The 60948-nt window shown below is 43.9% G+C and overlaps 2 protein-coding genes across 3 annotated transcripts; both read right to left on the bottom strand.

The window, feature by feature from the left end:
• Window positions 1-2742: 2742 nt before the first annotated feature.
• On the bottom strand, window positions 2743-14500 carry tbx5a (T-box transcription factor 5a). Its single transcript, XM_033989927.2, has 9 exons — window positions 14422-14500; window positions 13753-13921; window positions 13311-13405; window positions 12592-12711; window positions 11500-11647; window positions 6976-7128; window positions 4817-4908; window positions 3442-3668; window positions 2743-3352 (listed from the first exon to the last, which is right to left on the bottom strand). The coding sequence occupies exons 2-9, from the start codon at window positions 13894-13896 to the stop codon at window positions 2790-2792; spliced, it is 1542 nt and encodes a 513-aa protein (XP_033845818.1). The 5' UTR covers window positions 13897-13921; window positions 14422-14500; the 3' UTR covers window positions 2743-2789.
• Window positions 14501-29070: 14570 nt separating this feature from the next.
• tbx3a (T-box transcription factor 3a) lies at window positions 29071-35718 on the bottom strand. 2 transcript variants are annotated; one of them, XM_033990125.2, is made up of 7 exons: window positions 34669-35718; window positions 33728-34010; window positions 33198-33344; window positions 32611-32687; window positions 32228-32385; window positions 31435-32072; window positions 29071-30561 (listed from the first exon to the last, which is right to left on the bottom strand). In XM_033990125.2, exons 1-7 carry the CDS (start codon window positions 35058-35060, stop codon window positions 30130-30132), a joined length of 2127 nt encoding a protein of 708 aa, XP_033846016.1. In that variant the 5' UTR covers window positions 35061-35718; the 3' UTR covers window positions 29071-30129. The 2 variants fall into 2 exon arrangements, with proteins under 2 accessions (XP_033846016.1, XP_033846017.1); XM_033990126.2 differs by having other exon boundaries at window positions 29072-30561; window positions 33743-34010.
• Window positions 35719-60948: the final 25230 nt, after the last annotated feature.

The raw sequence follows: 60948 nt of genomic DNA, 5'->3' as shown, positions 1-60948 counted from the left end.
TCAGTCAGTTAAAGCGGTTAAATCAGGTTTCATTGTGTTTATTTGTCGATTATTATCTGACTTGACTAAAATGTTCTCCCGTAGAAATAGATGAAAGTGTTTTTAATTGGAGTCTGGTGCTCTCTCCGTGTCAGTGTCCCGCTCTAGGTCAGGGTTAAAGTCTCTTAAATACCTTTGAGAATAACACATACATCATATTAGTCCATGAAGCAATACGTTTTTATTGTCCTACTTGGATATATCTTTACTATTCCTCTGATTGTGTCAGTGCCGGGGTAAATGTGCGTCTGCAGTGGGACACTTCATGATGTGGTTCTCACACTGAGGCCTGTCCCTTTGCCGTCGTGTCCCAGAGGCTGTGGTCCTCCTCGTCTCCTCAGGCTCATGACCAGGGCTGGTGTTGAAAGACGCAGCAGTGGGAGCTGGAGGGAAGGTGCTCCCACTTCAACACTCCCATCTCCGTCCTCGGAGCAGCGGAGGAGCCGCGATGCTCCTCACAGTTCTGTATTGTCGTCATCGTGATGCATGGCTCTGTTGATATGTGGCCATCTTTACATGAAGCAGAGGAGTTCTTATCTGATCGAGAGTCCGGCTTCTTCCAGATGCAGTTTTGCAGCTGTCCCACAATGCCATAGCACTGACATATGTGTTAAAATGAAAAAAGAAAAACATTTTACATTATTAATGAGCATGAGCCATAATAGTGTTTGAATCCAGTCTGTAATATCCGGTCTGAAGAATCAAACGTCACAGAACGTGAGCCGGCTCTTTGTACCCGGTCGTACTCCCTTATACCATCTTACTCCAGCCTTAAATACACTTCTGAATAAAGCCGTAATTCTGTGAAACAGATGTTTGTGAGTCCGGCTCGAGATTGATCGATTCTTTGAAAACGCTCGTGTTGGAGGTGCTCATCCATCTGTGGTGTGTTTCAGTGCATCTTAATAAAGTAATCCCCTCCCTCATTTTTCTGAGCCTTGGAATGCTCTTGTTCTTCACTCTTCTCTTTGTCCTGTGGGGCACCACTTTGATTTGTTTAGGTTTCAGATGTAGGGTTGACTAAGGCCATGACTCATCATTAGTCTGAGATGACTTGTTTTAATTTTCTGTCTGCTGAAAGAATAATGCAGAAATCTTACCAACTCATAGAAAAACTAATCAACGAATACGGCGCCAACTGTTTGTCCACATGTTTGTCGTTTGTCATGTTTTTGCCGCATGTTCAGTTAAATATATTAAACGAATGATCTTCTTTGTGTGGGTTTTCATCATAATCCAAATAAATCAGCAGTACCAGTGTACAGTTCCATCTTTCATTTGGACTTTCCAGTCATTAGAAATCCATTTATTTCCTTTGGACATATCACGAGACTTTCATCTGCAGACGATGATAACTGCATCACTGGCCAAAGGTTCCAGAGGGGCCTTTGAAACGCTGACCTGTTCTTTAAATGTTTAAAGAGCCGGTTGCATCAGCGGCCTTTGCCCACCCGGACATGTTTGGGTGAGTGGGGGATGTCGGGAGGCTGTTGTGATACATCATGTGTTTAAGCTGTGGATGGAGGGAGGCGGAGGTTGGACAGGGTTAATGACTGGCTCCTTCTCTGCAGCCACGGCCCGGGCCGGTCCGCTCTCAGGATAAGACTGGCGGTGTGGGGGCATCCAGAGCACAGGGGTCACATTGCTCACATCAAAGGAGCTGAGGCTGGTTCAGTGAGACGAGCTGTCGACCGCAGGGGCACAGCAGAGGCACAGGAACAATACTCTTATCTTTATACTCGTATCTTTTTGTGCAGTTCTTGTGTGTTCTTTATTAAACGTCTACGGGCCAAAGTGCCTCACACACCCGGACTCAGGGCCAACTCTTTTCTGTTGAACCTTCCAGGGATGTGACGCGTAACTCTGCCTTTTACAACTCCATTCAGTCCATTACATCAAGTTTTTGTGGAATATTAAAATGAATGTATATACAATTACTAATATACTAATTATTAATACAGTGTTAATATAGAGTTAATACAGTTTCAATAGAGTCAGTAATGAAAGGAAGTTCAGGCTTAAATTAATCATTGAATCTTTACATTTATTGTCCGATTTCAGATTTGTACAAAGTTATTTACACTCTGAGTTTTACGTTGCATTTTGAGCTTGTTTCATTTTCCCATGTTCTCCACAATGAAAGCCGTCATAAAAAAACTATTACCACTTCCAACATGCAAGAGAAACCCTTTTTACCCCTTTGAAAAATAAATACTATTGACAAAACTATTTCTGATTAAACGTCCAAAATGTCCGGAGCTTTAAAGCGTTTCACAGATCCCACGTGCTCATGTTATGTAACCACTGTGACAAATACATCCTCACATGTTCATGTCAGGAAACCTCTGAGAACTGACAAAAAGACAACGATCCCAACATGAAAGATCCAGAGCATGTCGCACAAGTGCAACAAACATCAACATTTCTAAGTATAAGTAAAGCATTTTGCAGGCTACAAAGAGATAACTACAAAACCAAAGAGCTACTTTACAAAAGGCGTAATACACATTTAACCTCCCAAATGAGTCGTTAATCTTAGCACTTTTCTTCTTATTTTACAGCAGCCTCACACCAGTGTGTGAACACACGCTCAGTCTGTACTTCTGTCCATAGTTTAGTAAATGTCCTTCACTCCAGGTTGTCCAGCTGAACAGTCCATGACGCTGTTGCAAACACATTTGTTTAAGCCTATGGCTAAATGATGTTTGTTTTTATCTGTACAATGTGTTGAGTCACCGCACAAAAGGCTTTTAGCTGTTGTCGTTCCACTCTGGCATGATGCTGACACTGTGCACAGCGTGGTACTGGTGAGGGGACAGTGTGCGTGGGATGCCGTGGGGGTAAAGGTACTCGTTCCCCTGGAGGCTGGCTGTTGGCGACTGGATCCCCGCTCCGGGGCTGCACTGGCGGGCCAGCGTCTGGTGGTGCATGGGGCTCTGGTACATGGCTGCGTGGTGACCGTCCCCCAGCTGCCGGGACACGAGGGACCCTGAGGTGAAGTGGGCTGAGAAGTGCTGGTAGGGCAGCCGCTCCATGGGCTGCATAGTGGTGACGGAGCAGCTCCCGTAGGGCGACACGCTCGCCCACGTGTTACAGCTGATGTCCTCTAGACTAGGAACAGGCTCCGCCCCCTGTGGTGCTCCGGCGTACATACACGCCTGCCTCTGACTGGACTCGCTGCGATATGGGCCTCCAGCCAGACTCAGGCTTTGAGTGTAGCCCACAGGTCTGTAGTAATGGTCGTCCTCACTGGACGAGCTCTCTAAGTAGGACTTCTTGTAGGTGTGTTCACCCGAGTGACAGTCGTCCTCCACTGAAAAGACACATTTTGTACCATAACTACTGCAGACAAAACTCTGATAGTACTAATGAGACTCCTTTTATGACTGTTGTAAAAAGTACCTTTCCTCTTGATGCAGTGATAATCCTGGCTGTGCTCGTGGGGCAGAGGGTAGGAGCCGGACTGGGGCAGCAGGTCCTGAGACGTGCTGGACACGGCGCTGTCGCACTGGGAGTACTGGCTGCTGATGGGGTTGTTTATGCTTTGAATCTCTCCACTGAAAGGACTTTGGCTGGAGCCCACTCTCTGACGCACTGTGCTGCGAGGGACCACAGGATACTCCTTGGTGCTGGAGACACATTTTAAAATCGTGTTATTGTTGTTGTTTATTTTTAGGGTTTGATTCTGCCACAGACAATGTGTGATTGAGAGAAAATAGATAAAATAAAACTAACATTGTGACCAGCTCATCTGTCAAAGGGCTGTGGTACGGCGACCTCGGACATCTCCATATCTGTCCTTTAGGGAGGAGCACATAAATAATGGTGCTACTTTTCTGTTTTTGATTTGAGCTTTGGTTCAAATTGACCTGGTTTTGCATTGACTCGTCTTTTAACCAGGAGCAGACATGCAGAGCTTACTGCACTTTGCGGACTGGTCAGTGGCGTTTAAGATTGATGGTGTGGTTTGGACTTGTACCAAGGTCTATACATTTACATTTGAGGTAAAAGGCGATTCAGTCAAAACGTCCTGTTATCTCGGACGGTCCACATACTTAAGGCGACTCGCTCTGTGTTCGCTCTAATCAAACTTTCAAACTGTCACTGTTTGAAGCCTCTTGTCAAATGAGCACTTTTCCCATGGAGCATAAATGGCATTCATTTAGAACACTTAATTACAAAGTCCCTTTTCTGTGACTTAAAATAAAAGTCTTGTGGACTTTTAAAAGGCAGTGGACATGATTTTAGCGCCTGGTGCTAAAAGTTCGATGGGGGTGGGGCCACTTTATGTTTAAAAACCAGACTTTCTACTTTGAAAAAGTGTTTTCCATGCAGCTGTGGACGCTCCGTGGCTCATCTGGACTGAATAATGGGAGTAGTGTGGTTGTGTACTGCCTTGGCGGCTGGACGGAGGAATAGGCCTCTTCAAGAAAACTGCATAGACGAGAGATGTTACAGCAATGTTTCTGAGGCTGTGCCAGATCAGCCATAAAAGTATTTAAAATAAGAACTGGCTGTAGATCAGAAGGTACACTTACATCACCGAGAGCCCGTGTTTAGGGATCGTCACTAATCACCATCACATAATAGTCAACACTTTATGTTTGTTAACTTTATTTATCTGTTTTATATTAACGTTACAAAGGGAAAAAATCAGAGAAAAAGCCTCGTGGTGTCCAGGTAGACTGTCCATTTTGTCTTTCTCCATTTGTCCTTAGTCTGTGAGTCAAAACTAAATGAATATTTTTAATTTTAACACAAAAACTGTTTTAAATACCTTTGCATCCTGGACATCCGGTGCAGCTCCATATCGTCACTTCCTCGAAAGCCTTTAGCAAACGGGTTGTTCTCGATCTTTAACTGAGTAATCTAAAAAAACAACAATATTTGTAAGTAGTCACAATAATGAAGTGGAGCCAACACATGTCGTTCCATCTGCGAGCTGAAACAGTGTGAGTGTGAATCATGGGGATCCGGTGGGATATCCCGCTCTTACACGGTGGTTTCTGGCAGGTAATTAGTTGGCAGGTCTGGAGCTGACTCTCCATCAGGACTGGATCATGTGTGCGCTCTGGCTTACACTTCAGCAGACCTTATAAAATCCCCTGTGTGACACTTTGGGTGTGTCTTGTTAATATGGCATTATTGTTTTATCTTTTGATCATGTGAAACTTTGCACTTACTTTGCCCTCTGACCAATCCCACAAAAATGCAGCAGCACAGGGTGAAAAGTCTGGTTTGGTTAAAAAAATACAAATAAAAAAGCACAAATTTCTAATAGTTTACTCCACTTTCTTTACGCCTCACGTGGTTCTTGCACATAGACTGTCTCTGCTGGGGACGTTTTATTTTCTCATAGATAAATAAATAGTTAAATTGACCCATGATGCAGAGTTGTGACCTTTTTTAAACAAAGCTTCTTATGTGACTCTTGGATTAAAACCTGGCAGCTCCTCGTCTGCAGCAGGTGAGCGGTGCCTCTGCAGATGTGAGGCTCAATAGACACTCGTCCTAAATCACAATAGCTTGTTTTTGCAAAGGTCTGGAAAGCCCCAATAATTAGGCCCGGGTTACGACGTTAGACCCCAAGAACATGTTTGAAAATAATGAATGGTTTCTACAGAATGTCGGTCATTTGTGTTTCCTGTTCCCAGAAAGGCCCTGGCCTCTGATTGGCTCAGGAGATATTATGAGTATTCGCCCCTTTCCCATATTCCCTGAACTAAAAACATATAGGCCTCGAGCTGATGTTAAACAGACTCTGTTTACACTGCTTCTCTCACCGAGGCCTCTTTCAGCCCGATATGAGCAGAAATAGTCTATTTAGTAAAGTTTTATTGCTCCCCTTGTCCGGGTCAAAATAATTAGAATAAGAAAAATCAATACTGGGCCCAGGCCACAGCGCACGAGGCCCTGAGTCTGTGAATGCGCACAGGCGCGCGTAAATACGCACAGGCGCGCGTAAATACGCACAGGCGCGCGTAAATACGCACAGCGGGCTCGTGCGTAATGTGCTTCATTTGTTTGTTGTAAACGTTAAAAATGTGTCAGGTAAAGAAAATGTATATTCAACATTTATATTTTGTGTCATTGTTTATATTTGACTGTAGTGCGCGCGCTGCTGTGTCCAAATCATCTCCCACATAAAGTTTATAAATATAAATATAAATCTATACATAATCTGTATAAACTGTATATATCTATACATAAAGACTACATACAGATATATACTTTATATATAGAATAAATATAGTCTATATATATATAAATATATGCATACTATGTAAAGACTTTATATCTCTATATATAAAGTCTGAATGAATCAAACATGAAGGAAAAACAAAACACAGACACATCAGAACAACAAGTCTCTAAATATAAATCTATATGGAATTTATATATATATATATATATATATATATATATATATATATATATATATATATATATATATATATATATATATATGCGCCCTAGTTTACCAGTTTACTTTTTAGCTGTTTGAAGTTTTAAATTATAATAATCTATAAATAATAAAGTTATGGCGCATTTGTGCCACAGCAGCAAAACAGAACAAACTGTTACATATATTTACATATATATAGTGTGTGTGTGTATGTATATATATTTATATATATATTTGTATATATTTTACCTTATAGTTCTGGTGTATTATAACATGTTTATATATATATTTATATATATTTGTATATATTTGTATATACTTGTATATATTTTACCTTGTGGTTCTGGTGTATTATAACATATTTATACATATATTTATACATATATTTATATATATTTGTATATATTTGTATATATTTGTATATATTTTACCTTATGGTTCTGGTGTATTATAACATATTTATACACATATTTATACATATATTTATACATATATTTGTATATATTTGTATATACTTGTATATATTTTACCTTGTGGTTCTGGTAGGACGTGACTGCGATAAACGCGGTCTCTGTAAACACGTGCGTACAGAACGCGGTGTTTTTGGAGCCAAACCCGTTGTTCTCATCCGCTTTGACGATGTGGATCCTGGGCTGATATTTGTGCATAGAGTTCAAGATGATCTGCGGAAAAGACGCACAGTTAGAGGCAAAAAAGCGCAAATGAAACGGTCAGTTTTACAGTTTTTACGCACGTTTTTAAAAACACGAGGCGTGCGCGTGCACAAATACAGACCACGTGTCTCTGCGCATTTGGACAAAACAAATGAACCGCTCACATTAAAAATGACACACATTTATTTATTTATTTATTTTTAAACTTTCCCCCGTTCAGTCTGTGACTGTGAACACGGTCAAGTCTCTGCGCTGCGTGAAAGTGAAACCATTTAGGCCGCGCTCCCGCAGCCTCCCGCAGCCCTGCTCCTCGTGTCTCCTTGTTCCCCCTTGTTCCTCCTTGTTCCTCCTCGTTCCTCCTCGTTCCTCATAGCGACATTTAGACTCTGTCTTCACTGAACTTGAACCTTGGACTTTTGTTTTGGGGCCCTCTCATCAGGGCTTAAGTCTAATTCTTCTGACTGACCTGGACACATCCATTGGTTTGTCAAAATCACCTCGTGCCACAGACTGAGGGCTGTTTTTCTGGGGCTGTTTTGGGTTTTTTGGGGCTGTTTTTGGGGCTGTTTGTCTCTGGCACAGGCCTGACCTTGTTTCCTTCTGGTCTCCAAGTCAAACCTAAAAACTCACTGATTGACAGATTTTGTTTTATTGGGCAAATAGCAGCAGAGTTGTTCTGTCCTGTTTAAACTCGTTTACACGAGTCAACATTTAGACTCTGGATAAACGTGGCCTTGGTGAACACGTCTCTGATCATCTTTTTAAAATGGGATTTATCATTTTGTACAAGGATAAAAATGTCACTTTAGTCACAGATGGAGCCAGTTTAAACACACGGGTAAAAAGCTGAAGACTAAAGTAAAAGTATTTTAAATATAATTTGTTTGTTTGGTCCATGATGCTGCACTCAGTTTTTAATGTGAATGTTATTTTTGTTCATTACTATTTGCAAAAAACACCTGAATCACAACAGACTCAGTATAAACCTGCTCTTGGCTCCAGGGCTGGACTTTTGACTCAAACATGTCAGAGACAGAGCTCCAGCCTCAGAGCGAGGGACCACCCACCGCCGTGTCACCCTCGGACTGAAGGATCCACCGCCGCAGCCGTGTCACCCTCGGACTGAAGGATCCTGTTCAGTGACACTGAGGGTCTCAGGCCCTTTACTTTTATGTTTCACATCACACACTTTTTCTAAACGTTTGGGATCAGTCCAGTTTGTGCAGATCATCTGCCCAGAGCTCGGAACATAAACAGTGAGATACTGACACTGCACCGAGGTGGACGTGTGCGAGGACACCACAGAGACAGAGGAACAGTCCAGAGACAGAGGAACAGTCCAGAGGAACAGTCCAGAGACAGAGGAACAGTCCAGAGACAGTCCAGAGACAGAGGAACAGTCCAGAGGAACAGTCCAGAGACAGAGGAACAGTCCAGAGGAACAGTCCAGAGGAACAGTCCAGAGGAACAGTCCAGAGACAGTCCAGCAGAGTAAATGGACATCAGAGAAAACACTTCACTGCTGCTGCTTTGAAACCAGAGACTCAAACCACCGTCTAAAGTGAGAGTTTATAAAACAGAGCTCTTCTTCTTCTGCTCGTTCATTTCTGTCTTATCTCACCGAGTCTGATCTGTGGGAGGCGTCGCTCCACAAACTCATTTGTCAAATAAATTATAGAGGAACAGAAAACACTGAGTGTCACAGTGAACAGAAGAAGCAACGGCCGCTCAAATAATACACAAATATGTCCCTGTCAGATCCAGGCAATACTGATTTTTTAAAATAAAATAATAATAATAATTTGTAAAACTACAGCCAAAAGAATTTGTGCAAAAACAGGAGCCAAAACATCAGACGCTCCATCAATGAGTCTGTCCCAGATCTGCTCTTTCTACAACATCACAACATGTACAACATCACAACATCTACAACATCACAACATCTACAACACCACAACATGTACATCACAACATCTACAACATCACAACACGTACAACACCTACAACATCACAACATGTACAACATCACAACATGTACAACATCTACAACATCACAACATCAAAAACATATACAACATCACAACATGTACAACATCACAACACGTACAACATGTACAACACCACAACATGTACAACACCACAACATCACAACACGTACAACATCTACAACATCACAACATCTACATCACAACATGTACAACATCACAACATGAACAACATCACAACATCTACAACACCACAACATTCACAACATCACAACATGAACAACACCACAACATGTACAACATCACAACATCTACATCACAACATGTACAACATCACAACATGAACAACATCACAACATCTACAACACCACAACATTCACAACATCACAACATGAACAACACCACAACATGTACAACATCACAACATCTACATCACAACATGTACAACATCACAACATGAACAACATCACAACATCTACAACACCACAACATCTACAACATCACAACATCTACAACATCACAACATGTACAACACCACAACATGTACAACATCACAACACGTACAACACCTACAACATCACAACACGTACAACATGTACAACACCACAACATGTACAACACCACAACATCACAACACGTACAACATCTACAACATCACAACATCTACATCACAACATGTACAACATCACAACATGTACAACACCACAACATCACAACACGTACAACATCTACAACATCACAACATCTACAACATCACAACATGTACAACATCACAACATCTACAACACCACAACATCTACATCACAACATGTACAACATGTACAACATCACAACATGAACAACATCTACAACATCACAACATGTACAACATCACAACATCTACAACATCACAACATCTACAACATCACATCTACAACACCACAACATCTACAACATCTACAACACCTACAACATCACAACATGAACAACATCACAACACGTACAACATCACAACATGAACAACACCACAACATGTACAACACCACAACATCACAACATCTACAACACCACAACATCTACAACATCACAACATCTACAACATCACAACATCTACAACACCACAACATCTACAACACCACAACATGAACAACACCACAACATCACAACATCTACAACACCACAACATCTACAACATCACAACATCTACAACATCACAACATCTACAACACCACAACATCTACAACACCACAACACGTACAACATCACAACATCACAACACCACAACATCTACAACATCACAACATGAACAACATCACAACATGAACAACATCACAACATCTACATCACAACATCACAACACCACAACATCTACAACATCACAACACGTACAACACCACAACATCACAACATGTACAACACGTACAACACCACAACATCACAACATGTACAACATCACAACATGTACAACATCACAACACGTACAACATGTACAACACCACAACATGTACAACACCACAACATCACAACACGTACAACATCACAACATGTACAACATCACAACACGTACAACACCTACAACATCACAACATGTACAACATCACAACATGTACAACATCACAACACGTACAACACCTACAACATCACAACATGTACAACACCACAACATGTACAACACCACAACATCACAACACGTACAACATCACAACATGAACAACATCACAACATCTACAACATCACAACATGAACAACATCACAACATGTACAACATCACAACACGTACAACACCTACAACATCACAACATGTACAACATCACAACATGTACAACATCACAACACGTACAACACCTACAACATCACAACATGTACAACATCACAACATGTACAACATCACAACACGTACAACACCTACAACATCACAACATCTACAACACCACAACATGTACAACTTCTCCACAGGAGAAACTCTTCACTTTTCAGACACAGGATGTTTTTGCTTTTACTTTTATTTATCGTGTAAAAAAACCTGATGCAAATATGAGTCTGTTTTTGTTTGACTTGTTTAAGGTGCAGGGTTTTTGTTCTTTTTTGTTATTTGCTATATTAGCTCATCTTTTATTTATTTATTTTATTTTATTTATTTATTTTGCTAAATGTTTCATAATATGAAGTCCAAAAGTTAAGGCAAAGTTTTAAAATGTTAAACTTAAATCAATGAAATAAAACGCAAATACAAAGAATAAATTGTGCAAACATAAAGTCTAAATTGCGCAAACCTAAAGTCTAAATTGTGCAAACATAACCAGGCCTCTGTGAAACTGTTTGCGTCACTTCAAACTCTTTTCTAAAGTTCACACTAAACGCGTTTAGGCCAAAACATTTCCTCTTTTTCTAGTGACAAAAACACTTTGGCACCTACGTGTCCGAAAGGATCCAGGTGGTTGTTGGTCAGTTTCAGTTTCTGGAAAGACACGAGTTGGCGCATCCAGTGCGCGCCCGTGGCGGGTGAGTCCGGGTGAACGTACAGCCTCCCGGGCATCGCGGGCTCAGCTTTACCCGTGACAGACCTGAGACATGGAGAGACACAGAGAGACAGGGAGACACAGAGAGACACAGAGAGACACAGAGAGACAGGGAGACACAGAAAGACACAGAGAGACACAGAGAGACACAGAGAGACACACAGAGAGGACAAGTCTGTGTCAGGCTGAGCGCTGTAACTGATACAAACATCTGTCCCTCACAGGTCTGCGGGACATGTCAGACTAAAGGCGCGTGGACTAAAGGCGCGTGGTTCACGCGGGTGTTTTTTGGCTGTGGACTTTTCAAATCCCTTTAAAAACGAATTGTCCTGGATATAATGTTTTCTGCGTCACAGCTGCTGGTCAGACAAAGTCTCGGGCTCCACTGGTCACTCTTTTTCTTTCTCTCTTTTCCTCTTTTTCTCTTTCTCTTTTTCTTAAATGACGCAGACACATTTCACGTTCACGCCGCGTTACGCGTGACGCGCGGTCCCGCTGTAGCTTCAGTTACACTTTTCTCTCTCAGCCTCACACTTTATTTCTTGGCAACCGCAGAAAATAAACAGTCCGATATTTTGTGGTTCACATCTTTCCAATTTAAATCAATTAGAAAATGAAAAAATGCATCTACTGTTTAAGTCCAAGATATTTACAGTAAAAGTTTAAGATATTTACTGTAAAAGTTTAAGATATTTACAGTAAAAGTTTAAGATATTTACTGTAAAAGTTTAAGATATTTACAGTAAAAGTTTAAGATATTTACAGTAAAAGTTTAAAATATTTACAGTAAAAGTTTAATATATTTACAGTAAAAGTTTAATATATTTACTGTAAAAGTTTAAGATATTTACAGTAAAAGTTTAAGATATTTACAGTAAAAGTTTAAAATATTTACAGTAAAAGTTTAATATATTTACGCGGTCACTGATTAAATCCACAAACACGTTACATTTAATCCAGATAAACTCAAAGAGCCGCAGTTTACTCACCATTTATTGTCTGCAAACTTGTATCTGTGGTCATCCGCGGGCACCACGTCCATCAGCAAAATATATTTGGTTTTAGGATTGAGCCCAGTGACTTTTACCTTGAAACTGGGAAACATGCGCCTGGAAAAGGTGAAACATTTTATTAGAGCTGAAAAAGTCTCCTGTAACAGTTTAGCCTAAAAGAAGCATCTGGAAACAGACCCTCCTCTCAAAGAACTGAGCCCATCTCAAGTTTTGTAAATTAAAGACTCAGTTTTCAGAACAAACCTCGTGGCGCACGGTCCAGTGTCTTTGGCACAGTTCAGTTTCACAGATGCGTCAAAGAAGCAGAGATAATTTGGACAGGCTCCTTTTGTGCCAAAACAAAACTGAAGTGATTGGGGCGAGTTTAATTTGACAACATGTTGACTGTGTGTCACTAAATTATAGATTATGAGCGTTTATATAAAAGTGCACGCGCCAGGAGTGTTTTAATATGAATGAACACTGCGCCATTACGCTTTTACGCACACTTTTACGCACACGTTTACGCACACGTTTACGCGCACTTCACACATGAGCGGCCCGTGTTAGACTCTGCTGTGGAGCCTGCTCCCAGCTCAAAGTCACAATAAAAACTCAAACTAAACTGGAAAGTTAAACTCACGACTGAAGGACTGAAGTTTACAAAAACAAAACAGGATAAAACTAGTTTAAATATAAAACGTTTGGATAATGACCTTCCCGCTTTTGTGATGATCATCTCTGTTCCCACTTCATGAAACTTCAGCCACAGCTCTCTCTCGTGCAGATAAACTTTGATTCCTTCCATTCCCTAAAATAAAACATCAGAAAATCAGACTTGAAAACATCAGCCCATCATGAACTTCATTAATGCACTTTTACTTTTAGCACAACTATTCTCTCTGTTTAGAAAAGTGCACTATTATAATTTAAAATGTTGTATTTTTAAGCATCAAAACTTGATTTAAGACAAAATACAACAAAAACATTTTACAGTTTGATTTTAGTGATGTAAATGTGTCTTTTTAGCTTTTTTATAACGATTTTTTTCCACAGATTTAATTCCAAATTGAAATTCCAAACAACAACAACAACAATAAAATAAGACATTTCTGTTGCGCCTTTACGCACGGGGCTGACACACACACACACACTGACCTGCTGGATGTAGGTGGTCTGTGAGGAGGGGGATTTGGTTGTTGTCCCGTTTTGTTTCTCATTTTTGTTTTCGTTTGGCACATCTCTGGAGTCCGAGCCGCTGGGTGAATGCAGAGGACCAAAAGCTTCCTCTTGGTCCGCCATGACGGGGAACCGAGCCGTGTCCAAACTGGAGGATTCAACCAACAATTAGTTTCCTCTGTTCAATTTGTAACATGTAAAGTCACAGCGCAGCAAACACGTCTGTGAGTGTGTGTGTGTGTGTGTGTGTGTGTGTGTGTGTGTGTGTTCAGGCTGCAGCCGCTGGCACCACAGGCCTGACGTGTTCAGAAGCCTAAAAACGACTATTTCTGTGGATGTGCCATTTTACGCACAGCTGAAGTAGAGTCCACAGAGTTTTTTTTGTTAAATTTGTAAGTTTATCTTGTATTTTTTGTGTCTGAATTACACATGGCCTGTTAAAAATATAAAACCTGTCAGTATTTGCCAAGTTTTTTAGTTGTTTTTTTTTTTCAAATTGTGCCACCGATGCGTGTCCAGCTTCTGAACAAGTTTAGCCTGGTCTGTCTCTGTCTCTGTCTCTGTCTCTGTCTCTGTCTCTGTCTCTGTCTCTGTCTCTATCTCTATGACACAAACCGGTGAATCTGACTCTGCGCATAAACATCTTACCCAAAGAGCCCCAGATTCGGATCCCGTTTTACCCCGAGGTCACGAGGAAAGTTCCCCCCGAAACAAAAGCTCCAGGGCCGAGGACTAAATCCAAAATGTTTCCTGAAGAAGTCGGTTCCTTTTCCCCAAATCCGGGTTCTCGGTGTCCGCTCCCGTGTCTGCCCCGGTGTCTCCTCCTGAAGCCTAATGCGCAAAGCCTTCTGCCATATTGTGCATTTTGCGTGGAGCGTCCAGAAAGTCCACTCCAGGCAGTGGGCTGTAGTCCCGTCCCCGAGGAGTGCTCCGTCACCTCGTTGTTCCCTCCTCTCAGCTCCACAGTGCGTGTCAGTCCCGTTCTCTCTCCACTTCTCTCTCCAGGACTGTCTTTACTGCGCATCAGTGAGCGGAAGCGCAGACGTGTGGGGAGGGGGCGTAGGGGAGCGCTGGTGCCTATATTCAACTGGTAATTCCTTCCTGGTCCCCGCCTCTGGTCCAAAACCTCTGAGAACCACCGGTGAGGACTGAGACTGAGGCGCTTTATGCGCTTTTACGCACCGCGTCTGCGCCTGACGCAGCGCTGCGCGTTTGACCAGGTTTTATTCACAAAATAATCTGTGGAAATGTTTATGTGAACCACAGCTTTAGTTTAGAGACACGAAGAGACGAGGACACAGAGACAGAGACAAAAAGAGACAAGGACACAGAGACACAGAGACACAAAGACACAGAGACACGGGCCATAACATGTGTCTGACTTCATCTTCACACGGGGCGACTGTCCGTGTTTTTCTTCCTGTGTTTTAGTTTCTCTTTTTCTCAGGCTCAGTTCTTTCCCTTTGGCTCCACAAAAGACACGAGTTTAAAATCAGGCCTGAACTTTAAACTGCGCGTAAAGTTAAATCTACAGGCGCAGAAATGATAAATATTATGAATATTATAAATATTTTAAACATTATAAATATTATACATATTATAAATATTATAAACAGTTAAACTGACACTTGTCTTTGACACGTGTTTGTTATTTTTATTTCTGTTACAATATTTAAACTGTTCAAATTTAGCAAAATAAATAAAAAAATATATAAAATAAAAATACAAGTACAAATAAAAATATAAAAATATGTTTAAATAAAATCCCTGCCCTGTGCTGCTATAAACAAATAAAACTATATATATATAAATACTATAAAACAAACTATAAAACAATAATATTAAAAACATAAAGGCCTCGTCCCAAAGACGCGCGTGAGCAGCAACAAAACTTTAAAACAAACAATAAAACAAGAAATTAAAAATGGAGAGATATTTCCACCACATTATTCAAAAATATATAAATATATACAAATATAAACTCATATAATATAATGTAAATGTATAATGTGTGTTATAAATATCAGTTTAGAATAATTAGGCTCAAATGGAAATGAACAAAATCAAATCAATACAGTTTATACAAATGTAAATAAATAAATAAATGTCCCTCTGCTCCAGAGACACGCGCACGCGCGTCATAAATATATTAGATATTAGATATTTTATATCTATTATATATTTTAAATGTCGTTTCTGAGTTTAGGCCTGTGACATGTCCACACAGAGACACACACAGACACACACAGAGACACACACAGAGACATACACAGAGACACACAGAGACACACACAGAGACATACACAGAGACACACACAGACACACACACACACAGACACACACACACAGACACACACACCCCGACACACACACACAGACACACACACAGACACACACACAGTCACACACACAGTCACACACACCCCGACACACACAGAGTCACACACAGAGACACACACAGAGTCAGTGTCACTCACCTCGTGTCTCGTGCGTCTTTACGCGCCGTGGACAAATCCTCTGATTTGGACAAATTTTATTTGGACGTGAGTTATTTCATAGTTTGACTCTGAGCAGCTCTGTGTCCTCTGTCCTCTGTCCTCCTGTCCTCTGTTCTCTGTCCTCCTGTCCCCCTGTCCCCCTGTCCTCCTGTTCTCTGTCCTCCTGTCTCCCTGTCCCCCTGTCCTCTGTTCTCTGTCCTCCTGTCCCCCTGTCCTCCTTTCCCCCTGTCCTCCTGTCCTCCTGTCCTCTGTCCTCTGTCCTCTGTTCAAACTGGAGCAGGTGAAAATGTCTCTGTGTCAAACACTGAGGCGCGTGGAGGAAACAGCAGCTCGAGCTCCAGAGCAGCTGTGACTGAGGCTTCCACGGGTCTGAGGAGGGACACAAAGAAACACGAACTGTGGTTTAGGTCAGAGCTTTTCCAGGTGCCACAGATGATTCTGGACAGACCTGGACTTTAATGGACTATTTCTGACCAACATAAAGAGAACATCACACTTTTGTGTTTTCAGACTGTGGCTCTGCCTCATTCCACACTGGATTTATTTCACTCCAGTTTAATACCATGAGCTGCACAATTAGACACTACGGAACCTTTCTGCTGGACTGTAGCTGGTGACATAACTCGAGTCTCTGTGGATAAATATGGAGAGTGTCTCTGTTGGCCACACAAGGCCCTGTGAACTCCCTGTTCCCCCTTCACCCTGAGCCTCGTGAGTTTTCCCTTGTCCCACTTCTAAAGCCTTGATACGGTATCTGTGCTGCCATGGCGACGCGGTGGCACACACATAGTGACGCAGAGGAGGACCCGGCGGCCTGAGGAGGCTGTGGGCTCGGGCTGGTGCTGGTGGAGCTGACACATTTCTGCGAACAATCACATCACACACGGGGACCGCATTCCTCCAGCCTCTTCTCCCCCACAGCTCCATCCACGGCTCCTTTTCCTCCATCCTGGGATTAGTGTGATAATTATTGTCTTATGAGTTAAAAAATCATTTAGAAGAAGTGATTTTATTTAATACGTAGCACAATTTCTACTAAACTAAAGTATTGGTGCTGTTTTTGCTTCAGTTTTGCTGCTTAAAGATCCAAACATGATCCACAGACGCGTCATGTGCGGCGCTGTGGCTCCCTCTAGTGGCGCTTTGAACACACGTCACCATCACAATAATAAAACATTTAACTTTTTATTTTAAATCTGCAGAACATGGACCTTCTGCACGTGCCATTTTATTTACAGATACAGTCTGCTTATTGTTATGAACCGACATTTTAACTTTTAAACACGATTTACCACAAACAGCTGCTTGAATGACGTAAAGTAAAGTAAAGTAAAGTAAAGTAAAGTAAAGTAAAGTAAAGTAAAGTAAAGTAAAGTAAAGTAAAGTAAAGTAAAGTAAAGTAAAGTAAAGTAAAGTAAAGTAAAGCAGTTATTCTGACTGAAAAATCCCAAAGTGCATATGTTTCATCGGCCTTTACATTTGGACACATTTGTCAATATTTTATTTAATATTAATTGTATTTTTCAAAGAGAAACAATTCATTTTGATTCACCTCATGAAATCTGTGCAGGTTTTATATAGAGGACTGACCATTTTTAGGAAAACACAGCGCTCTTCTTCTTCTGCTTCTTCTCCTTCTTCTTCTTCTTCTGTTCCTTCTTCTGCTTCTTCTTCTTCTTCTGCTTCTTCTTCTTCTTCTTCTTCTTCTGTTCCTTCTTCTGCTTCTTCTTCTTTTTCTTCTGTTTCTCCTTCTTCTTCTTCTTCTTCTTCTGCTCCTTCTTCTTCTTCTTCTTCTTGTTGTTCTTCTTCTTCTGTTTCTCCTTCTCCTTCTTCTGTTCCTTCTTCTCCTTCTTCTTCTTCTTCTGTTCCTTCTTCTGCTTCTTCTTCTTCTTCTTCTGTTTCTCCTTCTCCTTCTTCTTCTTCTTCTTCTGCTCCTTCTTCTTCTTCTTCTTCTTGTTGTTCTCCTTCTTCTGCTCCTTCTTCTTCTCCTCCTCCTCCTCCTCCTCAGGTGACTTGCTGCTCACATTAAACACACAGACACTGCCTCCTCCTCCTCCTCCTCTTCAGGAGCTGGTCCAGAGTCAGAATTCCACCTTTAAAATCCCAAATTGTGAAGCATTTTCCACAAATACACGACTTCAGTGTAAATCTAAGATCCTGAGCTCGTCAAAAAACTCAACGAATGTTCAACACCGATATAAGTTTAGCTCAAATCTCCCACAGACACATGAGTGGGTTTAACATCCACGGGAGAATTTTCACGTAATATTTTCCAGGTTGTCTATTTGTGGAAGAATGTTTGTTTTTAGTCGCACACACTTACGCAGTCCAAAAAAGCTGATGATTTCACCCAGTCCCGGGAGAATACAGTCTCATTCTCCTTATAAATAAAACACTCGTCTTAAAGGTGCACCGTGTAACTTTCCACACCACCTGCTCGTCTCCATGGAGATGTCACCGTCGACATTACACTTACCCCCAGACCAAGTTACAGTCAGATCTACAACATCCACAGCTGGAAAAAAACTCAAGATTTAAGAGTTTGATGAGAGTTTAGACTCAACATCCTGAAGTTAAACATCAGAACTTCCACCAGAAATGTCCCACAGTGCTTCTTTAAATGTCTTTCGGTGTTTCGTTGCTTTTTGGAGGAGCTAACGTGCGAAATCTCCAGCCTAAAGAGAGTAAACTGAAGGGCCTGCAGTGACTCAGAGTAATAAACCGGGGGAACGCGTGGGGTGGTCCTCAGACTCAGATGTGAGGTCCGTGCGGTTCTGCGGGACGTCAGCCTGCACCTCCGCCGGGTCAAACTCCTTAAACTCTGACGGCTTCAAAAGCACAAATTATGAGCCTGTCAAAAGCAGAAATGCAAAAGTAAATGTGGTATTTCCTCGGTCTTATCGTCTCAGGAACCAGGACGTGCACGAGGAGAGAACAGCAGAAACAGACGAGCGTTTAAGAGCTGGACTGATCGTGTTCAGGATCTTCGTTTTCAGAGTCGATCATGTTCAGGATCTTCGTTTTCAGAGTCGATCGTGTTCAGGGATCTTTGTTTTCAGAGTCAATCGTGTTCAGGATCTTCGTTTTCAGAGTTGATCGTGTTCAGGATCTTTGTTTTCAGAGTCGATCGTGTTCAGGGATCTTCGTTTTCAGAGCCGATCGTGTTCAGGATCTTCGTTTTCAGAGCCGATCGTGTTCAGGATCTTCGTTTTCAGAGTTGATCGTGTTCAGGGATCTTCGTTTTCAGAGTCGATCGTGTTCAGGGATCTTTGTTTTCAGAGTCAATCGTGTTCAGGGAACTTCGTTTTTCGTTTTCAAGGTCGATCGTGTTCAGGATCTTTGTTTTCAGAGTTGATCGTGTTCAGGGATCTTCGTTTTCAGAGTCAATCGTGTTCAGGATCTTCGTTTTCAGAGTTGATCGTGTTCAGGATCTTTGTTTTCAGAGTCGATCGTGTTCAGGGATCTTCGTTTTCAGAGCCGATCGTGTTCAGGATCTTCGTTTTCAGAGCCGATCGTGTTCAGGATCTTCGTTTTCAGAGTTGATCGTGTTCAGGGATCTTCGTTTTCAGAGTCGATCGTGTTCAGGGATCTTTGTTTTCAGAGTCAATCGTGTTCAGGGAACTTCGTTTTTCGTTTTCAAGGTCGATCGTGTTCAGGATCTTTGTTTTCAGAGTTGATCGTGTTCAGGGATCTTCGTTTTCAGAGCCGATCGTGTTCAGGATCTTCGTTTTCAGAGCCGATCGTGTTCAGGATCTTCGTTTTCAGAGTCGATCGTGTTCAGGATCTTCGTTTTCAGAGTCGATCGTGTTCAGGGATCTTCTTTTTCAGAGTCGATCGTGTTCAGGATCTTTCTTTTCAGAGTCGATCGTGTTCAGTCGATCGTTTTCAGAGTCAATCGTGTTCAGGGATCTTCATTTTCAGAGTCGATCGTGTTCAGGATCTTAAACATAGAACATTTTCTGTCATAATTATCTCAAACACAAGACGAGGCTCCTGAGGAAACATCTGAATCTGCAGCACAGAACTCGGATCATGAGGTTTTCAAACACATTAAAGTCCAGAAAGTTCACACAAAATACACAACATAAACATTTACACAAGATACACAACATAAACATTTACACAAGACACACAACATAAACATTTACACAAGACACACAACATAAACATTTACACAAGATACACAACATAAACAACATTTACACAAGATACACAACATAAACAAGGCTGTTAAATGTACACAAATAAATATGTGTGAGGTACACACACACACGCGCACCCCCCCCCCCCCCCCCCCACACACACACAGAGGGGGTTGTGTGTGTCAGCTCCTTCTTCACCACATCAGACCATACATTGACCTCATCACTGCAGACGCTGATCCTCAGTCGATACAAGACCCTGAGACACTTCAGCTCCTCCACCTGCAGAGGGCGCCACCTTTGTCTGATCCAGGACCATGGGCTCAGATTTGGAGGAGCCGATTCTCATCCCAGACACTTCACACTCGGCTCAAACTGCCCCAGAGCTGCAGGTCCTGACTCCACGAAGCATCAGGACGACATAAGATCCTGTGGTTCCCAAACCGGACCCCCTCCGGCCCCTGAACCGGAGGGGGTCCGGTTTGGGGACCTCATCTCTGCTGTTTTTATGTCTTCCTGTCTGTCTTCCTGTCTCTCCACATAAACATGGAGCAGATCCACTGAGCCTCAGGCTGAGGGTGTGACTCCAGGGTGTGTCCTCGGGCAAGACACTCACCCCAGTGTGTGTGTGTGTGCGCGCGTGTGCGTGTGTGTCTGTGTGTGTCGGGGTGCGTGTGTGTGTCTGTGTGTGTGTGTAGGTGTGCGTGTCTGTGTACGTGTGTGTGTCGGGGTGTGTGTCTGTGTGCGTGTCGGTGTACGTGTGTGTGTGTGTGCGTGCGTTTTATCGTTAAAACATCATATTTATTGTTTATCTGTTTCTTCTTTTTACTCAAAAACTTGAAACACATGTGCTGCAGATCTGACGTGTAATTTGGCTGCTTGTCTCCATGGCGACAGATACATTAAATGCCATTCTGTGGAATATTCCAAGAAACAATATCTCCATTACAATATCTGTTAATGAGATGAAACTCTGCCTTTAATGACACTGATCTTTGTGTCGTTTGAGAAATGAAGCTGTGGAGCCAGTGATGAGATTATATCAGATTATTATCAGATTAATATCAGATTAATATCAGATTAATATCAGATTAATATCAGATTAATATCAGATTAATATCAGATTAATATCAGATTATATTAGATTATATATATTTAGTTTTGGTGTGACCTTTTCACTTGTCTCATGTTTCAGACTCTCAGTCTCTGAGCCGTCTCTTCGTGGCTCTGTTCTTGGTGTTAAACTGTTGTAGCCACAGTCGCCCTGGGACAGACGGACAGAGGTGAGGCCGCCAGTCTGTGACATCGGCCCTGGACATCGGCCCCGCTGACCGTCTCAGTCCCTCTTCACATCTCACTTTAACCCCAGAGACAGGACCTCAGAGTCAAACACAGAGACAGGACCTCAGAGTCAGACACAGAGGACAGGACCTCAGAGTCAAACAGAGTTTGTTCCCTCTGTGTGTTCCCTTTGTGTTCCCTCTGTTTTCCCTCTGTGTTTTCCCTCTGTTTTCCTTCTGTGTGTTCCCTCTGTTCATTCCCTCTGTACGTTCCCTCTGTGTGTTCCCTCTGTTTTCCCTCTGTTTTCCCTCTGTGCGTTCCGTTTGTGCGTCTCTAATCTTCCAGGCTGCGGTTGTGGATGAAGTGTTCCCTCTGTGTGTTTCTTTTGTGCGTTCCCTCTGTGCGTTCCCTCTGTATGTTCCCTCTATGTTTTCCCTCTGTGTGTTCCCTCTGTATTCCCTCTGTGTGTTCCCTTTGTATTCCCTCTGTGTGTTCCCTTTGTATTCCCTCTTTATGTTCCCTCTGTGTGTTCCCTCTGTGCGTTCCCTCTGTATTCCTTCTGTGTGTTCCCGCTGTGTGTTCCCTCTGTTCATTCCCTCTGTATGTTCCCTCTGTGTATTCCCTCTGTATGTTCCCTCTGTGCCTTCCCTCTGTTCATTCCCTCTGTGTTCCCTCTGTGTGTTTCTTTTTATGCGTTCCCTCTGTGCTTTCCCTCTGTATGTTTTCCCTCTGTATGTTCCCTCTGTTCCTTCCCTCTGTTTTCCCTCTGTGTGTTCTCTCTGTGCCTTCTCTCTGTTCCTTCCCTCTGTGTATTCCCTCTGTTTTCCCTCTGTGTGTTCCGTTCCCTCTGTGTTCCCTCTGTTCGTTCCCTCTTTGCGTTCCCTCTGTATGTTCCCTCTGTGTTCCCTCTGTTCCTTCCCTCTGTGTGTTCCGTTCCCTCTGTGTTCCCTCTGTGTTCCCTCTGTGCGTCTCTAATCTTCCAGGCTGTGCTTTTGGATGAAGTGTTCCCTCTGTATGTTCCCTCTGTGCCTTCCCTCTGTTCCTTCCCTCTGTGTGTTCACTCTGTTCCTTCCCTCTGTGTGTTCCCTCTGTGTGTTCCCTCTGTGTTCCCTCTGTGTGTTCCCTCTGTATTCCCTCTGTTTTCCCTCTGTTCCTTCCCTCTGTGCCTTCCCTCTGTGTTCCCTCTGTGTGTTCCCTCTGTGCGTCTCTAATCTTCCAGGCTGTGGTTGTGGATGAAGTGTTCCCTCTGTGTCTTCCCTCTGTGTATTCCCTCTGTTTTCCCTCTGTGTGTTCCCTCTCTGTGTGTTCCCTCTGTGTGTTCCTTCCCTCTGTATGTTCCCTCTGTGTGTTCCCTCTGTGTCTTCCCTCTGTTCCTTCCCTCTGTATGTTCCCTCTCTGTGTGTTCCGTTTGTGTGTTCCCTCTGTTTTCCCTCTGTTTTCCCTCTGTTCCTTCCCTCTGTGCGTTCCCTCTGTGTGTTCCCTCTGTGTGTTCCGTTCCCTCTGTGCGTCTCTAATCTTCCAGGCTGCGGTTGTGGATGAAGTGTTCCCTCTGTGTGTTCCCTCTGTTCCTTCCCTCTGTATGTTCCCTCTGTTCCTTCCCTCTGTTTACCCTCTGTGTGTTCCCTCTGTGTTCCCTCTGTTCCTTCCCTCTGTGTGTTCTGTTCCCTCTGTGCGTCTCTAATCTTCCAGGCTGTGCTTGTGGATGAAGTGTTCCCTCTGTGTTTTCCCTCTGTGTGTTCCCTCTGTGTGTTCCCTCTGTGTTCCCTCTGTTTACCCTCTGTGTGTTCCCTCTGTGTGTTCCCTCTGTGTTCCCTCTGTTTTCCCTCTGTGTGTTCCGTTCCCTCTGTGCGTCTCTAATCTTCCAGGCTGTGCTTGTGGATGAAGTGTTCCCTCTGTGTGTTCCCTCTGTTCCTTCCCTCTGTGTTCCCTCTGTTCCTTCCCTCTGTGTGTTCCCTCTGTGCGTCTCTAATCTTCCAGGCTGTGCTTGTGGATGAAGTGTCCGTGATGCTGGAGACTATTAGCTGTGTAAAAAGAGTCCGTGTTGTCGTCTCTTCGTCCTCACAGCTCATTTGTGCTGCAGATGAAGCTCGTTCTTTCAGGCGGAGGATCCTGTGGCTTTGGGTCTGAGCTGCTCCTTAAGACGAACCTCTGAGTGAAAAGAATCTAAAGAAACTACTTAGAAGAAGACGCGAGGAATCAGCGGTTTCCATCCAAAACAATGTGCCCGTCCTTCATGTGTGGAGCTAAAATCACAGGCCACACAGCGAGAAGAGAAGGTTTTTAATCTGAAAACATCACATAAAAGCTGTTTGTTTTTAGGACGAAGCTGAAACGCTCTCCTGCTCCTGTACGACACGTTTTAACCTGCATTTTTGGAGTTTTCCTTCTGATTTTGTTGCATCAGAACCAAAACAGACACATTTCTATTATCTGCTGTTTGTTCTTCAGGAGGGACCACAGTGGCACAGTCATGTTCTATGTTTATTTATTTTTTTAGTTTTTTGTTTTTTACATGATCTTAAGCATAAATAATCACACATCTCTCTTTTCTATATTTTTAATTTTTTTTTTTTTTTTTTAAATTTTTTTTTACATGATCTTACACATAAATAATCACACATCTCTTTTCTGTATTTTTATTTATTTATTTATTTTTTACATAATCTTAAGCATAAATAATCACACATCTCTTTTCTATATATTTTAAATTAATTAATAATTTTTTTTACATGATCTTAAGCATAAATAATCACACATCTCTCTTTTCTATATATTTTTTTTATTTTAAATTTTTTTTACATGATCTTATGGCTCATTTTTACACCGGATGCCCTCCCTCTCAAGACTAGACACGTTATTTAAATCTGTCAACTGGACTAATCGTCGCAGGAGTGAAGATGTTTCGCTGTGAGGAAGTTGTACGCACAAACACAGAGGGAAAAGTGAAGGAGGAACAACTCTTTTTGCTCATGAAAATCCAAAATAAACCTTCAGGAGATCTAAGAGAGTGAAAAAAAAAACAAAAAAAGAACCAGGACAACAGCGAATTTGAACCGAGAAGGAAAGATTATCGTCTTTTTCAAACCTACAAACACTTTAAGACAAAAACTGAATTAAAACTAAACACGACACCGAGAGAGAGCAGCTCAGGACCACAGTCTGCTGTTCATGTCCATCTCAAAAACACTAAACTCTCCTTTGAACAGAGTGAGGTTCAGATCTGAGCCACAGAAAAGAGAAATGTTTTGAGAGAATCCTTCCTTAACCCTAAAGCGCGATCGTACTTCATGTAAATTCAAACGGCGTCTTTTAATCTTGTAATCTGCCTGCGTTGTCCCTCGAAGGTGACGAATGAGAGCGCAGATGCCGCCGGGGTTTTCCCAGTCACTTATTTGTTGCGTGAAAGAAAAAAATACAAATGGATGTGTAAAATAGAGATATGATTTTTATGGCTAAATAAATAATAAACGTCTGTGTGAGCTGTGCTGGTCTAAAATGTGCTCAGTCCTTAAAGGGTTAAACAAAAATGGAGCCTGAAACATCATCTCTCCCCCGTCTATAACTCCATCCTCAGACCCAAAACAAACAGAAACAAAGAGAACAATAGATGGTCCAGCAGTAATCTGACCAGAAGTGAAGAAGCAGCGACAATTTACTCCTACAACAGTTTGTCCAGTGACAGATTTAAACTTCGTCTTTTCGTATAAAAATGCTGCAGCGTTTGGAAGAGACACTGTTTTTTTATTTTATTTTATTTTTATTTTTTTTTTGCATGATCTAAAACAGAAATAATTACAAATCTCTATTTTCTATTTTTTTTTATTAATTAATTTATTTTTATTTATTTTTGCATGACTTAAAACAGAAATAATTGCACATCTCTATTTTCTATAAAAATGCTGCAGTTTTTTTACATGATCTAAAACATAAATATTCACACCTCTCTTTTCTATATATTTTTATTTATTTATTTTATTTTATTATTAATTTTTTACATGATCTTAAACATAAATAATCACACATCTCTTTTCTATATTTTTTATTTATTTATTTGATTTTATTATTTATTTTTTACATGATCTTAAACATAAAAATCACACATCTTTCTTTTCTATATTTTATTTATTTATTTTTATTATTTATTTTTTACATGATCTTACACATAAATAATCACACATCTTTCTATTCTATATTTTATTTATTTTTTATTTTTTTATTTTTATTTTTTTACATGATCTTAAACAAATAATCACACATCTCTCTTTTCTATATTTTTATTTTTATTTTTATTTATTTATTTATTTTTTTACACGATCTTCCTCATAAATAATCACACATCTCTCTTTTCTATATTTTTATTTTTATTTATTTATTTATTTATTTTACACGATCTTCCTCATAAACCTCCGTTTCCTTGGACACACTTGGACACACTTGGACACACTTGGCTCTAAACTGCTCTTGTGTCAGGCTGAGGACAGCGCGTCTTGTCGGGTCTCGTCCTGGATCAGACTTTACCGCAGTGCGCCGCGGGGCAGGGCATCATGGCGCACACGCAGACTGCGCTGACACTGCGCTGACACTGCGCTGACAGCCGCAGACACGGAGAATCTGACGCAGTGACACGGAGCTATGCGGAGGAGCAGCGAGTGTCTCAGAACAATGTAACTAAACCCACACAAGTCACGCTCTGACTGCAGTTCTCACAGTTTCTCTGCTTCCAGGCGTGTACTTGTTCAAACAACTAATAACTGACACAATCCCAGGGCTGATTTACACTTCTGCGTCACGTTCCTTTGATGTGCAGTTGGTTCTTGACTTTAGCCAAAACAAACACAGAGAAACACGTGGGATGGAACAAGTGAATCAAACCCACAATAAAAGCCCAAAGAAATGATCTTATTTTACCTTTTTTTGTTTTTTCAGTTCATCTGTTTCCATCAAACTTAAACAGATTTTAAATGATTATAAAGTGTTTTTTTCTCACTGTGTTGTATTTGAAATGTTCTTTATTTAAATGATGTTTGAGTGTTTTGACTGTTCTGTCCCTGATCTCAGGACAAACACAGATAAAAGCCTCGAGTGTTTATTATAAACACTTCACCCAAACCCCACAGTCCAACAGTCAAGTGCACTGGCGCAGAGGCGGCGCTAGAGGGCGCCACCAGCTCATTAAACCACACAACTTTAACTCAGCAAAATGAAACTGTGTGAACATGAGACACATGACCCTGTGGAGGAGTTTTATGTTTTTATGTGGCTCATCCACAGTCCCACTGGCGCATGTGCATCAGGACACTCCTGGAAAAGAGGTTTTTAATCTCAGTGAGGTTGTCCTGGTTAAAAAAATAAAAATAAAATACAAATAAAATAAATAAAAAATGAATGAACAAATAAATAAATAAATAAATAAATAAATAAATAAATAAATAAATAAATAAATAAATAAATAAATAAATAAATAAATAAATAAATAAATAAATAAATAAATTTTAAAAAATAAAATAAAATAAATAAATAAATAAATACTCTGCTCTGAAACAGCAGGGCTTCATGTTAAATTGCACTTGTGCCTTGAGGTGTTATTGTCTGAAGCTGATGTCAAACTGTGTGCGTCAGTGGGTGAGAGCTGTTAATGGAAAATGGAAGATAAACCTTTTTTTCTTTTAATCTGAAACCTCAGGAACTGGAATGTGAACCACAAACAGAGTCATGTCCTGAGCTGCGCAGCTCGTCTATAGGAGCCTTAATTGGGGCTTTTGATTCACTGTCGCCTGTAGAACAAGCAGAGATTTTATTTGAGAACGATGCCTATTAGAAGAACGATGATTCCAGCAGATATGCGCCTGTCACGCACACGCGCTCCTCCTGTGCGTAAAGGCGCATTAAAGGCGCATTAAAGGCGCATTAAAGGCGCATTAAAGGCGCATTACGCAGCACAGATCGTGTCTGAACTTATGCCCCGAGTTAATGATAAAGAAAAAACACACAGAGTAAATACTGCGCCAAAACACGTTTGGATTAATGAAACTGATCCTCACCTAAACTGATCCTCCACAAACTGATCCAGTGACACAGAAACACAAAGACTCAGCGGCTCTGGAGCCTCTGCTCACAGCTTTACTCTGGACTTTACTCTGGACTTTACTCTGGACTTTACTCTGGACTTTACTCTGATGTTCTCCTGATGTTCTGTTTCTCTGAGTCAGGTCAGTCTGGTCCAGACTCTTTGTCTCTTGACTTTTGTGATTCCAGAGTTTCACTTTAGACACATTTACTGTCGGTTTGTTAAAGTCACTGTTCAAAGTCATTCTCAAAAAAAAGAAAAGAAAAGAAAAGAAAAGAAAGTGTTTTCCCATTTTTTGCCACTAGATGGTGCGTTTGTAACACAAGAAACTCAACCTGCACAGAACAGACTCATGTCCCACAGACTCATGTCCCACAGACTCATGTCCCACAGACTCATGTCCCACAGACTCATGTCCCACAGACTAAATAATAAAATAAACATTTTGCTCACACACAAATGCAATTTAACATGAAACACACACACACCCACACCCACCTACACACACCCCTACACACACACCCCCACATACATACACACCTACACAGAGAGCCATATATATATATATATATATACACACCCACACACACACACACACCTCAGGTGACCTCTGCTCTGACTCGGGCCTATTTTTTCCGTTTTATTTGATAATATTTCTTATTTATTTCTTTATTTCTTGTATATTTTTTCTTATTCTTGTACATTATTTCATATTCTTTTATATTATTTCGTATTCTTTTATATTTTTTCTTATTCTTGTATATTTTTTCTTGTACATTATTTCATGTGTTTCTGTGCGGCTCTTCTGAGTCTGCGCGCGTCTTTATCTCTGCTCTGAGTCTTATCTCGCCTCTCTCGGCCCCTGGGGGGCGTCGTCCTGTGTTAATACAGACCCATCGTCGCCTTTCGTGCCATAAAAGCGCAGATAGGGCCGCGGAGGCGCCAGGTGCGCAATAAGACTCTCATATGGAGACAGCGCGTGTCATTTCTGTATCTCTCCTCCCGCGACTGGCAGCTACACATTAACCAGACAATACACAAATAAAGATATGACTTTGATAAACTCGCGACACGAAGAGTTATAAAACAATAAGCAAGTTGTTTCTGTGGCTTTGCGGCGGGTCATGTGCGGAGGCGCATTCCACACGAGGCAATTCAACAGATTAGTCCTAAACACAATCAATGCTCCAAACTCCCCTGTGTCAGGAGTGTGAGCGTCCTGGAGTTTAACAGAGTCAGACTGAAGACGCCTCCATCTCTGAGTCTGAGTCTCTGAGTCTCTGAGTCTGAGTCTCTGAGTCTCTGAGTCTCTGAGTCTCTGAGTCTTTGCGCGCGGGGATCCTCTTCAGACTCTGCGGGGCCACAGTTTCTTGGACTTGTCTTTGTCTTTTGATAAAATAAACACAGATCGACTGGCACAGTTACATTTGAATGTTTTATTGAAACGTTCAAGATCACGAGATGTAAACGAGACAGAATCTGAAGCAACGAAACCATCATGAAACTAAGACCCCTCCGGTTTATTTATGCGGCAGATTTACCTTGTTTGGAAAATAAAATAAAATAGTGCGTTTGACCTGATTCAACGTGGATTTTCTGGAGCCATCGGTGCAGTGCGTTTGGAAACAGTAGAACTTTACGCACAAAAACACGTGGGACACAATGGCACAAAGAGTGAGGGGCTCAGGGGGATTCAAGTCCATTTGAAAAAGAGGAGGGAATAAATGTAAGTGGCAAAAATATAACCCCACAATGATCTTTACACAGGTCGGCCTATATCAACAATAAATTAAACTGATCCCTAAAAACATACTACTTGTTGTATTTACACGCAATAACAATATGAAATAATTACATAAATATTTTATTTATCCTTATTTACACCAATATTCAATACTTCATTTACTCTGTTTATTGTTTGCTTCCCTTTGCATCAGGCGCGTGCGCAGCTACGACTTTAGTCACCAATTAGAAATAAAAAAAGGACAATGTTTGTAAAGTAAAAGGATCTTTGTAAAGTTTAGGGACATGCAGCGTCTTATGCCACTGAGATACAGCAGAGTTTAAATGTGGGACCAACGAACAAACGCACAAACACAACCCATTTACGCGCAGGTCTGAAGGACAAAGCAGCAGGTTCACCCCAACAAGTCGTAGGCCTCTGACATCCAATACTTCTATGGTATTCAAATGACAAGAAACTGTGGTTTAATTTAACAAATCATAAACATAGAGTGTTTAACCAAAGTGCATTTCAGAAAATAAAACAGTTAATAGTTTGTTTTTTTACTGGTGTTCATCTAAATATGTCCTAAAATCTTCATCTTCCAAAAGCAACAACAAAACATCATAGTGTTTCCCGTGGACCCTATGGAGAGCCGCTCCTGGGCCGGTCCTGACTCGAGTCCAGGCCGCTGACCAGGCGCTGGATGCTCTGCAGCTCGTTCGCTGCGTCCTTCTCTGAGGACAGAGTCTTTGGAGACAGTGACACGGAGCCTGAGGAGATAGTGGACGAATGACTGGTCACTTCTGAAGTAGAGTCCAGCGTCACCGCGGAGGGGCTGCTGGCTTTGAGCTCAGAGCCTCCGCCGGACAGAGAGGGCATGGCCGTGGTCAGGAGCGTGCTGTCCGGTGTCGTCATGGGCAGAGAGTACGGACTATACCTGAGTCTGGGGCGCACTGCGCTCAGGAGCGGGTGTCTGTGCACAGAGGAGGAGGCTGCGGAGGAGGCCGCGGCCGCAGCGGCCATGTATGTGTAAGGATAAGGAAACAGACCGCCGAAAGGAGACATGGCCAGGCCCTGGAACACACAAGTGTACAGAAGAGAGGATGAAACACACAAATGTACAGAAGAGAGGAAGAAACACACAAATGTACAGAAGAGAGGATGAAACACACAAATGTACAGAAGAGAGGAAGAAACACACAAATGTACAGAAGAGAGGAAGAAACACACAAATGTACAGAAGAGAGGAAGAAACACAAATGTACAGAAGAGAGGAAGAAACACACAAATGTACAGAAGAGAGGAAGAAACACAAATGTACAGAAGAGAGGAAGAAACACACAAATGTACAGAAGAGAGGATGAAACACACAAATGTACAGAAGAGAGGAAGAAACACACAAATGTACAGAAGAGAGGCTTTAAAAAGGCTGCGCAGAGGAAGAAACACACACAGACCACAGCGTCACTTATTGTCTCCAAATAATTCAGTTTAACTCTGGACACGTGGAGCTTTTTTGCTTCAATAAACACAATAGTTTTTGTGTTTTTGTTGTAGTTATTCTTTGAGAACAGCGCAGTTTTATTAAAACAACAGACTCAGACTCATTGTTGTTCTGCGTAAACAGATTTAAAAACACGAGCTTTAACGCCCCAGTGTTTCCTTAAATAGTCAAATGTTGAGCCCTGAGTCCATATGTGCACGTGGTCACATATGTGCACGTGGTCACGTATGTGCACGTGGTCACGTATGTGCACGTGGTCACGTATGTGCACGTGGTCACGTATGTGCACGTGGTCACATATGTGCACGTGGTCACATATGTGCACGCGGTCACACAAACACACAGTTTCCTTATGCCAACCCAAATGACATCGTTTGGACCTGAGCCACACAAATACCTCAGGAGGCTCTGAGGCCTCGTGATTTGAGACGAACTGGTTTTACCTGAGATGCCAAGACGTGCTGCTGCAGATGGAACGGCAGGCCCGGTGTTCCCGTCAGGCTTTGCGGGGGCGAGGCCATGCTGGTCGTGTCCATGGTGCTGACTCCTGCAGAGGACACCGCCGCCAGGAGGGGCCCCATGCCCGCGGCCATGTTTGAGAACGCGCTGCCCATGTTGAACTGACCCGGATGCAACAGGAACGGGTGCGCGTTCCCGATGTGATTAAAGAACTGCTGTCCCGTGAGGCCCGGAGGAAATCCAAAGTTATGCAAGTGACCGTGGCCCAGGTGCGCACTGTCCGTCTGGACGGTCAAAGGCAGAAAACTGTCCTTCAGAGAGCGGCACTCCTCCGCCTTGGCCTGCTCCAGGTTGGGGCTTTTCATGTCCTCCGCAGAGCGCGTGGTGCTGGAGATGACGGTGACCGGGCTCTGCCGAGAATCAGCCTGACTTTTCTCAGTCCTGGAGCCCGCATCGCGCGCTCTGCTGCTGGAGTCACTGTTGGTGAAATGGTTGCACTTGGGGGGGCTGGGCTCGTGCTCTCTGTCCTCTGTGGTGGTGGAGATCTTATTGGAGTCGGGTCCATCTTTGAGATGTCCATCTTTGCTGTCGTCATCACTGTCCTCATCACTGTCACCGAAATCTAAAAATAAAAGGTAGAGTCTGAGCCTCGTGTTTCTGACCCTCACATTAACTCTACAAGTCAAATTAAAGTGAAGTCAGAGGGTCACGTCTGAGACACTTGTTATAAAATAAACAGGACAAAATGGCGCAGCTCTTGCTCTTTTGCGCACATACCTTTGACATGTGGGGGGCCCACGGTGGACACGGCGGGGGACGAGGCCTGGCCAAAGCACTTAAAGGACGGCTGCTCCCCCGAGGACTCGTCTGATGCGCCGTTGTCCTTTTTCTGCTGGTCCTCGTAGGAGCGCATGGACTGCAGCGCCAGCTGTTTCCTGCGCACAAGGACGCACATTATTAAGCAGCCCCCAAACACCGCGGCTCATGTGGGGCTTAAAGACACGAGCTGCAGGTGAGAACACGACGTCAGGGGCGTTTACGAACCTTTTACATGAGCTACATTTATATTATGTCATAACGAGGCCGCAGCCCCTCGTCCTTTAAACTCACAACTTTACAAATAAAAACCTCTCCTTAAATGTGCTCATTTTTCTTCTTACCTTTTTTCTCTTCTGCCGTTGCCCGTGTCCCGAAATCCTTTTGCAAACGGATTATGATCAATTTTGAGCTGAGTTATCTGAAAACAACAAACACAAACACTTCAGCTTTTAAACGTGCGGATAAAAAAAAACAACTGAATAAATGCGTTTTATTTATTTTTTCTTTTGAAACTTTTCTTCCTGATCTGTGCAAATGTGCGCAGGAGCGTGGCCCCTGTGCGCACTGTGCGCAGTGTGACGGGGTTGACAGTGCAGTTAGGACCAGCTAAAAGCTCTGCACACTTTCTTTTTCTCCACTGGAGCGTGCAGTGTTGCCCCTTTTTCTCTGCTCTTCCACAGACGCATAGCAACAAAGTCTGGGTTTGCGCCAAATCCTTTCCACGTGATTAAATAAAAGTGAAGTATCCAGCCTGGCTTTGCCTTACAAATATGATTTGCTGAATAGACAAAATTATCCCTTTAGTAAAACCCCTCAAAGCCTCAGTAAACAGCGCGACTTTCACATTTCACTGAGTGAAAAAGGCGCAGAGACAAACACACAAGGGCAAAACGCACAGCGCCAAAAGCGCACACGTTATGTCTCATACCTTGTCATTTTGATACGCAGTCACTGCGATGAAGTCAGTCTCTGGGAACACGTAGGTTCTGAAGGTGCTGTAGGGCAGTTTGAGGATGTCATTAGCGCGCACGATGTGAAAACGCGGCTGGTATTTATGCATCGAGTTTAAGATGGTCTGAAAAACACAAAAACACAACACACACATGAAGGAAAAGCCCCTGTGCTCCTCCAACATCACAACTGCTGTTTAAATCCAAGATTATATAGGATCAACTCAAAGCCACTTAAATGAATTCAACCTAATTGAAACTGAAGTTTAGCAAAAAGACAAAGAACTAAACATCAGAGACTTTCATCACATTTACACTTTTAAAGTGTAAAACTGTTCTGTGCAAATACACAAAACACACAAAACACACAAAACACACAAAACACACAAAACGCACAGGCTGCACTTTAAACACACAACAGTTTCTATGTTTTGTGTAAATCTAAACATTTGAGCCTGAATAAACATGTGATAATGTGATAAAGGTGAGAAATAGAAAATTGACATACATTAGTGGAACTTACAAATCCATGCTTGTCTGAGATGTTATTGGTCAGTTTGAGTTTGTGAAAATTGACCACTTTGGACATCCACTGCTCTCCTGTGGCGGGACTGTCCGGGTGGATGTACATCCTTTTGGGCATCTCGGGGTCGGCCTTTCCCGCCACCATCCAGCGCGAGTTGTGGAACTTGTACCGACAGTCGTCCGCCGCCACAATGTCCATGAGTAAAATGTATTTGGCCTTTTTGTCCAGCCCCGAGCAGCGCACCTTGAACGGAGGGAACATTCTCCTGTGACAAAGGGAAAGTGTGTGAGGCTCCTCTGTCCAAACTGACACAATTCAGTCCAGTCACAGTTTGAAATGTGGCACTTTTATTTCTCTCTATTTTTGTTTTTTTAAATCAAACCTAAACTAAAACTTTCGAGTGAAACATTTTATTTTTTGCTGTTGCTAAATTTAAAATCGAACTCAAACTTTGACAATAATAAATCACAAACTGTTTATTTAGTTTAAACATGTTTTAGTCTTTTTATTCCAAATGTTTATTTTAATAACGTGACTTTTATTTTACTCTTGACTTTTTTAAAACCACATTTTGAAAATTCACCAACAACAATTTACATTTTCTAAACACACTCTCCTTTTATAAAATATATTTGATCTGATTTCTGTTTTCTTGGGTTATAATTAAAACAAAAGTATTATTTTTGAAGCCTCGCGTGCCTTTGTTTAAATTTGTGTTTAAACTTTAAACATTTGAGGCTCAGGCTGCGCGCGTGGATCAGACACATTTGGATTAAAAGTAAAAGTAACTCAACTGTGCCACGTCACGTCTTTAATATTGTGTAGATTTAACATTTAGGCCGAATGTAAACACTGTAGTTTTGTGTTTTCCGCACACACACACACTCTCTCTCTCACACACACTCTCTCACACTCACACACACCTTCCGGATTTGGTGATCACCATCTCTGTGCCTTTCTTGTGGAACAGCTCCCACAGCTCCTTGGCTTCCAGATGCACTTTGGGGTCGTCTTCCACCTCCTCTTCAGGCTCCAGAGTCTTGAGGGGCCGGAGGTGCGCGGCTGCAGCCTGGTGTCCCAGAGAAGAGAAGTGCAGGCCGCTCTCCGCGGCGCCCATCAGCTGCTCCATGATGGGTTTCCCCAGCGCGCCCGGCAGAGACAAGGAGCCGCTGGGAGGAAGCGCCAGCGCCGGGAAGAAAGGAGGCTGGTGACCGAGCATTGCACTCATGGCAAACTCTGGACCCCGGTGAGGTATAAATGGGTGATATGCCATATTTGATCCCTGTATGACTGGATCTCTCATCAGGAAGTTCATCCAGGAGCAGTCAATAAATGGAGACGTTGGTGTAGTTAAAGAGAGAATGTTTGTACAGCTGAGGCACAACACAAATGAAAATGAATTAAAATAAAAGCAGTTAGCTTAAATTTCCTTCTTGAAAGTTGCAGTGAGTCGTATCCACTTTGGTAAAAGTCCGTGCTGTAAAAATGTGACCTGGTGGAGTTTACAAGTGTCCGCAGTGAAAAAATCTCCCATGAATCTCAGGCAGAGGCAGTTCTCTGTCGAGGCTGGACACCTCTCAGTGTCTGTGGCTGCGTCGTGAACATGGATCGAATTAAACCAACTTGGACTGGTCTCTCAATTAGCCGCTGTGCTCGTCCTCCCCCGCGCTGTTTACTGAAGCTGCATTCCTGCTAAAAAGCAGCTTCTTATTGGCCCGTGTCCGCGGCGAAGGCGACGTGCTGAAATATTTCTATAGCGCTGAATAATCCTCAGCCTGTAACTGCGGAGAAGCCCTCACCCTCTCACACACACGCGCGCTGTTGTCCTGCTCCGAGCAGAGTGCGCGCACACATTTCAGAGGAGGACGTGCGCAGAGAAGGAGTCCGCTGACGGCCAGAGAGAGAGGTGGTAAGGTCCCAGCTCCGTGATTTTCCTAGCGCCTCTGTGGCCCATTGGGCTTCATACTGTATGGATGTGTTGCGTGTTACGAGCAGCAGCAGCGCTACGTTTGATTGGCTCTTTGACGCTTTCGGACCAATTGTGTGGTTGTGTAGGCGTGGTTTTAACAGGTCGGGTGGAGGGGACAGGCTTCAGACTTATAAAAAGGTGTTTGGAAACTCAAAAGGGTTTGCCGTGAAACACCACCCTGCCCAAGTCTCTGTTGTGTGAAAATGTCAACATCGTTAGAGAAGCTGCGCTCTGGGCCGCGCAGAGACACAGAGGGACGGGGCAGAGGGACGGGGCGCGCGGGGCAGAGGGACGGGGCGCGCGGGGCAGAGGGGCTGGGCGCGCGGGGAAGAGCGGGGCAGAGCGGGGCGCGCGGGGAGCTTCTCTGGGGGAAGGTCCGCTCCTGCGCTGCTTCTCACGTCCCACTCTCACGAACCACACAGAGCAGGCTGCAGTTCTTCTGAACTTTCTGACTAAAAGCCGCGTGGTTTCGTAGCGCGCTGTGGTGTGGCTCATGTTGTGTTCTTGTTGTTGTTGTTGTTGTTGTTGTGCGCTTTCTCTTTCTTCGTGCCATTTTTGGTTTGATTTGGCACATCACGCGCGTAAAATCCTGTCAAATTTCATCCTTTTGTTTATGATTTTTGTATAACGAGCTCTTCTTGTTACATTTATCCTGGATGTAAAAGTAGTTTCTTAATTTAAAAAAAAAAAAACACAAACCCACGTGCGCATCATTTTTGGCACAAGTTTTATTTTTGCGCAACTGTTATTTCTGCGCGTTTGGACGTCGGCCTGAATTTAAATGATTGTTTTTACATTTTTTTTACATTTTTAATCAACGCATTTACACCTTTAAAAAATCTAAATGTAAATATAATGTAAAAATAAAAGTGTATTGTCACATTTTGTGCAGAGATCTGTGGATGGTCACCGTGCGTAAAACGATGATCACGGTGCGTAAAACGGTTCCATTGGTTTCATTTCTCCACAGGTGAAAACGCCTGCGCACAAAAACATTCTGCGTTTCCAGTGTGTTTTAAAAATAGTATTTAACCCCAGATTCACAAGTAAACTAGAGGCTAAACTGTGGCATCTCAGACACTGCCCATCCATGAAAGTGCAACCTGTGACACTGGAACCACTGCAAAACTCCAACAAATGAACACTTTACATTTATATTCAAACCAAAACAAGGCAAAACTAAGAGGATTTTGAATGTGACGTTTATTTGTGCGTGCATTGTTGTGCTGTTTGTGTAACCTGCTGGGATGTGTGGCTTTCTCTTTGCGTTTGTGTGGCCTTCTCCCCGGGGTCAGCCCTGTGTCAGTGCCGGGCTCAGACTCTTCTTTAAACACACCGACCCATTAGCAGCACATTTCTATTTAGTGGAAGGTGTCATCAAACAGAGCAGTAGCCTCTCAGTCCGGGCCGAGCTTCATTACCTTAAGCAAGTCCCAAAATGGTCAATATGCCGTATAGACTTTTACAGGGTTAGGGCTCTCAGGGACTCGGCTGTAAAAACGGTCGAGCTGACACGACTAACTGATAAAACTTTGTCAGCGATTATTTATCAGTGAAGACGGTGCATTCTGGTTTCAAAGGGGCAGTACTTTAGGTTATACAGAGCGATAAAGATCAACTAAATATTACCCAGTGCGTCGCTGTGTGTCATTTTGTGTCCAGCAGTTTTAATAATAATAATATCTTTGTGAAGGTGTATGTTATGGTTTGTGGCACGTGTATGATCCGGCAACACCACAGTCAAAATGTGGAGGTGTACGTTATAGTTCGAGGCGCCTACACCCACTTTATGGAGGTGTAGGTTTGAGTTTGTGATGTGTCTATGATCTGGCAACACGCAGCTACAAGGTTATGGTTTGAGATGGCTCTATCTGGCAACGCACAGCCACGTTATGAAGGTTTATGTTCAGTTTTGTGGCGTTTCTGTGATCTGGCAGCACGACAGTCATAATGTGGAGGTGCGTGTCACAGTTTGAAGCACCTACAGCCACATTATAGAGGTTTATGTTATGTTTTGTGTCATTTCTATGATCTGGCGACGCACTGTGGAGCTTCATTAAGCAGCTCTTCAAAGACATTCCTGGAATTGATCACGGAGCTGCCAGTGATGTAATGTATGCTGTCCTGTTTATTTGCAGATTGTTAATGATAAGCGCGGACAGACTTGGTGGCACCGCGACTGAATGGAGCAAATTGTCTTGTGAAACTCATCAGTCCTGACAAATCATGATAGGGAAAGGAAACATCACAAGATGAGTATATTCTGCCACTATAATCTGTTCAAACCTCATTAGAAATGTCCCAACGCAAAGGAAATGGCCGACGACGTAATGACGGTCAAAAAGCAGGACAGTTTCCTCAGTGATTTCGGATTTGACCTGTTGATTCTGTGTCGTCCCGCTGCGGTGACTCAATAAACTGTGCGCTGCTATTGTCCAGTAAACAAATGAGAGGCAAATTTCGCAAGACGTGGCGCTAAAATGGTGTGTTTGGTTTTCCAGCGAACACCAACAAAGAAAATGTATTTTTGCATGCGTAAACACGAGGGGCTGCCGGACGTTTCTGCAGAATGTGTTGTTGTTTTTTGTTTGGAGTAAAGTAGGACATCACCTGTAAAAAGAACAAAAAGATCAGCTCAGTCCTTAAATGGGACAGACTCAGGCTCAAATCAAGAGAAACGTTTAAACGAAGTGTCAAAACGTCTCAAATATGAAACATTTTAAAAGAAATCGGTTTCAATTCCAGTTTAAATGATTTTATCGGTGGGAAAACAAAGTGCAAATTCAAATAGCTCCTTCCTCCGAGGGTCAGTGTGTTGTTTTTAGCCTCCGTGACATTGACATTGACTTTGTGGCTCTTTACTTCACAGTCGCACAAACTGTATAATTTTCCATTGAGCCCAAAGCCCAGAACCGGCTCTTTTAAGAGGCTCAGACTGTGCATTCCTGCGCTGAGGGAATCATGAGCTAAAGGGTTAGGGTGGCTTCTCTCTAGAGGTTAAGTGGGATAAGTGTGTGGCTCATGTCAACCCTACTACCCCCCAATAGTTTCTGGAAAATTTGCAGTGGGGTCAGATTGGATTACTGTGTTTTGGTATTTACATAGAGACAGAAGGCTTTGAAATGGAAAACCATAGGCGGAAAAGCAAGTGCCATGCTGTCTGAAAGGCCTGGTAAAGGAAACCAGAGTTGATGTCTATTGACGGGACGGTGAATACGTGTCTTTTATGTCTTTTCGGCCCAACAATCAGAAATGTACTTACTTAGCTGGCAATTGATGTAAAAGGATCAAATGCGGCGCAGGTTTTTTTTGTTTTTTTTTTAAAGTAAATCCAAGTTAAGTTTGTGGGAGACACGCAGCAGGAAACGATGAGGTTTGAGGCGTAACGCTCCCGCTCACACGTCCGCCACATCAGAGCTCGGCCCGTGACTCTGAGGCACTTCTGGAGGAATTTAGCAGAGCAGTCGTGTTACATAAACAGTGATATAGCCCATCTCTAAACGGCCTTGTAAAAACTCACTTAGGTGTCAGTTCGCCCTTGAGGTAATCCGGGCGCCTCGCCGCAGCCTCGGGCGTTCTGTCATTTTTTCTTCTGTTGGACCGTGCTCCAAACCTGCTGGGATAGGTTTCTGCTGTTATTTTGGGAGAGACTGTGCAGCCACTCCCCACAGGTGCAGTGTGCAGGCCTGAGCCTATAATCTGCTCTTTCACTGTGGATCTCACTGCAAACACCTTCACTCTGTGGGACGGGAGTCACACTGAGGACGAGACGCTCCAGAGGACAAATCACATTAGACCATAATTATTCAAATATACAAATGTTTTTATGGGACGTTTCCCCTTTAGGCTCAAACATGTTTGGAGTCAAAGCCGTGACGTAGGACGCACGTGTCTCTGAGTCACTGCACTGTTTGAAACTTTTGTCTCTGTCTCTGTCCCTCCTTTTTGTCTCTGTGTCTTCTCTCTGTCTCTGTCCCTCTGTCCTTCTTACCCCTGTCTCTCAGCCTGTTTCTGTCTGAGGACATTCTCTGTTCTGTGGGGACATTCTCTGTCCTGTGGGGACATCTTCAGCCTGTGTGCGGGTGCGCGCGGGGCTCAAGTGGCGCAAACGTTGCGCAGTTAATTGATTATTTCCCGCGTGTTTCACGGTGAGGCGCGCGGGCCCATCCATCACGTGAGGCGCGCGGGTCACTCCCCCCGGATGACCCGAGGCCCCTGGATGACCCGAGGCCCCCGGATGACCCGAGGCCCCTGCACAGACACGTCTCTGGTCATGGAGCAGCTCTGCGCATGCGCGGGGGGAGGTCGTGATTCTTTTAAAAATCTTTGACTTTTTTCCCTTAAATTATCACGTTACATATTTTTATTTCCTCTGAGACGAGCAGATCTTTTTTTTAAATGTATTTATTTATTTTTATGTTTTATTCTTTACATTCAGACTCAGACATGTGAGAATCTGAAACATGAGAATTTAAATATTTACTTTATGATTTAAACACTGCGCCAAAACCACGTGGAAAACCGCGAGAAAGACGCGGTCAGGAGCCGTGAGCCGTTCTGTCAGGAGCCGTACTGTCAGGAGCCGTTCTGTCAGGAGCCGTGCTGTCAGGAGCCGTACTGTCAGGAGCCGTACTGTCAGGAGCCGTACTGTCAGGAGCCGTGCTCTTCTGAGCCGCTCTCACTTTGGTTCTCACACATGTTTTGCGTAAAGTCTTTTCGGGGGATGAGGGGGAGGATTTGAACCAAGACTGAACCAGGTAGTGCAGCAGAAAAGGCCAAAGTGAAAAGCTCAGATCAGACAAACACTCGAGTCTTTAATGATTTTATGGATTAAACGCTGCACATTTAGTCAAAGATGTTTTTTTGTCTTAAACTCTGGTGCTTTACTTCTGCTCATCAGGGACAGGACATGTCCCACAGAGGGACCACTGACCCTTCAGTCCGGTACAATCCGATTAGGAAACATCTTGGTTTTCCAACTGAGGCAGTGAAAAGCCCGTGACCTTTTCCTCACGGGGGTCACGCGCCTAATCAGATCCATGGCCCATAGTGAAGCACAGACCTTCACAAATGTTTCTGGCGACCGAGTGTGGCCCTGAGACCTTGGGCTTAATTGGTCACTGTATTTGAAGGTGGGATTCCAGTTAATTAGTGGAGTGAATGAAACTGAACATTATATGATTTGCTCCTGGTCCTGGTTTGTGGATTTGGCGTGGATCAGCTTTTGTGCTCAACAAATGAGAAGTGAGTAGCGCGGTGCCAACGCACAGTGTGTCTCTGTGGACACAGCCTGGAATCATGGGAAAAAAACAATAATAACTTAAAGGAGGCCCGCGTTATCACAGGACCTCATTATCTCATGTCTGTGGACCTCATTGGGGTCCGGGCCCTAATCAGGAGTGGCACAAAACTCTGACGTCAAACCTCACGCGCCCTGCAAACACGCGCGTGACAGTGCGCGTGAGGCAGGGCTCCCAAGACAGAGGGGCAAGAAGCCTACCCACGAAGCCTACCCACAAAGCCTACCCACGAATCATCCCCCATGAATCCCCGCGCGCTCTGGTCCAAACCCGGATAAACTCACTTTAAAAGTGCGCATGCGCCAGAATAAACAGAATCTGTCATATTTAATCTAAAACAGTTTATAAAAGATATTTAACACGTGTTTAAATTGTGTTGATTTTAAAATAACATGTAAACTGTACATTTGAGCAGCTCAAATAAAGAATAAAATAAAGAATATATTTATAAACTCACTGAAAACTCGAATTACACCAAAACTACTTCTGATTTTATGAGATTTTGTATCACGTGACAAAGACAAAGACATTTCCTCAGATTGTGAGAAAAACCTGCAGGACGAGCCTCTGCAGCGCCACGAGGGTTTAGCTCCAGGTGAGAGTGGGCCCAGTGTAGGCTGAATGTAGGCCCAGTGTAGGCAGAGAGTGAGATTTACACCTGTCCCTGCGCGGGGCCTGTGGGTCATGGCGCTGGAGCCTCTGGAGCCTCTGGAGCCTCTGGAGCCTCTGGAGCCGCTGGAGCCGCTGGAGCCGCTGGAGCCGCTGGAGCCGCTGGAGCCGCTGGAGCCGCTGGAGCCAGCATGTCTGGGTCTGTCGGGGCCGCGCGCGCCTCCTCCTCTGTGGATTAAACAACATCATAAAAAATGACCATCAACGCGCTCACTGTAAACAGATTATTCCGCCCGGCGCCTGCGCACAAACCTGCGGCTGAGGGCAGGACGCAGCAGCAGTGTGGCTCTGGCTCTTTCTCTTTCTCTGGCTCTTTCTCTTTCTCTGGCTCTGGCTCTGTTTGCTCACTTCTAACCTGTCCAGACGCACTTGTGGACACTTCCCTCGCGCGTAAAGACTCACATTGGTCTGATGTCACGGGGCATTTTCCAAACGGGACGAGGCGCACGTGGAGCGTGACGAGCCGCGTTTGTCTCCAACCAGCCGCAGATCTGCCTCTATCTGCAGCTACAAGTGTCTTTATTTAATCCAAAGCCACGTGTCAGATGTGAACAAACACAGAGACTCCAACAAACCCGAAAAAAAAACATCTGAAAAAGCTGCGTTTGTGATTTGATGCGCGTCCTGACCCGTGTGTCTGTCTCTCTGTCTGTGTCTGTCTGTCTGTCTGTCATGCTTCTATTAAACACAGCCTCATTAATAACCCCACTGCTCATGTCTCCACTGTTGCTTCTTCTTCTTAAACGCTGCATCTTTAAATTAATCCCACAAATGTCCAGATTCTCAGCTCACAAACATGTCACTAAACCCACACCGTGTCCTCAGTGGAGCCTCTTTGTCTGATTCAACCTCACGTTTTTAACTTTAAATGAACCGTGTGCATCATTTATGTGCGACAATTTCACTCAAACATAATAAATCTCCTCTGAACGACTCAACATTTGATCAATCAGACAAAACACCGACATCTAAACGTTTAAATTTGCTGCTTTTTGTTGTAAAATCCTGCTTAAACGCTGTAGATCCAGAGGCAGGACTGGAGCTCTCCGTCAGATATATCACCCCGATAGTTTATTTTATATGACGTACTGGGGGATTATTTAAGAGGACCTTTGCAGATCTCAAGACAAAAACATACACTGTCTCTAAATCCCGAGCAAATCCCAGTGTATGGCTCCAGTAAATAACGTGAACATGATTGACTCTTTGCTGAGTTCGCACACATAGATCACCATTATTAGCCCGGCCTGGTAATGGTGAGGCTTTTAGCTTAAACACCAATACAGGGACTTTGCTACAGCCGTAAATTATTCCACAAGTTTCAGGCTCAAAAAATCCTTTAGTTTTTACGTGGCGTACTGTAAATTCTGCATACATTTCCTCCGCCTGGTGCATTAAAGGCCGTGTTTTTCTGGTGGTGGCATATGTTCACCTTTGAAATGCTAAAGCGGCCCATAAGTGAATACAGAGAGGGGCAGCGGCAGAAACCTCAAGTGCTGATTTCCAAAATGGCTCAGGCTTTCACTGACAATAAGCAGGCCCCTCTTTGTCTGCTGCCTTCGCCGCCGCCACGACAAAACCGACAGAATCGAGTCCGACGAGGGCACGGGCGAATGTCGTTATGGAGAAAAATCACACGGCGTCCAGTAGAAACCTGTAAACTCGTTAAACGTTTGTGTTTTAAAGAGATTTTTGCACTTTTATACACGCAGAAAACAGGAAAATGTCAAAATAAACCTGTAAACTCATTCAATGTGCGGGTTATAAAGAGATTTTTACACTTTTATATAAGCAGAGGACAGGAAAATATCAAAATAAACCTGTAAACTCATTCAATGTGCGGGTTATAAAGAAATTTTTACAGTTTTATATAAGTAGAAAACAGGAAAATATCAAAATAAACCTGTAAACTCGTTAAAAGTTTGTGTTATAATCAGATTTTTACGCTTTTATACGAGCAGAAAACAGGAAAATATCAAAATAAACCTGTAAACTCATTCAATGTGCGGGTTATAAAGAAATTTTTACAGTTTTATATAAGTAGAAAACAGGAAAATATCAAAATAAACCTGTAAACTCGTTAAAAGTTTGTGTTATAATCAGATTTTTACGCTTTTATACAAGCAGAAAACAGGAAAATGTCAAAATAAACCTGTAAACTCCTTCAACGTTTGTGTTATAAAGAGATTTTTACACTTTTATACGAGCAGAAAACAGGAAAATATCAAAATAAACCTGTAAACTCATTCAATGTGCGGGTTATAAAGAAATTTTTACAGTTTTATATAAGTAGAAAACAGGAAAATATCAAAATAAACCTGTAAACTCGTTAAAAGTTTGTGTTATAATCAGATTTTTACGCTTTTATACAAGCAGAAAACAGGAAAATGTCAAAATAAACCTGTAAACTCGTTAAACGTTTGTGTTATAAAGAGATTTTTACACTTTTATACGAGCAGAAAACAGGAAAATATCAAAATAAACCTGTAAACTCATTCAATGTGCGGGTTATAAAGAAATTTTTACAGTTTTATATAAGTAGAAAACAGGAAAATATCAAAATAAACCTGTAAACTCGTTAAAAGTTTGTGTTATAATCAGATTTTTACGCTTTTATACAAGCAGAAAACAGGAAAATGTCAAAATAAACCTGTAAACTCGTTAAACGTTTGTGTTATAAAGAGATTTTTACACTTTTATACGAGCAGAAAACAGGAAAATATCAAAATAAACCTGTAAACTCATTCAATGTGCGGGTTATAAAGAAATTTTTACAGTTTTATATAAGTAGAAAACAGGAAAATATCAAAATAAACCTGTAAACTCGTTAAAAGTTTGTGTTATAATCAGATTTTTACGCTTTTATACAAGCAGAAAACAGGAAAATGTCAAAATAAACCTGTAAACTCGTTAAACGTTTGTGTTATAAAGAGATTTTTACACTTTTATACGAGCAGAAAACAGGAAAATATCAAAATAAACCTGTAAACTCATTCAATGTGCGGGTTATAAAGAAATTTTTACAGTTTTATATAAGTAGAAAACAGGAAAATATCAAAATAAACCTGTAAACTCGTTAAAAGTTTGTGTTATAATCAGATTTTTACGCTTTTATACAAGCAGAAAACAGGAAAATGTCAAAATAAACCTGTAAACTCCTTCAACGTTTGTGTTATAAAGAGATTTTTACACATTTGCACAGGAAAAAATCATAAATACTAATGACACTTTGTAGATTTGATCTTGCCACTTTCTCTTCTGTTTGTTAAATATAAAGCTCCATCTTCAGTTTATAAAAAGCTCAAATCAAACATTTTATTGACCAAATCTTTACGTAAACTAAACCGGCGCTGGCTCCTCCGGTTAAATGTGAATCCGGTTCATTTCAAAGGAGAATTTGGAAAAGTTTTGCTGCTAAAATCTGATATAAAGTGGAGCAAGGAACCGATTCAACGCTGAACCGATTCAACGCTGAACGATTCTCTGAGGCTTTAAACGGCTCTGTCCCTCTGAAAGATCAAAATCAACTCTGTGCAAAAGAATAAAACCTGCAGAGTCACAGCAGCGTCTGAAAAATATCTGCACTTTGAATTTCATTAATAAAAACATGGACTTGATTCATTTTTTATATAATTTCTGTTGTTTAAGAATCGTTCAGCTTCAGTTCCTTTAATTAAGTCTGAAGCCTCAATACACCATTTTAACATCATGAATTCACTCTGTGTTCACTCTGTGTTCACTCTGTTCACTCTGTGTTCAGTCTTTGTTCACTCTCTGTTCACTCTGTGTTCACTCTCTTTTCACTTTGTTCACTCTCTGTTCACTCTCTGTCCACTCTCTGTTCACTTTGTTCACTCTCTGTTCACTCTCTGCCCACTCTCTGTTCACTTTGTTCACTCTGTTCACTCTCTGTCCACTCTCTGTTCACTTTGTTCACTCTCTCTTCACTCTGTGTTCACTCTTTGTTCACTCTGTGTTCACTGTGTTCACTCTGTGTTCACTCTTTGTTCACTCTCTGTTCACTCTGTGTTATCTCTTTGTTCACTCTGTGTTCACTCTGTTCACTCTCTGTTCACTCTCTGTTCACTCTGTGTTCACTCTTTGTTCACTCTCTGTTCACTCTGTGTTCACTCTGTGTTCACTCTTTGTTCACTCTGTGTTCACTCTGTTCACTCTGTGTTCACTCTTTGTTCACTCTGTGTTCACTCTGTTCACTCTGTGTTCACTCTGTGTTCACTCTTTGTTCACTCTGTGTTCACTCTGTTCACTCTGTGTTCACTCTGTGTTCACTCTGTTCACTCTGTGTTCACTCTTTGTTCACTCTCTGTTCACTCTGTGTTCACTCTGTTCACTCTGTGTTCACTCTGTGTTCACTCTTTCACTCTTAAGTCTAAGGTGTACTTATTATAAATGCTAATCAAATTTCTAGTGACATTCCCTTTAAGGTCGTTTCTGTCCTGTGTCTCTGCCCTTGTCCCTGTCCTTGCCCCTGTCTCTTCCTTGTCTCTGCTCTATGCCAGTGTCTCTGTCCTGTGTCTCTGTCCTGTGTCTCTGCCCCTGTCTCTGTCCTGTGTCTCTGCCCCTGTCTCTGTCCTGTGTCCCCGTCTCTACCCTATGCCAGTGTCTCTGTCCCTGTCCCGTGTTGGCTGCACTTCTTCAGACTCATTTTCTGTCTTTACTTCGTGTCTTTTCAGACTCAAACATTTTCCACCACAGAGTTTTTGTTGTTTGTTTTCTAAAGTCGTTGTTTTCAGTAGCAGATTCATTTACTCATCTCCGTGTTGCTGTGCTTAACAGCTCACTCCTCATGGCCCAGAGGCACCACAGTCCTGCTCGTTCTGTCATCCATCAGGACAGGGAAGATTTTTACAATAAATAATTCACCAGCGATAGCCCGGCCTAATGTCTACATAAAATCTTTCAGTTACAGCCGTCTTGGGACGCAGCCAGTTGGAGAGAATGCTTCATAAACAAACACAGGGCTCACGGGCTCCGGTTTCACCCGACCCGACGTCCTCTATGTGGGTTAAGGTTTAGGGTCAGCCGTGGGTGATGGAAGGAACAGCCAATCCTCTTAAAACGCTCCGACGCAGATTTAGAGCTCGTTTTATCGTCGGTGTGATTTAAATTTGCCTTTGCACCGGCGCGAGGACCAAACTTTGTGATGTGGGACGTCACACGTGTCTGCAGTGTCCAGTGCTGTGTCCAGGTTTCTCATCAGCCACATGTTCAGCGTGAGCAGAAACATGATCCAGACATTACTGCTCGTAGCTCTCCCTTTGGGTGAGCCTGCGCGTCTGTGCAACGTCTCCGTGCGGAAGCGAACTTGTCACGCACAACAATCAGTGGCTGTCCTGAGTTTCCCCGCACCACATTTGTATTAGGAGATACATTCATCAGCCGAGTTTTTCCTCAGGGCCTGTGGACGTGAACAGAAACACACGTCAGGATCAGGAGGATGAGGTGTGGCGTTTTCAAACATGTCAGACGTCCATTTTTGTTCATAAGAAAGAAAAAAAAAACACATTATGAACGTATTTCCCAGTTTGCCGTTTGCTTTACACCGAAACAAAGCTGCTTCACGTTTGTATCTAAAACCCGGCGCCTCGTTTGTGGTGTGTTTGTTTGTGCGTCTTTCACTGAACATGGATCTCGGTCAGGCATTTAGCTCATCTGTGTGAGTCCAGCAACACTCCCCACATTAAATATTCAGCGTCCAGTGAAAATTGATCTGCTGATCTGAAGTCTGTTCTCTCTCCTCTCTCCCCGCGGAGACGCTCACATCGGGCCTTATGTTACAGATCAGTGAGAGGACCGAGTTCAGGGCCTCGCCGCCGCTCCCGGATCAATCAAAGTCCAGGGGTACACGGCCACGCCCACGACGCGACACGGGCGGCTGATTGGCTGGGACGTGTCCACTTTGTCGTGCTGTGATGGTGCGATGTTTTAGTCGAGTGGGATTCGCCCGAGCGGCTCCCAAACGACTCAACGGACGATAACGACTCCGGCCACAAGGGGCAGTGTGGGCTACAGTCGTGTAAAGATAGAACTGTGAAAGAAGAGAAGACATGGAGGACGGAAACAAAGACGTGTGTGAGGAACGTCGTCACAGAAAGAGGATCAGAGGTTTACTCAGAGACACGAGACAAAGATACAACGATCTTTAAACGAGTTCATCTTTATAGAGCACGGAAGGAAAAACACGCTCCAGCAGGACGGGACTGTGCGTCTTTCTCCCTGTCCCTGTCCCTGTCTCAATCCTGTGTCTCTGCCCTGTGTCTCCGCCCTTGTCTCTGTCTCTGTCCTGTGTCTCTCTCCTGAGTCTCTCTCCTGAGTCTCTGTCCTGAGTCTCTGTCCTGTGTCTCTGTACTGTGCCCCTGTCTCTGTCCTTTCTCTGCCCTGTGTCTCCGCCACTGTCTCTGTCCTGTGTCTCCGTCCTGTGTCTCTGTCCTGTGTCTCTGTCCTGAGTCTCTGTCCTGAGTCTCTGTCCCGTGTCTCTGTCCTGAGTCTCTGTCCCGTGTCTCTGTCCTGAGTCTCTGTCCTGAGTCTCTGTCCCGTGTCTCTGTCCTGAGTCTCTGTCCCGTGTCTCTGTCCTGAGTCTCTGTCCTGAGTCTCTGTCCTGTGTCTCTGTACTTTGCCCCTGTCTCTGTCATTTCTCTGCCCTGTATCTCCACCCCTGTCTCTGTCTCTGTCCTGTGTCTCTGTCCTGTGTCTCTGTCCTGTGTCTCTGTCCTGTGTCAAAGTACAAAAGTGACATTGGGACTTAAAATCTTAGGAAATACAAACCAAATACATGTGACGATTAAATCAGTGTAAATCTGTCCAAAGAAAAACAAATGTTAATAATAATAATAATAACAATAACAATAATAATAATAATAATAATAATAATAATAATAATAATAATAATAATAATAATAATAACAACAGTAAAAACAATAGTAATAATAATAATGATAATAAAGCTCCATGTTGTTAGATCATATTTGTCCCCAGTCCCTTGTCCCTTTGGCTCGTCCCGGGCCTCACTCCCTCGTCCCCTCTGCACTTCCAGGAGGTGCATCTTCCAAACCCTGGGTCTGGGTCTCCATGCTTCAGTCTGAAGGGCTGGCGCTCTGCTCTTCTACAAACACACACCAGCAGCAGACAAACAAATCACGTTCAGTCTGCGCTGCCCCGGACTCAAAGGGGAGCGTCCTGCCCGGAGGAGGGGGCACATTTTCCCAGGGAGCGGGGCCTGCTGCTCGTGTGTTACGCGTCTTATCGGGATCCGGATCACAGACACCTCCTCCTGGCAGGAATGTACACGGCCCCAGAGGGAGGAGAGAGAGAGGCAGGAGGAGGAAGCAGAAGCATGAAGAGGGGAAATGAAACAGAATAGTGAACAGATGAGAGAAAGTCGTCCCTGAGCTTCAGCCCCGCAGCGTCGTCTTCAGCTTCAGTGTGACACGTTTGGACCAGGAGCTGGATCTGGCTCTAATGCCCCGTTTCCTCCGACATGAAAAGGTTTTATCAGAGAAGCACTGAACAAAACTCTGACATTTTAAGAGTGTCCAAAAAGGAAAATGGACTTTGAACGTTCTAAACTTTTCCACAGTGAGAACTTCTTCTTCTTCATGTTCATTTTGAGTCACTGTCCTGTTTTTCTTTAAATGATTTGACTTTTTAAAGCCTCGTGTTTCTGTGTCCGTGTTTCCTCAGTGGATCTTACATCTTACATTTATATTTACAATAAGAGAGCACCCCGGAGCACCCGGAGCACCCGGAGCACCCCGGAGCACCCACAGAAAACAAACATAAACCTCACTTTAACCCCCCCACGGCCGTCAGGACTTCTCCTGTTCACGGTGAAGGAACGATCCCAAACCGAACGATCCCAAACCGAACGATCCCAAACCGAACGATCCCAAACCGAACGATCCCAAACGAGTCTGAAGCTCGTCGCTCTGAGCTTTTTCTGCTTCTGCCAAACCCAAATATGTCAAAGGAAACATGAAGTGTCCATACTTCAACACGTCAAATGTTCCACACTGTGTCATTTCCACTAGACTCTGGTATGAAAATATTTATGTTCACAGACTCAGACTCAGACTCATAGTAATAGTACACACATACAGTAATAGTACACACTCATAGTAATAGTACACACATACAGTAATAGTACACACTCATAGTAATAGTACACACATACAGTAATAGTACACACTCATAGTAATAGTACACACATACAGTAATAGTACACACTCATAGTAATAGTACACACATACAGTAATAGTGTATGTGTGTACACTATTACTATTACCCCCCCCCCCCCCCCCACACACACACACACACCCACTGTGGTCTTGTTGTGGTCACACACTTCACAGTTGAGTCGGGGGCAGCGTCTGGTCAATGGCCCCGATAACGACCCCACGGGACGAACGTGAGGCGGGTCAGACGTGTGGAGAAAAGAGTTTAATGGACTGAGCTCAGAGTCTGTGGAGTTCATCAGACGAGCTAAAAACACTGTCACATTTAATCAAACATGAAGTTATTGTTTAGCTAAATATACTTCTTCTTCTTCTTCTTCTTCTTCTTCTTCTTCTTCTGTTGTTTTCTTGACCCTTTCTATTCACACACAGACACACAGACACACACATTTTATTTTGAAAATCCACCATAGAGTTTCCTGTTTAATGTGTTGAACATTTGTGTTTGAGTCTCACTCTGCTCAAACAAAGTGACACAAACACTGACCCCAGAGTGTGTCAGTGTGTGTTTGTCAGTGTGTGTCAGTGTGTGTGTGTGTCGGGGTGTGTCGGGGTGTGTGTGTCTGTGTGTGTGTGTCAGTGTGAGCCTGAGACGGTCAGTGTCCGACAGTGTGTGTGTCAATGTGTGTGTCAGTGCAGGTCGGTGTGTGTGTGTCGGGGTGTGTGTGTCTGTGTGTGTATGTCAGTGTGTGTCAGTGTGAGCCTGAGAGGTCAGTGTCCGACAGTGTGTGTGTCAATGTGTGTGTCAGTGCAGGTCGGTGTGTGTGTGTCGGGGTGTGTGTGTCTGTGTGTGTATGTCAGTGTGTGTCAGTGTGAGCCTGAGAGGTCAGTGTCCGACAGTGTGTGTGTCAATGTGTGTGTCAGTGCAGGTCGGGGTGTGGGGGTGTGTGTGTGTGTGTGTGGGGTGTAGGGGTGTGTGTGTGTGTGGGGGGTGTGTGTGTGTGTGTGTCAGTGTGTGTGAGTGTGTGTCTCAGCCTGTGTCCAGAGGAAATGCCCCTTTAATGTCTTGATCTGTGGTGAGTGTGGTGGTTTAATTGATGATGTGGTTGTAAATTTGGACGTCACGGTCGTCAGAGCGTCTCCTCCTCTTCTTTTATGCTCCTCTGTTGATCCTCTTTGTCTCCGCTTCACCCGCCGCTTCACCCGCCGCTTCACCCGCCGCTTCACCCGCCGCTTCACCCGCCGCTTCACCCGCCGCTTCACCCGCCGCTTCACCCGCCGCTGCTCCTCCTGTTCTCCTCCTGTTTTCTTTGATTTCAGGCGTCTCAGCTGCCCCGGTCTGTCCCTGCTCCTCGTGAATGAATCGCACTTGGAAATATTCACAGTTGAAGTTCATCTAATTGGCCAGTTGAAATCAATCTGATAAAATTATTCACAGTTGTGCAGTGGGACTGTTGGTGTTGGCGTCGGACCAGCGCCAGGCTGAAGAATGCAGCGTGGGGAGGTCAAGAGGACACTGCTCTGCTGCTGCACATGTGCTGCCTAATTGCAGATCCCACCATGCGGAAACTATTCCTTCTAAACATTTCAAAGCGTCTGCAATAGGTGTCACCGCAAGGTTAAACCAACTTGAAAATATTAGTTATGTTTTCATTCCTCTTCCCTGTAAGTAGTGAAAGGTGAACACTTTTAGCTCCTGTCACGGCTCAGGGCAGTGTGCCACTGTGCGGCTTTGACATTAAACTAAAGGAAGAACTGAGCCCAGAAGAGCTTCGATTTCAGTGAAGTCATTTTGAGCAGACGCCCCCGACCTCAGAACGGCACTTCATCCTTTTTAATATTGAAAATATTTCAAAAACAGACTTTGTATCTGTGTGGAGCGCTTTCAAACGGCCGAATATTTCATTTTGTGTCAGTTACAATTCTGGGAAAGTATTGATTTACTCGTTTTCAGTTGTTAATAGTGTCTGTAAATGCAAATTGAAACCTGGAAATGAAAGTGTAAGGTTTCATCTTGTGCCGTGTTATAAATGGAAGCCGGACAGAAGCAATTACGACTGAATCTATCACTTGACATGATTAGTCTCTGTAAACACAAACACTGACCACATTTGTATATTTAGCAGAAAGGCTACACTTTAAACGTGCTTATTTCAGGTTACATAACGCAGAAGACTCCATGGGGCCGTGATGAAGAGGGACAGTCCCAGAGCACATCTGTTTGTCATGTTAGCACTTAAGCCCCGGCTGCTGGAGCCTAAGTGGAGACAGGGTCCCACTCTCTTCACCCTCCCTCTCTTCTAATTACATTTGTTCATTAATCCATTTTCTGCCCACTTTTCCTTCTTGTTTATGTTCCTGCTCCAATGGGCTTTGACCTCACCCGACCAGCAGACAGTGACCTTTAAGTAGATGCCAAAAGACTGTGTAAGACAATGTTGGCCCTTCACCTTTTTACCACACACATCCGCACACACAGGCTCGATCTCATTCTGGCTCTTTGTATCCCTCAGGCCATCTCTTTTAGAGAGCCTAATGGAGTTAGCCTAATGTCTGCACAGCGCCAGTCATAAAACTGATTTGAGGCTAAAGGCTTGGTGCCGAGACCGCCACTACAAAGAGATGTGAGTGAGATCTTAAAAGAGTGTATGTTCTGAGGGTGCGGCGCGAGGGGCAGTCTGGCGTAACTAAGGCAACTGCAGACAATCTAATTGGTATTGACATCCTTGTCTCAGAGGAAATTTGACATCTAAGGGCAAATCATTCTATTTAGTCGCCTGAATAGTCTCCAAGGCGGAGCCTTAGGAGCACAATCACACTGGAGCGTCGTTCTGCCCCTCGTGTCTGGGCCAGCTCTGCCACTAAGCAATCGATCCTAATCTGATCGGGGAGGGGAGGAGTATGGGCAGCACCAGAAGAAAAAATGAAAATAAAATCAAACGCTCTGTCGGGGTAATATTTAACAAGCCGGAGTAGAATTGGGCGCTGCTGGGGCGGCGGCGGTAATGCACTTGTGATGCTGTGGTATGGCTAATGTAAAGAAAAGCCGCTGCGTAATGGCTCCGGCCGAGGTGGCCGGGCTTCAAAGAAATCTGCTGCTTTAGCTAAAAGACGACGAGGCTAAAGACGGCGAGGCCTTCATTCTGTTAGAGCGAAGACGCTAGGCCGGACCGCCAAAGACCTTCATTCTGTTAGAGCATAAATATGGCCCCGCTGGGCCCCAGACTCTCTGATTCTATTATCCTCAGTCCCAGGAGAAACTCATCCCATTCCTGTTTTTGTGTGGACTGACCCTCAGTGTGAGACGAGCTGTCCATCAAGGCTTTAGTACGACACAGAGGAAAGTCTCACTCTGTGGGGCTGTCTCACTCTCTGAGGCTGTCTCACTCTCTGGGACTGTCTCACTCTGTGGGGCTGTCTCACTCTCTGGGACTGTCTCACTCTGTGGGGCTGTCTCACTCTCTGGGGCTGTCTCACTCTGTGGGGCTGTCTCACTCTCTGGGACTGTCTCACTCTGTGGGGCTGTCTCACTCTCTGGGGCTGTCTCACTCTGTGGGGTTGTCTCACTCTCTTGGGCTGTCTCACTCTCTGAGGCTGTCTCACTCTCTGAGGCTGTCTCACTCTGTGGGGTTGTCTCACTCTGTGGGGCTGTCTCACTCTCTGGGGTTATCTCACTCTCTGGGACTGTCTCACTCTCTGGGGCTGTCTCACCCTCTGAGGCTGTCTCACTCTCTGGGGTTGTCTCACTCTCTGGGGCTGTCTCACTCTCTGGGGCTGTCTCACTCTGTGGGACTGTCTCACTCTCTGGGGCTGTCTCACTCTGTGGGGATGTCTCACTCTCTCAGATGTTCACACACACACACACTTTTTAAAGTGTGACATCTGAAGTTTAAACTCTTTAAATCTGTAGCGTCACATTTTCATGTTTCAGAGACAGAGACACGTCTGATCCACCGTGACAAGAATGTCACACCTCTGCCCCTCCGCCACCGGCCCCTCCGCCCGGGCCCCTCCGCCCGGCCCCTCCGCCCGGCCCCTCCGCCCGGCCCCTCCGCCCGGCCCCTCTGCTGTGTGTGTGTGTATATGTGTCTGTGTGTATATGTGTGTGTGTATAGGTGTGTATGTGTATATTGGGGTGTGTGTGTATATGTGTATACGTGTGTGTGTGTGTGTCTGTATATGTGTGTGTAGGGGTGTGTGTGTATATGTGTGTGTGTATATGTGTCGGGGTGCGTGTATATGTGTGTGTGTATATGTGTGTATATGTGTCGTGTGTGTATGTGTGTGTGTGTACGTGTATAGGGGTGTGTATGTGTGTGTATATATATATGTGTGTGTGTTATCAGTCAGTACGCATTATAAAGTCAGAGTACTCAGGAGACTTCCACATTTTCAGGTGGTCTCCGTTGGCGTCTTGCAGCAGTTTCCTGTCGTCTCTTTGACCTTTGACCTGAGCTCATGACCACGGGTCAAATATTCAGACGCCTTTGGAAAGTTTCACATGCAAAAGAAAACAGACTGTTAAAAAGTAAACACTAAAACATATTTTTGTAATATTGTGTGTTTGTGTATGTGTACAGTATGTGTGTGTGCCTGTGTGTACAGTATGTGTGTGTGCCTGTGCATATGTGTTGTGTGTACATTGTGTGTGTGTGGTGTGTGGGTGTGTACAGTGTGTGTGTGTGTTGTGTGTCCTGAGGGTGTGTGTGTGTGTGTGTGTGTGTGCATATGTGATGTGTGTGTGTGTTGTGTGTCCTGAGACAGTGTGTGTGTGTTGTGTGTGTGTACAGTGTGTGTGTGTTGTGTGTGTTGTGTGTCCTGAGACAGTGTGTGTTGTGTTGTGTGCGTGTGTGTGTGTGTGTGTGTGTGTGTTGTGTGTGTTGAGCTGCTGCAGATACTTGAGTCATAAAAGTGAGTCTGGGCTCTGTCCTGGTGCCTGATGTTATCTCATTCAAACAGCCCTGTCTCCTGTACGCGGGGACAGGACAGGGACAGGGACAGGGCTGGGACAGGGACAGGGCTGAGACACATGTGGGACAGGTTAGACCCCAGAGGCTCAGGACATGAAGTTTCCCTTAAAAGTAACTGCTCCTGTACTGCACTGTACACATAAAGTATATAAATGTATATTTTTCTAAAGTCTAAATCACTTGTAAATATTTGACTCTAAGTGTCTCAGTGTGTGTCTAAAGTGTGTAACGGTGTGTCTAAAGTGTGTAACAGTGTGTCTAAAGTGTGTAACGGTGTGTCTAAAGTGTGTAACAGTGTGTCTAAAGTGTGTAACAGTGTGTCTAAAGTGTGTAACAGTGTGTCTAAAGTGTGTAACAGTGTGTCTAAAGTGTGTAACGGTGTGTCTAAAGTGTGTAACAGTGTGTCTAAAGTGTGTAACAGTTGTATGTTCGTCTTATTACTTTGTTAAAGTGTCTCTAGTGCCACATTGAAGAGGAGTTTGTGACATCACGAGTGTTAACGGCTGTAAGGAGCTGTGAGGAGCTGAGAGGAGCTGAGAGGAGCTGTGAGGAGCTGAGAGGAGCTGTGAGGAGCTGAGAGGAGCTGTGAGGAGCTGTGAGGAGCTGAGAGGAGCTGTGAGGAGCTGTGAGGAGCTGTGAGGAGCTGTGAGGAGCTGTGAGGAGCTGAGAGGAGCTGTGAGGAGCTGTGAGGAGCTGTGAGGAGCTGTGAGGAGCTGAGAGGCTCCTGCTGAGCTGTTTCTGGTCTCTGGGACATCGTCACAGGGGAGTATCTGCACCTCCTGGGGGTATGTGCACCTCCTGGGGGTATCTGCACCTCCTGGGGGTATCTGCACCTCCTGGGCCGTGCTACATCACCAATTGTCTCTGGCCTGGATTAGTTTTGTCTCCAGTTACAGTTTTATTCCTGTGGAGCCAAGTTCAACACTGAGGCTGCTCCAGGGCAGTGATTTATGTGTCGCTGAGTGAGAGCAGCAGGTTCAGTTCAGAGGTCTGCGGGCAGGGCTGGTGTGTGTGTGTGTGTGGGGGGGTGTGTGTGTGTGTGTGTGTGTGAGTGACGCGCTCCTTTACACACACTGTGTGTAATGCCTCTGCAGGGGGCTGCCGTCTACTTGGACTTGCTCATTCAGGGAAACAAAAGTGACATTGTTTCTACACTGGACCATTTCCCCTAAACTGAAAGTCTTTGTTTAAACTGTTTGATTTTTGTGTCAATCCTTCTATTCCAGTTTTATTCCAGTTTTATTCCAGTTTTGTTCCAGTTTTATTCCAGTTTTATTCCCAGGACGTCCCGAGCAGACTGAGGATCAATGGAGAATGATCTGGGACGTCCATATTTCTTTGAAATATGATGTCTTAATGTCAGAGCAGTTTTAATGCTCAGCGGTGGCTTTTGGATGAGAAAAGGGGCATCTGCCCCGGGGCCGCTCCGCCATCTGGACATAACGGGACAGAGAGAAGATGTTAATGCACTTCATAATGAGAGAGGAGGACGACACCTCTGACCTCCGCTAGCCTTTGACCTCTGCAGCCGATATGGAGCCACTGATGCTATGGGTTTCCTATATCGGGCATATGCCGGCTGAGTGGCCGCTCTGATACATTAAAAGAAATTCCTTGTTTGCAGTGCGCTGTTTATACAACCTCCCCCTGATGTTGTAAACAGGCCCCCGTAAGAAATGAGAGATTTACTCCACAGGCTTTCTATTTGATTAGAGAAGAAGAAGGACATGCAAATGGATCTGCTCAGCTCAACGGGACAAACGCAAACACAAAAGAGTTTGGAGCATGTTAGAATGTTCTCCAACATGTGTTAGAACATGTTACACGCACACGCACACACACACACACACACACACACACACGCACACACGCACACGCACACAGATGACAGATGACTTTTGCACTTGGAGATTTGATCAAGTATTTTAGAGCAAACACCTCTGACCTCGTCCACAGCAGCAGGACAGGATGGACTTCAGGACATTCTTCTTCTTCTTCTTCTTCTTCTTCTTCTTCATTTAAAACGTACACAACACATCGACTTTGACCAACACACGAAGCCACAGTGAAAAACCCTGACTGTTCTCGTGAGTGGGCGCGTTTCCCGTCATTTGTCTCGTTCCACGGGGGGGCAAACATTGACCTTGTGACCCCCCCCGCTCGTGACCCCTGACCTGTGATGTTGACCCCTCGTCCGCGGGGATGCCTCCCTTCTATATCTCAACTGGCCGTCTCCATTGACTACCTGCCAGGCACCTGCTCAGAGAAATGAAGCCCCGCCAATGTGTCTCTTGGGAGCTTTTCGGGCCCGACAGACAAGGGCCCGCCTCAGCCCCGCGTCTGAATAGACTTTGAGTGGCCCTGGTAAACCAATATCCCTAATTATCTATTGAAAGGACATTCTTTTTCCTTGCCCAGTCATTACCTTGATTTCAATTGCTGAAAAGTAACATGGAGAGGCAGAAAGGAGGAGGGTGGAAATGTAAATGTATGGATGCGCCTCCACACACACTCGAGGACTTATGGACGCACAAAGGCCGCGCTCTTCCTGTTGCATTAAGGTTAATTGCAGTTCAGTTGGAGACGCTTTTTGGACATAAATCCCGAGGGCGGAGGTCAGGCCATAAAAAGCTGTATTAAAAATGAATAAAAGTCGTCAGATACAATGACGCAATGAGAACGAGATGCAGATATAAGTCGAAGTTTAAACGACTGAGCGACACGGCGACATGTTGATTTAACTCTTCACTGGGGATATTTGTATACGTGTCCAGTATCACGTAGTACTTCAGAGTGTGTACTGTGAGACGGAGCGGTGAAAACTGTGTCTCGGGACGTTAGAATAGTCGAGTCTGGAGATAGTGACTCAAGAGGAAGCTTTGGGCTCGAGGGTCGTTCTCAGAAAACACTCAGGACTTGGACAGAAGCCTCGTGCAGCGGAGACGATAAAAGACACGATTATGAAACTAAACTTAGGCCACGGCAAAGGAGAGTGGAGGTCTGTGGAGTTTGTGTCTGTGGAGTTTGTGTCTGTGTCTGTGGAGTTTGTGTCTGTGGAGTTTGTGTCTGTGGAGTTTGTGTCTGTGGAGTTTGTGTCTGTGGAGTTTGTGTCTGTGGAGTTTGTGTCTGTGGAGTTTGTGTCTGTGGAGTTTGTGTCTGTGGAGTTTGTGTCTGTGGAGTTTGTGTCTGTGGAGTTTGAGTTTGTGTCTGTGGAGTTTGTGTCTGTGGAGTTTGAGTTTGTGTCTGTGGAGTTTGTGTCTGTGGAGTTTGAGTTTGTGTCTGTGGAGTTTGTGTCTGTGGAGTTTGTGTCTGTGGAGTTTGTGTCTGTGGAGTTTGTGTCTGTGGAGTTTGAGTTTGTGTCTGTGGAGTTTGAGTTTGTGTCTGTGGAGTTTGTGTCTGTGGAGTTTGTGTCTGTGGAGTTTGTGTCTGTGGAGTTTGTGTCTGTGGAGTTTGAGTTTGTGTCTGTGGAGTTTGTGTCTGTGGAGTTTGTGTCTGTGGAGTTTGAGTTTGTGTCTGTGGAGTTTGTGTCTGTGGAGTTTGTGTCTGTGGAGTTTGTGTCTGTGGAGTTTGTGTCTGTGGAGTTTGTGTCTGTGGAGTTTGTGTCTGTGGAGTTTGAGTTTGTGTCTGTGGAGTTTGTGTCTGTGGAGTTTGTGTCTGTGGAGTTTGTGTCTGTGGAGTTTGAGTTTGTGTCTGTGGAGTTTGTGTCTGTGGAGTTTGTGTCCGTGGAGTTTTTTTATGTCCGTGGAGGGTTTTTTTACGTCCGTGGAGTTTTTTACGTCCGTGGAGTTTTTTACGTCCGTGGAGTTTTTTACGTCCGTGGAGCTCATGTCTGTTGATCCTCCTTGACTAATCTCTTTAACAAACATATTTCTGTCGTTATTTCACTAAACGTCACTGAAAATAAACCTCGCTCTGTGTGATTTTTCACCGCACAAAGCTGCAGTTGCTCCTCAGCCTCGCGCCGCCTGGACACTCATCGTCGGCGCGTGTTTTGAGGGCCACTATCTTCCTCTTCCTCTGTAGAAAAGCCGTTATATCGTGGCCTTTGAACTTCTCTAAACGTCCAACTATCTTCTGTTCTTTAATCTTGACCGGTCTGTCTGCGGCGGCGGCGGCAGCACCTCTAAATCTCCTGCCATCTCTGGACACGGACTGGAGCTGAGCGGACTCCTCTGATCTCAGGACACACACATGGCCCTATCAGCACACTTTATGGGCTTTCATGTCCTCTTCCTGACACAGAACCAGCGTTTGCGTCGTGTTCTCAGCCTTTTACCGCAGCCACAGACGCTCACGAGATAATGGAGTCTTTCCTATTCCTGCTTTTAAAAGGTATTCTGTTTATGTCTTATCGGGAGAGTAACTTAAATCTCTACGTAGCACACGCAGTTATGTTTGTTAATCGCATTTTAACAGTGAAATGAGTCCCAGAGATAACGTTTGACTTTATTATTTCGTTATTAGCATCACGAATGACAGTAAAACGTAGCAAACATACACTGCGCTCACTGAAAAACGACTTTATTATTCGATTATTACTGTTTTTTAGCTCCTCACGTTCACTTTTCCTGCATCTTTCTGCTCACACTAAAACGATCATCGGCCCGTGGCGCTGCTTGATCTCGCGTAACCCCCTGACGTTCGGTTAAAAGCGCGGGCGATCGGGGCTGCCGGGCGTCTGGGGACACAGCGGTCAGTTTAACAAAAGCGGCGCCCGATGTGTCGTAGTTCTCGGCCTCCGCGCGGCCGCTGTCACGCCGCATCAGAGCCGGGATCCTCGCTGCGTTTGCCTAAAGACACACACACACACACACACGTCTTTAAGATTCCGACGGGCTCCTGTCTCTGCGGCGGCGCAAACAAACACCAACTTCAGTATCGTGTCGTCTCCGCTCCACACGACGAGCAGCAAAACAGCACTTAAATACACATTATCGGACACATTTACGCTGGAAAACACTGGACCGTACGACATTCGCTCCGACTAAAACACACTCCGAATTTAAGAAACATTTAAACAGCGTCTTTGTCATTGCGTTATTGACTTTCCCCGAGAATTAGGTCACTTCCACTTTCTCCTCAGAGCAGCTCGAACGCGGCGAGCATCGATCGTCTGTCAGTAAAAGGAAGAAGTCAAATGGAAAAATGTGGGCCGCCGTTTATCCCTTCAGTTTTTGATTGTGAAAATGTTGGAAGATTCCGGACACGACATGTTTTATTTGAACTGTAGCGACGGGACGGTAAACATTTAATTTAAGAGTTATCTGAGGTTTTGAACGGCACATTTTCGCTTTAAAATCATCGTGTTTTTCGTGATTCTACTTAGGAACATCACAATAACAACTGTACGGACTTACTGTTCGATAAATGACGAGTTGAACTGTATTTTTGGAGGTCGGCGTCGCTTTTTTATCCACATTTGAGCCGCAGAGGGTCAAATAATGAACATAATAACAGAACACAGAAGTACTTAAGCGTTTCATTCTGTCGTTCAGCGCGACTCCTGCTCAAAATAGTTTCCGTATTATCGTTTATTGTCGTATTTCTGTTGTTCTAAAACGCGCACATTTAACACAAAATGTCCGTGCGTGTAACAAAGCGGCGGGCCCGTCCGTCTGGGTGAAACGGCGTGTTAGAGAGTGCGTCTGGAGGTGGGACGGAGGCTTGAGTGATGACACTGGTGGTGTAATCCCAGCGACATCTGCTTCTAATCTGTAACATGAAAAAGACACTGTGCTGACCCCGTACCTGCCCCTTCCTCCTCCCTCCTCCTCCTCCTCCTCGCAACACGCACACACACACAACACAACACACACCCCTCTCCACCCCATCGCCCCATCACCCGGCCTGGCCCACGCCGCTCTGCTCATTTATTTCAACCCAAATCAAACAGCAGATCAGGTTACCGAGAGTCCCGACCGCAACCAGCAATCAAACGTGCATTACACAGTAAAAGGGGAAGCGTTTCTTCACTTTATGCGCTCATGCCCAGTTTTCATTTCAAATCAAACCAGCCTCGCATTCTTACAGCACCACCTTTATTACTTTTGCTGATTTTTTTTGAGGGTCTCGGGAAACTAATTACGCATCTATGATAAAGGTT

This window comes from Periophthalmus magnuspinnatus, chromosome 23 (genome assembly GCF_009829125.3).
Source record: "Periophthalmus magnuspinnatus isolate fPerMag1 chromosome 23, fPerMag1.2.pri, whole genome shotgun sequence".
Lineage (NCBI taxonomy): Eukaryota > Metazoa > Chordata > Actinopteri > Gobiiformes > Gobiidae > Periophthalmus > Periophthalmus magnuspinnatus.
The sequence above is the reverse complement of the archived record's forward strand: the minus strand, read 5'-3'. Positions and strand labels throughout refer to the sequence as shown.

Bases quoted from the DNA above. Each gene is read 5' to 3' on its own strand.
- tbx5a (XM_033989927.2), bottom strand. From the start codon at position 13,896: ATGGCGGACCAAGAGGAAGCTTTTGGTCCTCTGCATTCACCCAGCGGC. The intron at 12,712-13,310 runs GTCATTATCCAA...CACCTTTTCCAG, and splicing joins ATCATCACAAAAGCGGGAAG to GCGCATGTTTCCCAGTTTCA. The intron at 3,669-4,816 runs GTATTTAAAACA...ATGTGTCTCCAG, and splicing joins CGGATGTCCAGGATGCAAAG to CACCAAGGAGTATCCTGTGG.
- tbx3a (XM_033990125.2), bottom strand. From the start codon at position 35,060: ATGAACTTCCTGATGAGAGATCCAGTCATACAGGGATCAAATATGGCA. The intron at 33,345-33,727 runs GTATGTCAATTT...TGTGTTTTTCAG, and splicing joins GATTTGTAAGTTCCACTAAT to ACCATCTTAAACTCGATGCA. The intron at 30,562-31,434 runs GTAAAACCAGTT...TGTGTGTTCCAG, and splicing joins AGCACGTCTTGGCATCTCAG to GGCCTGGCCATGTCTCCTTT.